At 41.2% G+C, this 69,046-nt stretch overlaps 3 protein-coding genes across 5 annotated transcripts in view; 2 read left to right on the top strand and 1 right to left on the bottom strand.

Moving 5' to 3' along the window:
- LOC311265235 (uncharacterized protein) overlaps positions 1-18,663 on the top strand; it is a 22,530-nt gene extending 3,867 nt beyond the window's left edge. Inside the window, exons 2-9 of one of the 2 annotated variants that reach the window (XM_084366675.1) lie at positions 5,003-5,097; positions 5,498-5,579; positions 6,835-7,204; positions 9,054-9,128; positions 11,609-12,735; positions 13,417-14,246; positions 14,476-14,709; positions 16,836-18,663. In XM_084366675.1, the coding sequence (XP_084222801.1) occupies positions 5,003-5,097; positions 5,498-5,579; positions 6,835-7,204; positions 9,054-9,128; positions 11,609-12,735; positions 13,417-14,246; positions 14,476-14,709; positions 16,836-17,089 (3,067 nt within the window). In that variant the 3' untranslated portion in view covers positions 17,090-18,663. Of the gene's footprint in view, positions 1-5,002; positions 5,098-5,497; positions 5,580-6,834; positions 7,205-9,053; positions 9,129-11,608; positions 12,736-13,416; positions 14,247-14,475; positions 14,725-16,835 lie in introns of both variants that reach the window. The other variant, XM_084366674.1, reaches the window with a different exon arrangement.
- Positions 18,664-38,379: 19,716 nt separating this feature from the next.
- ankrd49 (ankyrin repeat domain 49) lies at positions 38,380-49,929 on the bottom strand. Of its 2 annotated transcripts, XM_084341738.1 has the most exons (4): positions 49,787-49,929; positions 49,281-49,359; positions 46,675-46,902; positions 38,380-39,124 (listed from the first exon to the last, which is right to left on the bottom strand). In XM_084341738.1, exons 3-4 carry the CDS (start codon positions 46,894-46,896, stop codon positions 38,648-38,650), a joined length of 699 nt encoding a protein of 232 aa, XP_084197864.1. In that variant the 5' UTR covers positions 46,897-46,902; positions 49,281-49,359; positions 49,787-49,929; the 3' UTR covers positions 38,380-38,647. The 2 variants fall into 2 exon arrangements, with proteins under 2 accessions (XP_084197864.1, XP_084197863.1); XM_084341737.1 differs by lacking the exon at positions 49,281-49,359 and having other exon boundaries at positions 38,381-39,124.
- Positions 49,930-56,009: 6,080 nt separating this feature from the next.
- On the top strand, positions 56,010-67,487 carry gpr83 (G protein-coupled receptor 83; the record flags this gene model as incomplete). Its single annotated transcript, XM_084365977.1, has 4 exons — positions 56,010-56,435; positions 57,560-57,685; positions 64,153-64,286; positions 66,460-67,487. The coding sequence occupies 4 exons, from the start codon at positions 56,010-56,012 to the stop codon at positions 67,175-67,177; spliced, it is 1,404 nt and encodes a 467-aa protein (XP_084222103.1). The 3' UTR covers positions 67,178-67,487.
- Positions 67,488-69,046: the final 1,559 nt, after the last annotated feature.

Below are 69,046 nucleotides of genomic sequence, written 5' to 3'. Positions count from 1 at the left end.
CGTGCGGGCTAGAGAGAGGATATTTGTGTGTACTGTGTGTGTGTGTGTGTGTGTGTGTGTGTGTCTGTGTGTGTGTGTCTGTGTGTGTGTGTGTGTGTGTGTGTGTGTGAGTGACTGAGTGTGTTTGCGTGCCTGTAAGCCTGAGAGGGAGGGGTGTGTGTGTGTGAGTGACTGAGTGTGTGTGTGTGTGTGAGTGTGAGTGTGAGTGAGCGTCTGTTTGCGTGCCTGTGTGTATGCGTGTGTTTGTGCATGCATGTGGGCCAGATAGGGGGAGGGGTGTGCGTGTGTGTGTGTTTGTGTGTGCACATGTGGACAAGCTGTGTGTGTCTATCTGTGTGTGTGCTCACACGCATATGTGGGTCTTGAGTATGGACTTGTTTGTGTATTTGTGCATGCATGTGGGTTGGCGGGAGGGGACTGTGTGTGTGTGTGTGTGTGTGTGTGTGTGTGTGTGTGTGTGTGTGTGTGTGTTGGAGTGAAGAAGTGAGAGAAGAATGAGAGAATCGATTGAGAGGGTGAGACAGGGATGGAGGGAAAGATTGAGGGGTCAGCTCACTGAAGAAGTGGAGGTGAGACAGATTTGGTTGGCAAGAAAGTTCCCAGAAACTCGCTGAACCAGAACTGAATACACAGACAAACACTCAGAAGACCCAAAATAATTCAGTAAAATATAAACTCTGAGGAACAGTGTGTTTTTCTGGGAATAGCCGACGACCTGTTGGGATCAAGTGTAGCTCCGGACTGTTGACTAAGCCTGTCTGTGTGTCAGCATGTATGTATGTCAGTGCGAACAACTGTTGAAGCTCTGCTATTTTATGTTAATTTACTACAGACTTCTGAGTCGGCCTGGACAGTAATTCAACGCTGTCACTCGTTGTCTTCCACTGGAATCGTATCAGGTTTATGTGACCATTTTAGAGAATTCTGTCATCAGGAAAATCTGTTGAAGTCCGAAAGTCTGGTGAAAATAGTTCCCCCTAAGCACAATTCGAATAGTTTTAACAGTTGAATAAGCGATTCTGGAGAAAGATAGGTTATTGCTGAATGTCATTCCCAGGTGTTCAAATATTGACGCTTTGAAAAACAGAGGCAATCCAGGCATTTCAAAAATAAAAAAAATGAGGAAGGTAATGTCGCATTTGGAGCCCTGATGAAGAGCTAATGTTAACTTTTTTAGTGACTGACATTTAATGGTTGAGCCAATATAATAACAGCTTTTAAATATTTCCTTCTTCTGGTTTTTTGGAGCACTATTTTTCTCGATTTCCAAGAGCACTTGACACAATTTTCATCGACACTGTATTACACAGAACAGCCAGGCATCTCCTTGTTCCACTGATGCTTTAGGTTGGTGGCTGGGACTGAAGTTTTTGTTTTACATGTGTGACAAATTTAGTTTTTTGCCTTGGACAGCAGCTTGATTTGACCGAACAGTTTTTCAAAGTCCTACTTACAAGCCTTTTGGTGGAGCTTTCAACTGCATCTTGCAGTCTTAATCAGTGGATAGAGTTTTTCTCAGGTGTCTTGGAGATGGCTCAGCTGTCTTCCTGTTACCTGAGTATGAAAGTGGATTGTGGTTGAAATGATGGCTGTAAACAAATATGTTGATTATTTTCTTGGTCAATCGATTAATGGTTTGATCTGTAAATAAGAGCCTGTCCAGTATATTGGTTGACCGATACTATCAGCTGATATAGGCCTATCACATATATATTGGTATTGGTGTATTGTTGTATTAAAACTCTTTTTGAGACATTATAGTGCAGAAAAATATGCTTTAGGTAATTTATGGTTGTCAAAATCCAAATGAAGTTTACTGTTTCAGTGCAGTGATGCCATTTTATGTGTTTGATAACTTCTTATTAATTTCTTATTCATAATATCAGCATTGCCCCCTGGAAATCTAATATCGGTCAGGCTCTAGTATAATAAATGTCAGGAAATGGTGAAAGATGTCGATCATTGTTTCCCAAAGCCCAAGATGACGTCCTCTAATGGACGGTGGTGGTGATGGTCCTCTAATCAAGTTTTAATCAACAGATGGAGTTGACTCAGGTGTAATCTTGTTACCTTTGAGTTTTGGCTGAAAGCTCTAGGAAAAAGCTTGTAAGTGGGAATTCAGCTAAGTTTATTTTGTCAAACTATTTCCAAGGTTAAGAATAAACTCTCATGTTACTATTTCATATGTAATTTTGCGTACATCTGTCATATTGTGGTACATTTCAATAGAGGTATATTCTTGTTAACATCGGTACATTGATTTCAGCCATATTGCAGATCAAAACTAGCTAAATCTGGCATAAAGAAATGCAGTATATTTATCAAAACACAGCTGTGTCTGTGTTGTTGAGGGGTGTTGGGTATCACAGAGGTTGTATTATCATGAAAGTTGTGAATTGTGTGGTAATGTGGTGTTAACAGTGTTGTGATACGTAAATACCACAATTCAGTGTTGTAGTATGGAGGAAGTTAAGACATCGTCTGGACCGATTACATGTAACAGATCATGTTACGCAGCACTGATGCTAAACTAAGAAATTCCCATTTTGAAGCAAATTGTTTAATCTCTGTCTTAAGTGTGCTGTCAGCCACCACAGGTTTGACATATGTGTCTATGTAGATCCTATCTCAAGCTTGTATGTAAAATACATAAGCTTTCTAATGCTTTCTTGGTAATTATCATATTTAATTTTTGATCATGTTGTCGAAGCCAAGACGTGTGTGTGGTTGGTGCAGAGGAAAGCTTCCCAAGGAGGAAAAAAATCTGTACATATGTGAGCACAAATGCAGCCGCACACTCTTCTTGTGCGCACACACACACACACACACACACACACACACACACACACACACACACACACACACACAAACACAGGCATGCGCGCAAAGTATCACGAGTCCAGATGGGAGTGGAGTGGATCAATACAAAGACAGTGGGTCTGGTTGATATCTCTGCTGAATGAGTATCTCGCTCTCTCTCTCTGTTGTCTCTGTCTGTCTTTTTCTCTTCTGCTCCCTTTTCTTATTTTTCTCCCCCCGTCTTCTTTCTGCTGCTTTAGTTTTTCTCTCCTATCCCTTTTTCTTCTCTCTTCCTCTCCTCTGTTTTTTTCTTTTTCTCTCTCTTGTCTGCACACACACACACACACACGCACACACACACACACACACACAGTAATGAACACCTCAAAATCCAAAGCACGATCTTCCAATGGCCTAGATTTAAGAGCCTCCAATGTCATGCGAGTAAAAAATAGACTGACGGAAAACAATATTGAGATCTGTGGTAACAGAACTAGCCCAGAATCGGCAGAGGCAGGATCAGTTTGGCTCCTGTGAGCGAGGCGGTTTTGGCATGGATTTAGTCTGAAGAAGATAATCTCGCTTGGCCATTCTGGGCTCACACAGGTGGCTGCTTTTGAGCTCCCTGGGGTAATGGCACACTCCTTAATGGTGATCCAGGGGTCAGAGCACTCGAGTATAAACACTAACTAGATTGCAGAATCTTACTGTGGTCAGTGTGGTCTTAATTCTGAGGTTACAGGAGAAATGCTCTAAAACAGGGTATTAGTTACTTTTTTCCCACCTTTTGACTGGAAGTTATTCTGGCAAATTATACATCGATTTGACCACTGGGATTTGTTTTACTTTAAGTCACAAAATAAAGCATCACATCCCATACTATTTAATTTGAAGAAACAGGCTGGCCAGCTCATTTGACTATTCTTCTGCTGTTAAGATTTACATGCAATGCTTCATTTTGAACCTCAACAGTACGGACAGCTGGTATTAAACATCTGCTGAGTTTTGTACTACCTTTTTTTTTTTGCTTTGATCAGAAGGTTTCTGATTTTATGTATTTATTTATTCAGGCAGAATTCTTGCATGGCTGTTTGTGTTTGGCCAACATTTTAAAATATGCAAATTTTGTTTTTCTCATTGTGTGTTCATGTTTAAGTAAGGATTTGAAAAAAAGGATTGTTTGGTTTCAGTACTGAAACACAGTTATCTTATCAGCACTATTATCAAAAATTAAAATGATATTCTGCCTTGTTTGTATGATAGTGGCTGTTTTGTTTTATTTTTGTTGATACATTTTCTGTGAGGTCGTTTTCTGTTTATATTTTTTTCTGTGTGTAGGGCTGCAACCATTTTCACGACTAATCGATCAAAGTGAAATCTTCAGATTGCTTCTTTTGTCCAAACAACAGTCCCAAACCCCAATACTTTTTGATTGAAAAATTACTGAAACGTTAATCAAAAGTAAAAAAATTGATTGTAATTTCCTTTCATTCAACTAATTGATTAATCGACTAATCACTGCAGCTCCACTGTGGTGGCAACCTTTTTGCCCTGGTTCAGCCTGCATACACAGTTTCTTCAATATTTAAAAGTGAAATAATTGCTTAGATTTCTTTTTAGGGTAAAAGGTCAAGAATGCCTCGATTTGTGATATTGTGGTAAACGGGACAGTATTCACATTCACAAATGAATATTTGACAAGTGAAACGGCTGAATTGCAAGAGAGGGTACTCGAATTACTGTGAGCCTCTAAATTGAAAACTTTAAGGTCTTTTATTAACATTCAGATTTACTTTTGCCCTGAGCTGTATTCAATTTCTGAACCTGATGTGTGAAGTTTCTAAGACATTATGTTCAAGACTCCCTTTGGAGAGAGTTTAGCTTGGACTGAACTAATTTCCTTCAGATTGTTCAGAGCAAATCATCTAAATCTAAAACTGTTTTACTCATGTTCCAGTCATACACAGTAAAAAGCAGTTTAAATTATCACCATGTTGTTGCTGTGTGTTTGTTTTTTTGGCATTTCATTTGCTATATGGGAGGGCGAAACGCAGTATGGATCGATCCATTAGGTGGCCATCAGCTTATTGATCACTTTCTGACCTGATTGATGTGAAGTTTGGCCAGTAGGACGATTGATTAAATGATAATTGCTTGTGTGTGTCTGTGTGTGTGTGTGTGTGTGTGTGTGTATTCTCTGCAGGCGCGGCTGTGGAAGGAAAAGGAAAGGGACACCCGTCAAAGTCTTTGTTACACACACTGAGGAGGAGAGCGTGCCTGAACACAGCTTCAGCCCAGGTGTGTGTTTGTGTGTGTGTGTGTGTGTGTGTGTGTGTGTGTGTGTTATATCTGCATATTCTCACTGCCATCAACTGTGTGTGTGTGTGTGTGTGTGTGTGTGTGTGTGTGTGTGTTTGTGAGTGGTGTGTGCATGCGCATCTGTCTGTGTGGCTGTGTGATTGGTATGGGGGTGGAGCGTGTGCAAGTGAGTGTGACCTACTTTTGCGCATGTGTCTGTGTGTGTGTGTGTGTGTGTGTGTGTGTGTGTGTGTGTGTGTGCTTGCCTATGTATGTGCTGCGATGTGCACCTGTGTATGTGCTCCGGGAGATGGGGTGATGACCTTTGTGTGCATGTGTGTGTGTGTCCTTGCATACTTGGTGTGTAATCCTTTTATACTGACTGTTGCTGTGCTCTCAGGTGATCGTAAGGAAGCAGCAGAGAATAAACGACTCACACTGGAAGGGCCTTTCTACAACACAGAGCCTGCTGCTCACAACTGGTCAGTGTACATTCTCGTTTTTTCTTGTTTTTTTGGTGTTATGTTAAACATTTTGTATAGATATCAATGTGTAGAGAAGTATATCAAGATTCAAACAAGAATGAATGGTGGCTGATCTTAACTCAGCACTCGAGGACAGCTTTGTCTGTGAGCAGCTCTTATGAATCCCTGTCCTCAGGACTCGCCAACCCTGTTGGTTTCCATTTTAGCTGTATAATCAGGCTGATTTATAACCGAGATGTCAGAAGAATGCAGTTGACTAGCCAGTAGGATAGAAAATCAGCGGCACTGTGAGGACTAGGATTGAGAATCAGTGCCCTGAAGCTCTGGCATGAGACTGTATGTGTGGATTCTTTCTGTTTGCTTTACACTCATTCAGCTGCAGTGGATCCCTTCCGCAAAGAAATAAACCCTACGGCTACAGAATGTACAATACAATGAGGAAACATAATTACAATAGAGTCACGTCTGTTCACTAACCTTAATTGGAAAAATCCCTATTACGACAATTTGTGACACTGACACACCCAAATCATTACTCAGATCCAAAGCAAAGCTGGATTAAAGAACCGCTATCAACCTTTAACCCATATATCTGACATATGACCCCTCTACATACGGTCTGTACAGTACTCACAATGAACTGGATTAGTTAGAATATGACAAAACAGAAAAAATAATTATTTTCATTATCATTTTATAAGACAATTATTTTTCTGAGTAACTCATTTTGTCGATAAAGTGACTGAAGGTTTCCAGAACCCAAGGTGAAGTCCTCAAATAGCTTTTGTCCCTTTAACAGTACAAAAAATTAGAATGGTACCGAGTACCTCCGCCAAAGCCCAACGGTCTCCTTTTGTACTCACTCATAGAGCCACCAGCCACCTAATTATGCCAGATCCATACATTATTCCTTGAGAAATTAACAAAAATGTTGAAAAATTATCTCAAAATGACAAAAAAAAAATTCCTGGATCCGTCCCTTTATCCAGATCCGCACCAAAGTTAATGGGTTCGTTTCGGGGCCAAGACTCATCCTCCATCCAAGTAACATGTGGATACTCCTCTTTGGCGGAAGTAATGCATACCTGTAATTCTTATACAATAAAACGAGACAGAAAAACACTGATTTGAAAACGTGAAAAACTGGAATCTGTCAATATTTGGCACAAGCGTTGGATCAGAATAGAAACCTACCAAAGGCAATGTTGTCTGATGAAAGTGGTGATTTCAATTTTCCATCTTAACCTCCCAGTGGTCCATCAGAGCAGGCTCATGGCAAAGTCTCTTCTGGATCCAAGACCAGCTCCTGCTCAGCCTCCACACCAACCCCAGCTCCTGCTTCTTCCTCGGCCCCAACCCCGACCCCGGTCCCTGCTCCTGCCCCAACCACGGCGGCTTCGGCTCAGGCCCAGTCTCTGACCCCCGCGTCCACAGCTCCGGCTGCCCCGACAGCCTCTGCTCCAGCCCCAACAGCCAGCTCCTTCCCCCCCTCCCCTAACTGCCGCATCCGAGAGGTCCACTGTGGCAGCCAGGTGCGTTTGGTCGTTATCGCCATCCGAGACATCACCAAGGGGGAGGAGATCACTGTGGACTACAGCCTGACCGAGTGGGGAGAGAACCTGGTCAGTGCCTTGAACAACAGACACACACATTTGTCCCTGGTATTAGACACTTGAGCACCTATGAGACAATTTGTTCCTTCACTCTCAACTGCCAATGTCTTGCATTTTGTTGTCCTTGCTTCCTTGTTTCACACTGGACAAAAACCCACAAAAAACATTTGTTAACATCTGGCTTTTGTCTGTAATGTGACTTTGTACAATCGTTATTCACTCCCCTGTTCAAAGACTGACAGTACTCACAGGTGTTTATCGGCTCTAGCTCCAAAAGCCCAGGTGAACACGCTAATATTTGCCCCTTGTAAGCAATAATATTAATTTTAAGACTTTTTAAGACAGTTTTTTTTACTGTTTTGTGATGTCAAACATAACACACGGGAAAAAAAACTTGTTTCCTGGCAATGGGAAAGGAGTGAATCGCCCATCTTTTAGGGTGTTTACCTTCATTTGAAAAACATGCATATACATGCAAATTTTGGTGTAAACCTGACAATGTTCTGATGTTTCCAGTGCAGCTCGAGTTATCAGCAATTCAACAAATGGACAAAAACATCAAAACTTGATGTCGAGATTCTGGTTGACTCACCATTTTACACTGATGCTCAACAGTCACTCAGGAAGAAATTAGTTGTAAAGAGAAAAAAACATCAGTCCTCTCCGCTAACAGTAGCGTCAATAGACCAGAACACGATGCAGCTACAGGACATTATGTTTTGATTGAGCAGCGCTCGTCATGCTCGCTCTCACTTTGCCATCTAATTTCAATTCTTATCCTAACCTCAACCAAAAAACGATTTTGACCTCAACCCTAAACTCAAATTCCAATCAAAAACCAGCCACTTTATCTCAAATGATCTCACATTTCAGTTTTCTGTCCGTCCTTGGTTACTTGGTCCTCACAAGTATGGAAAGACATTCACACACTGTGCACAATCTCTGATGACTTCAGATAGGCAACCATATGTGTATTCACACACTGTTGATCAGCTTTGCACACTCACTGTCAGTCACGTACACACACACACACACACACACACACACACACACACACACACACACAGCTAAGCAAGGCATGGGGTTACCATGGTGATGGCTGAGCTCCATTTCTCTCTCTACCTATAGTGCTTTAGCAACAGTATCCAGGGTTATAACATGACATCTGTTCCTTTAATGGATCTCATCAGATTGGATCAATTTACTCAACTAAATGATGATGATGATACCAGAATCCGTTTATGGAAATTTAATTGACAAAATTGAGATATTGACACCGAAGGCTTTTTAAGTGGGACCACGGTTCCTACAAAACCATATTTTAACATCTGTAATTTGGCTGAGATAAAGTCTGACACAGATGTTTTTAGCTTTCTATTATCAGCTGATGGATTTGCTCCGTGCTTGGTAATCCAGCCTGAGGGTGTGGAGCATTTTTCTCTGGGAGAAGCGCTTGTGTCGTGAGAGAGAAAAAACTGCTGCTTGTGGCAAGTGACAATATATAAATGGAAGCAGACTGACATTAGTTAGGTAGCTAAGTTAACACTACGTCAACGGAGGGAAAAAATAGACGTTGGCACTCTTGAAATAAACTCTATATGGACACTCACCCTGATTGACAACCCTCATGTTTATTGCTCATGAGAAGCTCACAGTGTTTCAAAGCACATCTCTGTGTTCACGTCTTTTGTTTGGCTTGTTAGTGGGAGATTTGGAGTCCTAATCAACCTCTGTGCTCATGACCGACTGTGGAGGGGTGTCCTCCTGCTCTCTGAGTGACAGCTGAGGCTGATTGTGATGGCAAACATTAATGAGCAGTGTGCCGGCTGTTTTAATGCGACTGCTTTGTGTCCCACAGGGTTTCCGTGGTACCGTGTCTCCAGCACAACACGAGTGTAACTCTGACACAGAGAATAACAACAATATCAAAAAGGTAAGAGAAATCGGCAGTTTTGTAAAAGCACACGGACTAATCAAACATCAGTTTTATTATTTTAAAAAGAGGTGACTGGACCGTACACACCAGCCAATTTTAATTTAACCGGACACACGGTACGTTGCATTTCGAGGGCTAGGGTGTTGCATTGTTGCTCATTTGCATAAAGCTGAGGTCATGGCTAGTTTATGCAAATTAGGGACGTCCTCTGGAAACTCCTGAAAAAGCCAAAACGCCCGTGTCAAGGTAAAACGAGGACAAACTCTGAAACTGCGTGGATTATTTCTGGCCAAAAATGTTTTTAGAGACACATTTCAGATAAAGTTTCCTAATGAGCTGGTTTGAAATCCCGGAGCAGACAGCCCACGAGTGGCGTTCGTCCAATCAGGTGCAGCCAGTAAATTTGTGTTTGTGTGGTTATTGGAGGGTGTAGCCTGTGTGGTCAAGCGTTTAAAGCTGGGAAGCGGCCCAAAAAAGCCCCTGTGTACCATCATACCCAGAGTTGAGGAGGGAAACATTTGACACAAGTTAGGTTTTAAAACGTTTTCTTGAATTAAATGTAAACAGAAGTATAAATATCTTAACTTAACTTCACATCCAGTTTCCTTTTATTTCCCCTGGACAGTATGGAATGAAAAATTCAAACCAAGACTGCGTGAGCCATTACATCAACTGTGAAAAATATTCAGGATGTCTGGCACATGTAAATGTGTAGTTACATTGGCTACATGATTGTCACCTGAATCTGTTGCTTGTCTGTTTGGTGCTACGCAGCGAGTTTGAACTCATTGTTTAGCTGTCCAGCCTTTAACTTTGCTGGTTCACTGACTGCTCTCATAGCACTGTTTTGGCCACAACAAGCAGCTGTTTTCAGAGAAAAAGCACTGGTGAACATCATGGAGTGTGTATCAGCTAAAGACACAGATATTTTCCCCCAGGAGTTGATAGAGACCACAAACAGAGCATGATTCACGTACTTTTGTTTATCAGATGGCAACTGTTGGCTAACAAGTTCACCATATCAACTTGAAGGGTAATGACACTACTTTCGTAGTTGTTTCTGCTTCCCCATAGTGGCTCAAAGAAAATAATTGGTTGCTGGTTAATGACACAACTTCCCCCAAATCCATCCTGACATATTTGGTTTCTTTGGAAACTTTTTGATCCTCACTCTGATTTAAAATAAACATCTGTGGGTTTGTTTGGCTGCACAGTGGAGTTAGTACTGACTGTTTCTCTGCCAGAACAGTGGTATTAAAGTCCATTTATTTTCCTAAAAAGAAAAAAAAGAATTAACAAACCAACATTGACTGAACCTTCACTGAGAGACTTCTTTAAACACGTACAGTAAAAAAACGTTGTATCTGATACTTAATTCTGCTGTCTGTAGCGGTCCTCACACTTGTTTTTGCTTCAACATCTATGCAGTAAAAAAAACACTGACTCTCAATACAAACACATTATCAGTCAGCAAATGTTGATGCAGTTGTGATGCGATGCTGTGCCTGCAGCAACACTGGACAACACTGATGTTGGACTCAACATAATCATTATCATCAAGTCTTCCGCTGCCTCCTCTTGACAATGGATTTATTATGTGTATAAAAGGCATATGTTATCATCAAGTTTAGGTCCTTCAAATTAAAAACAGCACAAGCTACCTCACCTGTTAATGCTTAGTGTCATCATGCTGTCAGTTGTTTCATAAATGGTCTGATTGGGAAACACTGCAACAGTCACTTTGTGTGCAGACAATTCACTGTTGATTCTTTTACCAATTAGTGATGTTCCCTAATGACTAACGTCTAAAAGAGCCAACATCTAAAAGTTGGTAAACACTCAGGAAAAACTCAAAATTGAGCATAATTGTCCAAAAGGTCAAACCAAAAACACATTTTTTAGCAACATTTGACAAAGAAGACATTTCAGTGCAAATGATCTCGATATGTAATTTGAAGATGTACTTCAGTTTAACCAACTGGTAATTCTGGTCCCAATTAGTGAGGGTAGCAACGTTTAATTGAGTAGTGAACTGATCATGCTCATCCCTACTGTTCATCTAGTAGTAAGTTTAAAGATCCCAGTGGTTTATGTTGGTTAAACAGTGACAATGACGTCTGTTGAGGAAAAGCACCTCTGGGCTGATGGAAGGTTTTTCTTTGCTATTGAGATAAGATAAGATAAGATAAGATAAGATAAGATATTGAGCCTTAAGATCCTATAAAACTGATTTACTAACTTGTTATTTAGTCAGCTAAAATAAACTTAGAATAAAGGAACTCAAAATAAGGAAATGCAGGTTTACAGGTTACAAAAAAAGGAAATTATATACATTGAAAAAGTAATCTGTTACTTGTTAAAACAAAAAAATAATTTGAATGCAACAAGACTCACATTTTTTTAACATTGTATTAATTCACCAAAAAGCAGGTGAAATGCTCTTATTTTACCACCCTGTCACTGTCTCTCATCTCCAGGAGGATGAGCCTCTTCCTCTGACAGCACAGAGGCAGCAGCAACGGCAGCAGCAGCAGCAGCAGGAGTACGTCACCCCGTCTTGGTCCCTCTCCCCCTCCTCCTCGCCCATCTCTCACTCTGACGCCAGTGACTCAGACGCTGGAGATGAAGACAACGGCAGCCCCCGAGGGCGCGCACTACGCCGTCGCAAAAAACGGCGCGGCACTCCTTCAAAGAAAAAGACCCCCCATCGGACCCCACCTGGGCGGCCACCACCGGGCCCCCCTGCCAGCATTCCTCCTCACAACCGTCCACTTCCTTCATCCCACTCTCCAGCCCAGTCCTCCCCTCCCTGCTCATCTTCCTCCTCCTCCTCCTCTTCAGCTAAGCCTGTGTTTAAAGCTCCGGCTCCGCTGGGCTCCAACACCACAAGCAACATCAGTGTCCCCAGAGGGGGAGTGTCTATAGACTCCATGCGCCAAACCTGCGAGTACTGTGGACGCCACTTCCGCTCCCTGGGCCGCCACTTAGATAAACACCATGCACACCAACCAGAAGTTTGCTCCGCCCTGGTGGAGCGCTACACACAGATGCCCCGCCTGCATGCACAGAGCACAAACCCAACCACAGCTCACACAAACACTCAGCAGCACTCGAAGTCGTCACAAGTCGCGGGTCAGAGCCGCAGTTTAGATCTTCCACAGAGTGATGTCCAGGACCTCTCCATGTCTCCGCCCACTCTCACAGCAGCCAATCAATCCCCTGCCTCCTCTGGAAGAAACTCCACCCCTCCTGTGCTGACTCCTCCTCGAGGACAGAATGCAGTGCCGGTGTCTGTCTTAAAGCGAAGCCCCCCACCTGTGACAGTGACACAGTCCAGGAAGGGAGCGATGAGGAGGCTGAAGAAGGAAATAGAGGAGGAGGAGGACGAGGATGAAGAAGATGTAGAGGTCGTGGAGGTAAAGAGGCCCAAAGAGGAGGACGATGTTGAGGTGCTGTGCCCCCAGTCCTTCAACAGCAAGTCTGCCAAAGAGACACCAAAGGAAGAGGAAGATGAGGAGGAGGAGGAAGAGGACGATGAGGAGAATGGAGTGATGGAGGTGGAAGATGAAAGCGGGACAGAAGATAAGGAAAAGGATCTGCTGAGGTAACTTGAGGTCTTTGCCTGCTGTGTGACCACATTTTGAACTTTAAATAGTCAATAACTTAGCCCACAATGTGTGAATTCAGGGGTATTAATGAACAAATCAAGGGGAAAAAAGTTATAGCTGCAATGATGAGTTAATTAACCGATTGCTGATAGATTGACAGAAAAATAAACTGGCAACTATTTGAATAATTGAGTAATCGTGGTTGTAATTTTTTAGGTGAAAATGCCAAATGTTTGTTGGCTCCAGTTTCTCAAAACTGATGGTCCGAGAAAACAATCTGCAGATTGATTGATAATGAAATACATAAATGTTAGTTGCAGCCCTGAAACAAATAATTCATTTTGCGCACAAATCAACTGAAAGTTCACCTCTAATATCCTCCGTGCTCTATAGTAACATGATTGCTTATATATTAAAAATATGGTATGGTACACTTAGATTGTAGTATACCGTACAACTACCTATGGCTGCAATTAATAATTATTTTTAAGATCAATTAATTGATTTTCAACCTGGAGTCTGAACCTCTTTGGGGTAATTTCCAAAGATCACTAGATGGTTGTGGAGAAAAAATACCTTTGTTCGATTAACCTTTGCTGATTAAGTTCTTGTAAGGTTTTTGAAACAAATTATTTAGATAAACAAATAAACTAACTGCCCACTGTCTCTCATTTCAGCGGCTCTGGGCGTCACCACTTGCTGCCCCTCCTCTCCTCCTTGTCCTCTCTGGTGCTGTACCTCCGTCGTCTGCAGCACTCGGCCTTCCTGTCCCTGTCTCGGCAGCTGCAGTCAGCCGAGGCCTGGCGCCTTCTTTGCCATTCCAGCCTGGCTCTCCTCATCCTGTATAACCGGCGACGTGAGTGTGAGGTCTCCAAGCTGTCCATCACCGAATATCGCTCTCGCGTCACTCCCCAGTGCCCTGTTCCTGTCCCACCTGGAGCCCCTCCAGCTCTCACCCCATTGGAGGCATCCCTGTCCCCCTTCGAGCGCCTGGTGCTTCCTCACCTCCCTAGGGTCGGGGTGCAGGGTAAACGTGGACGGGTCCAGCCCCTGATCCTCCCCCCTCACTGTGAGCCCTGTCTGGAGCTCCTCCTGCAGACACGGCAAGATGTGGGAGTCGATCCCACAAACCCGTACGTCTTCGCCAGGCCATACCACTCCCCTGCCACACCCCTGCGAGGCACTGACCTCCTCCGCAGCCTGGCTCGCTCAAGCGGAACCCGCAATCCCCGCGCCCTGACCCAGACCAGGGTTCGCCGGCAGGTAGCTATACTAACCCAGCTGTTGCTCTTGGGAGAAGGAGAGGAGCCTGGGCAGCCTGGAGGCAGCGCTGTGGAGAGGCTGGAGCACTTCCTGGAGAGAGAATACCATGTGACACAGAACTGTGCCGGAATTGGCCAAGACCCAGGCCTGATGGGCAGAGTGGGCCGAGTCGTGCTTTGTGGAGAGAGAGACGGAGTGCTGTTCAGAGGAATGAGCCTGAACCACATCTGCCTGGAGCTGGATGGTGAGATGTTTGGATGGCTGAATGAATGAGTGGGACTGGTGTCTTTTTGTGTTGTCCAAGAGGAGCTGTATCATCCCTCCCTGTGTGGTGTCAAACATCCTCTGGCTGGAAAAGGATTATGACCCTTCCTCCAGTGGTGTGTGTGAATGGGAGGTGTTTGTTAGCAGTTTATAGAGAGTAGTGACTGATTAGACTGACAAAGTGTTTCTCTTTCTTGCCTCCTTTCCAGTTATGTCAGGAAACTCTGCAGACTCTTACTCAGAGGGAGAGTCTGAAGGGGAGCCGGTGAAGGAGAAGCCTGAGGCGCCCGCCCCCGCCCCTGCTCCGAACCCCACACCTACCCTGCTGTATGTCAGGAAGGGCAAGAACAACGGGCGTGTGGGACGACCCAAGAAGCTCAAGAACACCCAGCCACCCCCTCCACCACCTCCACCTCCAGCGGCAAACCGCAGGAGAGGCTCAGGTCAGCCCACATCAGGTTTGTTTGGGTTTAGAGTATAGGTGCAATGGCACAATTAAAAAAGAAGAAAAATTATGAAAAGAAAATTGTGCTGGTGAGATATCAAAAAACATCCACTTACACCTAAAAAAATATTCAGAATAAACCAAATAAAACAAAATAGAGATGATGAAAAATAAACAACAAATGAAATCACATCAGTGATAAAACAACAAAAGGAAAACAAAAACTACTTGAAATTTGAAAAAAGCAAGGAAAAGTAAGAATTCACTTGTGTGTGTTTGCATGTGTGTCCAAGGAGACAGAGGAGAAAACGTTCACCTCATGAGCAGTTCAAGCTGTTCGGTTCCTCAGACAAGCTCCAAGTCTCTATCTGAAGGTGAAGTCTACTGGTACATGTTTATCCCAGCAGGCGAAGTTCACTGGTCAAATTGCAAGAAAGGCACACTGCTGAGAGCACATTCAGCAGAAACAAAATAATGTGGACAAGTTCAGAATTCCCTATTTTAAAGTGACAAAAGAGCTTTGTTAATGAAATTTCTGCTTATTGCAGCCAAAGTCCTACCTGTTCCATCCCACTGGTTGTTAGGTGATGTTTAAATTTATATTTGCAAATGTTATCGTTATTGTCAGAATCTGTGCTTCTCACAATCAAGAATTTTCATATCTGGGAAGATGCAAATTAATCTTTCATAAACTGTGATTTCCATTTCAAATTTTAATTGTAAATCTGATATAGAGCCGCAACTAAAGATGAGCCCAAGGTGATATCTTCAGAGGTCTGTCCAGCAGAACAAAACCCAAAGACATTCAGTTTACTATCATAGAAGACAAAGAACACCAGCTCCTGTTCTCAACGTAGGCATTTTTTTTGCTTAAAAAAACCCCAACTAAAATCATATTTATTTTCTGTGGATTGAGTAATCTATTAACTGAGGCATTGTTTCATCTTAAAACTGATAAAATAAAAGCTGAGGGATACATTTGCCTTTTAAGTGAAGTTAGGAATGCTAGTGTCTCTGTAGCTGAATGAAAATGCTCTCATTGGAAGTTGTATCTTCATCAGTCCCATCAACTCCCATCTACTTCTAAAATTGATACTATAGACTATCAGTGCTTGCTCACTTTCATATCACAGTCAGCAATACATGAAAACCAGTGAATTTGGTGTTAATTCTGGAGTATGAAACTTTTACATACAAATCAAAGTTTTTCATATTGCCAAATCAGTTCCATCCAGCACTGGCACACGTGTAGCTGCATTTTTCATCAGCTTATGGCAGAGAAACCTAACTGCCACCAGGGGGAGACAAAGGTTATATATTCCAGCGTTATCATACCCCTCATGTATACAGTGACCGCAACCTGGAAAAGTACAAACACTGCAAGTACTTTTGGACAATGTGGCTTACGTGAACAAAAAATATCCAGAATTTTTGCTGGAAACAACCTCACCAAAAGGTCAATTTAGTAGCTCATGTGGAGCTTTTGATCGTATCACTTTAGCTTCATCATCAGATGGAGAATAAAGTTTGAACATCTGCATTTAAGCCAACAGGAATGAGGAGTCCTTTAAGAAAAAAACAGAAAAATGAAACATCTGTAATTCTGTGACCGCGAGGCAAACTCCAACTGTGAATGAAGATCGTTTGTTATGATGGAAAGCTCCAGAACAGCTACTAAATTGAGCTTTTAGTGAAATAGTTTTTGGATCTACAATGATGTTGCCTTAAATTTGACTAAACGTACTAAAATATAAAACAAGCGTTTTGACTTGCATAGTAGGTCACCATTTCCATCCTTACATTACTTACAATTGTACTATGACATACATAATTATATTGATTGGAAAGGAATAATTAGCTGACCGAGAAAATTGTGTTTCTGCTTTATCATCTATTTTACTTTAAATGGGACCATATTTACAAAATCAACATCATAAAACTAGCGACTGAGTCCATAAACTCTAGAAAAATCTTGGTAATAAATCAGATGAGATGGAGGGTAATTTTCTCACAGGATTACACACAATTGAACATCTTTTTGCAACCAGAGGAGTCGCCCGCTGCTGGCCATTCCACTATGGTTAAAACACGTATGAACTGACATTATTCTCTCCGCACTTGTAGGCAAGCGAGGCGTTCTGAAGCGTCCCTGGTCGGAGGCTGAGCGTGCGGCAGTCGAAGAGCACCTGACCCAAAACATCACCGAGCTCCGAGTCCCCGCCAAGGCGGACTGTGAACGCTGCCTGCAGCAGTGCCCCCTGCTGGTCAGCAACCACCGCGACTGGCGAGCCATCAAGTTCTACTGCCACAACCGCATTCAGCTTCTGAAGAAAAACCAGCGGCGTGAGAGTGAGCCAATGCCGCTCACCGTCTGCTGAGAGGGGGGAGTGATCGGGGGAGGGAGGGGTGTTGTGCAGCTGATCAGAGCAGATTCTCAAATGGTACCCTGCTGCCCAGGAAATGCACTAATTTTGAGAGGACGGTCCTAAATTTCACTCAACTCTTGTTTTTGACATGGCTTCTAATTTGACATCTGATGGCTTTTTTATTTTGAGCCATACAAGAATGGAAATTTGAATCTTTGCTGCTCTACTTTACGGTCTTAAAAATTACACGAGAGTCTTTACGGTGCTCCTAAAGTCTTGTCAAAAGCAGTGCACGTGGACGGGTGCCGTTTGAGACATGCCTCGGAGGGACTTCAGAGACCACGGCACCGGCCACAGCCTGTGTCGTGTTGTAAATGGACTTTGTTTTCTCTCCTTCCAAAATGGACACACTAAACTGAAATGTAACCATAGGGAGGCAGTTGAGCCCTACAGTGTTGTTATATGAACGTCGTGAAGTAGCATTTAGTGTTTCATGCACTTGGAGACGTTAATAGGACAAGTGGCCTGTGCTCGGGCCACACTTTTCTTAATAGTGGCTATATACCGTAGAGTAGGCCTAACTACTGTTAACCTAGAAGAATAGCCAGATCTTTCCTCCAACAAGCTAGTTCTTCTTTTCATACAGCTGACTGTGCAATTCTGACTATGGTTTCATTTTATATGGACCTTGATTTACATGTAAGGTACTAGTTGATGAGTGAGTTACACTTTTGCAGTTACTATGATGCTTCTTTTTTTAATTAAATATGGAGCACAACATCACGACGGAGATGATTTTCCCGAGTGACAGTTGTGGGTTTCATGAGAGAGACAATTAAATGGCCTCAGAATGTTGTGACGTTACTTTCGGATACCTAAGATGTTTAGTTCAACCACATCAAAAAACTGTTGTCAAAAAGCTACCATTTCATACCATTTCCCGTTGTTTGTTTGTCGTTGTTGTTGTTTTTTTGTTTTTTTTAAGCCTGTTGCACATTTGTTATTCATAGCAGTAAAAAAGGTGCTATAGGCCGATAAGCTGGACATCACTTTATATGTGGAGAGGATATTCCTCTTGGTTGTGTTAAAATTTCTGGGCATTTATCAAATAAGTGATTGTTCTGTGTCACCACGTCTGTTGCATTGTCTGTGTTGTTTTTTTCCCCCCCGACGGCTAGAGCTCCTCCTGTCCTTTCCCAGCCACACTACACGGTTAGCAGCTCGACCAGATTTTTGGTTTCTCGTCAGTGTTGCTGGAAATCTGCGTCCATCGGACTAAAATCTCCATGAAACCTCATGACAGATACTTGAAGTTATTTAAAACCTTTTGCAGAATCTTTATGTTCTTTCTCGCTCTAGCCTTGCCAGTTACATTGTACATAACAAATATATTATCATTATGCTAACTGGTTGTTTGTGCTAGACTATATGTAGCTTTTTCCATTTCTGAGTTATTGCTATCTGTACATAAGCCTGTTTGTAAATACTCCTCAGAGAAACGAAGAAAAAACACAATGTATGACATGCCTTGGTTATTGTGTTATGTTTTTTCTTTTTTATAAGTCTTATAAAAATTTAAAACTCAATGTTTTTGTGATGTGGTTATTTGTTTCAATCATAATAATGGTCAGTGAGTATTTACAGTTCATGAAATTCACTGTTTAAGACACTAGATGGAGGTGTTGGTTCACAAACCAAAAACAGTTCAGAGACTAGTTGTGAGAGTTCCTCCTACAGTTAAAGATGTTCAGATAATTAAAGAAAACATCTTCCTCCCCTCTGTGTAAAACTGGTAAGTAAGTGCATACACATACACTCATTATTACTCATCTGTAGATGTCAGAAGGCAGCAGGTAATTTCATCGGCCTCCGTCCTCCATCCTAGTGACTCGTTGGTTGGCTCCTGATCAGACAACGTTTTACCGCAGTTCCTTGTCTTTACATCCAGTCATGGAGTCTGGGAACAGTGTCATCTGCAGATTAAGTCTAAATATACACACACCATGAAACATGCCAGTTTCTGCTGTACAAGTCATGCAGACGTAGACTGATGGCTAACGAATCAGAATTGCTTTTATTGCCAAGTATGTTTACACATACGAGGAATTTGCTGTGGTCTGTAGGTGCAAAACAACAAACAATACTAATAGTACTTAAAATACATAGTGAAAATTATAAAAAAATATAAACAGAGTGGATATGAATATAAATAGTGTGACCGATTTTAAAGAAGGCAAAGACTGTTCAGGTTTGTCCAGTTGTGCAAAAAGTTTGACCTAGATTGTGCAAGGTTGCAGTAGATACTGATATTGCAATGTGCAAAATAAGAGCGTCAGTGACTAAAACTTACATTAATGTTATAAGTAAGTAAGTGAAGTGAAGGGGGAGGGAGGGGGGTCAGGTCTAATAGTAATAGTAATAGTCAAAGTCCTGCATTCAGAACCTCACTACGCTCATTATGCAGTAAAATTGATGTTTATGTTTTCAGATCAGTATTAATGTTGCATTTGTTGCTGTAGATGTCTAAGCTTGTGCTTATTTTAACTACTTTATATACTGTTAGGTAGTTTAATCTACAGCAATGCGTCATATTCTCACCATTTGTCTGCACTGCCTCTAAAAAGTCAACTTTTGATGAGCTCTAATTTGTGGAAATGCATTTTCCAGCTAATCCAGAAGGGTTTTTAAATCGTAATCATTTTATGAAGTAGGATAATTTTTGTGTTGGGTTGTCTTGTCTGTGTTTGGTTCAACTCACCAAGACAAATTGCAATCAATTATGTTGATGTAGAAATAAAGTATTGAATCTTAAGTGTTGAATAAACCACTAGAGGTCAGCAAAGACAAGATTTTCAAGTTTAAACATCATCAAGCCCCACTCCTGTTGCTCCACCTTCCTTGAGCATTTGCCAACACTTTGCTCCATCACATGTTTAATGAAGATTTAAGTCTGTTCACTCTGTCACGCCCCCTCCTGTTTTGGCTACTGGGCAGGTTGCTTGCTGTTGTCTTTGTTTTCCGTTGCAGTAGGTGTGATCAGGTCGTCATTCATTGGGAACACCTGTGCCCAGTGTTGCATAATGTGTCTTTAATCTGCTTAAATGTCAACTACTCTTTTTTTGAACACCTACTAATCTTGCTCTCTCCGAAATGAACGTTTGTTCTGTGTTGGTTTGAACGACCTGAGCATGGTGACATTTTGGCCTCTTGATGAAGATCAATTTCCCAAACCCATTAAAAGTTTTCAAGTGGGATGTCAAACTCACATAATACCCTGAAGATTAACTGAAGCTGTATGTCTTTTATTTTCTCTGTGCTTTTTGAATACAATATATAACATATATTCATATCACAAATCATATCACGATCTAATCACAACAGGCTCCTCGAAGAACCCTTGTTCACACACTAATTCAAAAAACTATTTTTATCTGCTGTTGTTTCCTATTATTAAACTATATAACACTGAAAGTTGTCAACAAGGTGAATACAGAAGCAAAATAATAGGCTGCAGTAAATATAGCTTTGTGTCGCTGAGTGTTGACAAAGCTCCAACTTGAAATTTGCTTCATTTAAATGGAAAGACTATCAGGTAACAACAGAACCAGTTTTCGATGACAGCGGCATCCAAGCGACTTTCTCTTTCCGAAATATTAGCACTTTGCTTTCAGAAGAGTTTTAAACTCTGAAGGCGTTCATCTTTTGAAATTTCAAGTAAAGATTGTGAAAGGATGTTGCTGATTATCCATACTACCATGAATTGCTGTTGTTTTCCAGTAGTAAAGGCTTATTTTTTCCCTCTTGTCCAGACGATTGGAAGTAAAGTGTTGAAACGAAACATCTCATCAAACAACTTAAATTTTTTATAAGACAAAGGATGTGTAGGTAGGTTGATATTTGCCCACTGAGAGCGACTCTGCGTGGCTGAAGTCCTTTTAAAAATAACTTGACATTTAACACTCTTCAAGCATCGCTCTGAAGAGGTAAATCAACGAGAAAGCCGTTTTTCCTCTTTGATTCTCCTAATGAAGTCTAAACCAATCATGAAGAAGAGACGCAGGCTGGTACTGACGCCTATAAATGAATCCTGGGTCATCCTGACAAACACCTCCAGATGGACCCGTCCATGGTGTGTGGATATACTGAAGCGTATGTGTGAGTGTGGGTGAAGCAATGTTCCCACCAAACCACTATTACACCTTAATATCCAGGGAGCAGCAGCTACTGGGGATATGAATAAAGTAGCAGGTCAGACAGCCTTAATGTGTGAAAATATGTGAGAAAACTGTATAGATCATCTTAGTCTATAATGTCTGTTCTTAACCTTTAAAGTGTTGTAAAGTGCTTTGAGCCGTCAGTAGACTGGATAAGTCAATCTACCATGCATCTAATGTTCCAGGAACAGTAGCCTATATGAAGATATATGAAATGAAGGTTTCACAGCAAAATGAAGAAAAAAAGGTCACTCCAGACACTTTCTTTGAAAATGTGATAGAACAGGACGTGCTGCACGCTCTCAAGTCTACAGCAATGCTTTTGGGTAATTTCCTGTGTCATCTTTGGCAGATATGAAACCATGGTCTGGCTGAATAAATTCTCATTTGCTGCCTCGTGACTATGGACGTACTCAAGTCGTTTCAGTGGTCCTAATATAATGCACTACAGACTGAATCACAACATTTGTTTCCAATAACTGTATTCATCATGTTATTTCAGCGTCTATACACCTCAGTCATGGAAAATGCATGTTTGATGCTTTCATATCCCATCAATAACACAACCTTCACTAATGTTAGGGTAGAGACCTAATTTACATGCTAATGAAAATAACAGCTTGAGTTTCCACAAAACCAGCAGTGAGTCTGAGATGTTGCTGCTGTGTAGATGTCAAAGATGTTAGCAAAGCGATACTACGTATATAAGCACAGCAGAAACTTTAGATAGTTTATCTATATATCTTTACATTACATCACAGTTACGGTTGAAAATGATAACAGAAATAAACAAGTTTGCTTTTTGCACAAGAAAAACATAAGATCTGAATATCTTATTTGCAACACTGCATGTAGTCTCTCTGTGCTTCATCTTTCATTTGTCGACCGCATGCAATATAACTGAGTTTGAATCTTGCTGGCATAATGTTAGCTTCCTGGCTAATAGGTGAGTCAAAGTGTCCTATGAGCTGAACGGGCTTGAGTACAAATATTGCCACATTTTACCAAATAATACCTATACTCGTAACTAGTACATCATGGCCTTTTTCAGCCTGCCATCCAAAATTTGTTTTTTGCTGTATGCAGATTGATTTTAAGGAAGTCTGGACAGCAAAAAAAACATCTCAAAAATGGAAGTTTTGCAAATCAGATCCAAGCTACATTTGAAGGTGGTCTGAAATGCGATTCGGATTTCTACAGATGCGTCTCAGTCCAGATGCTCTAACTGCTCAAATCGGATGTCTTCTGTGTCACTTGCAATGCAAAACAAATGACAACGTCAACTCCAGAGTGACAGAAGCAACAGCCATGTTGCTACGTGGTGACGCCTGGACATGCAAATCCAATCTGATCACTTGCAAATAACATTGCGGAGAGTGGGTCTTAAAGATCTGATTTGAGAAGCAAATCAGATCTGAAGCAAAGCTGATTATAGAAAAAATAATGCTCAATAAAGCCCCTGACCCACTCAACATTCAGTACATACTGTCCACAGTAGCTGATGACAAAATGATGCTTGGGCAACTGAATGGAAAGTTAACATGTAATAAAAACCCAGATGGAAATGTTGACAGGAGCACCGCTCTGCGTGCTTTCTGCTGTACCATTGGAGTAAATCGAGCCTGACGCATCACCTCAACACAAAGCACTCAGCAGAGAGCTCAGAGATCAAACCTAGCAGAGCCATCGACGCTACGGTGAGCATTGAACAAGCATTCACACCTGTGACAGATTGTATATGGGGGATCTTAAATAATTGCTTCAAAGTCCTCATAGAAACGTCTCTATTATGCAAATTATGTCCCCAAGAGCTTCAAATGTGACCTTGTTGTATCTCGACCTGTCATGTGGAAAAGAGACGTAACAGAGGACGACAGTTTGAATGTTATGTGCTGTGAGAAATGAATTCAAGGATTGAAAGCGCCTCACTGGCTGCTGAGCGAGCTTGGCAGAGACATAAAGACAGGCAACTCATGACCTCAGTTTCAACCTGTCAGTCAACAAAAGGAAACCATTAAAATATTGACAGAGTCTCCAAAGCACATGCTGTCATCTCACAGACAGATAATCCTTGATTTGAAGCCTCCAGGACCAAATTTTCTTTGCCTTTCTTTGTAGGCTTTACATGTTCTAACCGTGTTCATGTCAGTAAGTCCACACACATTATAGCAATCCAAACAGCCTATACCTGCGAATGTGTTTCATTGGAGGGTGTGGATTCAGTTCTGGCCTTCTGACCATAACGTGTCATGCTACTCTCTCTACTCTACGACTCACCTGATGCATGCTGTGATCCTGAGCAAAGTAAGCAGGTTAAAGGATAAGTACCGTTTTTTACAACCTGGACCTTATTTCTGGCAAAACATATGGTCATTTACTCACCCAGATAACTTTGGTGTCATTCGGCGTCGTTCGGACGAAATTAGATCCAGTGTAGCGGCGATATATCCATCCAAACTAGTTAATTTCATCAATATTTTGTTATGAAATGCTAGCGCTATTCCCCTCTGAGTCCGGGCTTGTCCGTTATCAACATCCGGGGTCAAACTAGCAGTAGCAGCTACAGGTAAACAAGCCGCGCTGTCGCGGGTGCGCGCGCAGCTCAGAGACGACATCTTCCAGGTCAGAGGTAGTAGATCAGCCTACAGACCCCGGATGTTGACAATAGACGAGCCCGGACTCAGAGGCTAATAGCGCTAGCATATCATAACAAAATATTGATGAAATGAACTAGTTTCGTGGCAGATAATGCGTTATATAGAGGCTGTGTGTCGCTGCCCCGTCTCTCCCATTATATGGATATATCGCCGCTACACTGGATCTAATTTCGTCCGAACGACGCCGAATGACACCAAAGTTATCTGGGTGAGTAAATGACCATATGTTTTGCCAGAAATAAGGTCCAGGTTGTAAAAAACGGTACTTATCCTTTAAGGAAACAAACTGAACGAACAGGTGCATGATAAAGGACAGCATTTGAAACTTATGTTGCTTGGAGTAAATTATATTGAAGAAAGACACATTTTCAGGAAGAGCAAGCAGAGAAGGTATATTTAAAGTATTTAGTTCGGGCAGTGAGCTTGTGTCACATTTGCAAAACAAGCCCATCTTTCCCTTGCAACCTTTTGTTCAGAGTGTTAACATGGCCGCCGACATCAGTCATTCAAGGTTGCTCGGTTCAATGAGGTGAGAAATCAAGAACCACTCGCTCCAGAATGAAATTATATTATAATATTATGCATCAGTTTCCAACAGGAAGCCTGAGACCACCTGTGATGAAGCATCCCTTAACAGATGGGATGAAAACTTTTCACTACAGAAATCAATGTATCGCCCAGAGTACTTCCTGAAATACAGTTTATCTAATTGCAATTTCACGGCCTCTCCTCGATTTCATAATTTTACTATACTTTCAAGCTAGAGTTCACAATACAAACTGCATTCTAATGTGATATCATTTTAACTTCAAAATAACTTACGGACCATATAAATGAAACCGTGGCACTGCAGTTCTCTGGCTGCAGTCTGTAGTTTGGACACTACTTTAGTTAACTGGGCATATTGAAAGTATAGACTGACATTTAGGGAAATAACACATATATCCGCCGGAGGCTATTTACCTTAGCTTTAGGCTGGAAACAGAAGAAACAGCTAGGCTGGCTACTCAAAGGTAACAAAATCTACCTCCTAAAGAAATACTTCTTAGTTGGAAAAACAGCCTATTCAAAGAGCAAAACACATAAAAGTATTTAAACTTACATAAACATAATTTCCTTGTTCAGGCCTTAGAAAACTGACATAGAGTATATATTTGAAATCTCATTGGCTGCATGATGCATCAATCATCCAGAGGCTGGCATATAAGTGGCTCAGGAGAGAGAAGAAAGAAGAGATGGTCAGTCACTTTTCTACACAATCACTCATTGGCTGTTATAGGCTTGAAGGCGGGCATTGAAGCTCCTATCTGCTCAAATGAGCTGTCAATCAAACAGCTGCTGTCCCAGGATCTCTGGTGTAGAGGGGTAATGGCGTCTCTTGTGAAGTGTGATCTTTTTACAGCTGAAAGCATGAACAAGCATCTGTGGTCGCAGTTGTTTTGCCATTTTGTCACCATTTAATCATTAAATAAAGTGTTTTGGACTACATATGTTACTGAAATAGATCTAGGCCTTAAGGTTCCCTGAATCTACTTTGTGTGCAACTCAGCCTCTGCAGTTCATTGTTTATGGAAGATTTATGCTGCCTCTTTAAAAGTCTGATATGTAAGAAGTGGCCCCCTGTCAAATTCATACTCACACTTAAATATTGAACCTTTAAGAAAAATGAGTCTAGTTTTATCTCACTATTCTTACTCACTTTTATCTAAACATTGGTAGTTGATTAACTACATATTTTCATTTCATTATGTTTCTCCACACGTAATTACTGTTTGTCCTTATCGCCGGCAGATTTATTTGAAATGAATTTACCTCACACTGGCAGCCAAAACAATGTTTGTCGATATGAACAGCTGCAAGTGTGATCATAAGCTCAGCTGGTACAAAGACACGACTTGTATGTTTGATCAGTCCCACAACGTGTCCCGTTCATGCTTCAGTGATCGGAACAACATTTCAGTAATCCAACATGTGGAATATTTATATTTTTCATCCCTTCGCTCAGCGGGGCGGCCCTTCAGCAAGGCTTAACATGTTTTCCTTCCTGGTCTCAGGAGCTTTAGTGCAGCTTTGCATCACTGACTGACAACAATGCAGGCGTATATATTCTTGTCACTTTTCAGCACTGCTTCAGTTTGAAGTTGAACACCTGAAATTGATGTACTGGCAGAATATTTACATTATTTATACACGTTTTAGATTTACTCCCTTATTAATTATCATTTATTGATATCATCATATTGTTTTATTCCTTTGTTTTGTTTTGTTTTGTTTTGTTTTATCAGCTTTCAATCAGCAATCAACATTTACATTTGTTCTATTTTCCAACTGAAACAAAAACACATTTAGACGTTTGTGGTTGTCTACTGCTGATAAGGTTTCCCACGAGGGAGCTGTATGTTGTTTTGTGCGAGACTCAGCTGACATACCCCTAGATACCCTCAAACAAACACTTAAATGCCCACACACGCAGTCACACACTACTAAACAGCCCTGAGACTGTGTTAATTAGTCAGTGTTTACTTCAGTGTTGCTTCCTTCCCCTGAAAGAGACTGAGGTCAAACAGAATGAACACAAGCTGTTGGTTGTATACAGTGACATCTATAAGTTGTGAAAATTATATTTTTTTATTTAAAATAGACATATTATGCTCATCTTCAGGTCGGGGTTTGCTTTGGGTTACTACTAGAAAAGGTTTACACGCGTTAATGCTCAGAAAACACATCAGTTTTCTCATACTGTCCAGTGCTGCAGCTCCACCTCTGTCTCTGTTTTAGCTCCTGTCTCTTTAAGCCTCCCCCCTCCTGAATAGCCAGTCTCCTCTGATTGGTCAGCTCACACACGCCTGATCAAGCACCACTAATAACAACCGAGCAGCTGTGCTGCATGCGAAACTCGCTGCTAGGCATAAATTATGCAGCTGTGTGACATGGTGACATAGTGTGATGTCACAAAGTCACGGAATTACTGACGAGGTGTTTCTGGATCAGTGTTTTCTGTGGGCGAGAGGAGCTTCTGTTCGTGCAGACTTAGACCTTTTTAACTTTCGAGATCTTTTACATGCAAAGAATCTATAAATCACTGAATTAAGGGATGAAAATCGATAAAGGCAAAATAGGTTCTCCTTTAAATCAAATAGGAGATGAGATAAAAATATGTATACGCTGTTTAAACGTGTCAGAATGCAGAGGAGACTATACGTGGAGAGTTTTGTTTTATTGAACAGTAACTCTGCTTTCCATCTTTAACTGTATGAATGGTGATTAAAGTATTCCACAGTATGTGTGATCATCTCACGTACAATACTTATCCATATCCCAACGATTTCTTCACATACTGATGATGAAAGTTCTCAGTCATACAGGTCATGGTAAATCTGAGTGCTGTATCGTAGGCAACTGGACTTGTTTCAGTTTCTTGACGACGTTGCCTACAGCGCAGCACTTAGAATTCACATACTGACGTTAAAGTTTTACACTAAAACAGATTCACACTCACTCGCTAGAAATTGACAACGTGCTTTCCAAAGCCGTATCAAACAGCAACTGAACCTATTTGCGGTCTTCGTATTAGATGAGTGAGTCACAGCTCTGTGACTCATAGTCTGGAGGTGTGCGTCTACTGTGTAAACAGGGTCTGAAGTCACGCTGTCGTGTCTTATATTTTTTTGTTAAGTATAGATTTAATGAACTCTAAAGGAGCCAATTTAAGAAGAAGTAGTATATAACAGGCTGAACTTTAATTAAGCACCTCTGTGCAAACAAATACTGATAAGTTAATGAATTGTCAAGACTTAATGATTCTTAATGCATTTACAACTTAAACACATGAATTCAACACTCAGCCTCTGCTTAATGAACAAACATCGACACAAGATGACAAACTGTAGAACTGACATGTTCATGCTCACACGTACTCAGTGTGAGATGTACAAATTAGCCAGATATAACAAGACTTATTTATTTCTGAAATGTCACCTTTTAATTTTGATGTGAACATCAGCATGGCAGTGCCAGAGCAAAGACAGCAGGACAGGCTGAGTCACAGGATCTCACAGTGTACGGTCACGGTTGTTAGGAGGTTCTTGTGTCTCCATTATGAACCATTTCTAATGGTCGCAAACAAGCAGGGAAGCAGACAAGTATCCAATATGTGCCACCTCCATTAATTGACACAAACAAGTTTAATTCACCCAGAATAAATCCATATTCCATGTGTGACCAACAACCCCCAGATCAATATTAGATGTTTTATCTTATATAATAAACTAATGGACAACCAAGAGCAGTCGTAACCCTTCGTATACACTGAAAGGCAAAAACGCATCGTCTGCTACAGTTGTTATGAAGAGGAAATAAAACTCAGACACATAGAAAACAGTTTTAATGGTTCTGTAAGCTCCAACAAGCTGTAGCCAGTACAATCTTTCTCTGTACTATTAGCGAGATGGACGTCACAGTATGAACTTATAACCCCAAACTTCTCTGTATGAAATTTGTTATGTTTTCCTTTTTCTTTTTCTTTTCACTTGGAAACATTATTATGACCGTGTCTCACTGAATCCATTACTAATGTGTGAGCTAATGTATATACCCCCACCACACTTACATTTACAGTGGCTTTAGTGGATATATTTTATAGCAGCACCAACAATGTATCAGATGCAAACAACATGAAAGAGGGTTATCACCTCAGCCTCCAGGTCTTCTTAGCTTAATGGTGGCTTATAGAGAGCAGGGATGCAAACTAATCACGTGAAGGGGGGGGGAATTGTGTTTAGGTGTATTGCATGCACTATACGATAACAAAGTTCAAAGCGATATGCACAACAACCTGAAGGATCAAATGGAAATCACAGTATATTTTATTAAAGTTAAAGAGAGACAGATAGTTGGCTTGCTCGGTCGTCAGAGAGAGAAATAACACTGTAAGCTGCAGTTCAAGGTTGAGGAAAAAGCTTTTCAGTGGTCACATATTACATATTACACCAGTACACCTCAGTATATCCATATTTTTGCCTCAGAAAAGTGTCAGCCACGACAACGAGCCAGATGGAAGAACAACAAAGCCTCAACTCTAAACACGACTTCTAATGAATTCATGTCTACCAGTGTTTAACCAACTTCATCGTCACAGCACAATGCTCTATGATCCCCCCGAGGCTGCTTTTATTGTGAAAATCGAGTTCTCGCATTCACAAAAGAAATAATTTCTCCCCCCTGCTTGATCGACGACCAGCCAATTATGTTACCTTTAGTATAAATGTAATGGCTTGAAGAAAATTATTCCTACCCATCATGCTCCGAAAACTATCCAGCTGAAACCATTAGTTCTGTCTGACACATTGTGTTTGGATCACGGAGAGCATTTTACACCTGCAGCTGCTTCGCTACATCACGGTGAGATGTGCAAAAACATCACACAGTCTAGTCTAACTCATGTTCCTCTCAGCAACAACGTGCTTGTTTGACCTTGAACTTCTTTTGTATCTATTCCCCAGTACATGGTGAACAGGACCGTGCTGATCAGCCTCGAAGCCACCGGTGAAATAATGAATATTCCTGCACACAGATTGATTTGCAGACTTTAGCCTCCCCAGAACTGAGAAGCAGGTTTCAATTATCATTCCTACCTGCCCTTTCAAAGTAAAGTTTCCTTTTTGCGTCGTCAAAGCAAAGCAAAGTGACTTTTCGTGATTGTTGCTTATTCTTGAAAGTGAAGTGAAACTTCAAATAAACGCACAGAAACAATCCAGTGATAAACATAAAATGGCAGTAAACACAGTTTTAATCAGATCGAGATAAAGGTGTCTCACAGACTGAGACATTAAAATGATATCCATCTTCTCATTGAACTCTCGGATGAGCGTATTTCTCATAATGTCAAACTTTTCCTTTCATCAAAAACCATATGTCTACCAAACTGTCAAGTGGTATTTTCTTTTATAAACTCTGCTGGTTTATACCCTCTTACACGATGCGATGCAATACTTTGTTGACAGCAGAGATTACGGTGAATTGCGTTGAAAAAGGAATTGATAGTCTGCAAATAACTCTTTAAAACAACCGTTATTTTGCAGAACAGGCAACCACTGCAATCTGCTTTTAGATTTATATACACATTTTATACCTGAGGGTGTTGCTGTGCCCTGAGGCTCCTGGCATCCACAGCTCTGATTATCAGGTAGGAATCTACACCACGTGGAAGGACTCTCAGATCCTGTTTTGCCGCTTAAGGTAATGTCCCCCCCCCCCCCCACATTTCCCCAGTGTTTCCTGTTTTATTTTAGTCACTTACCTCTTGTCTCCTTTCAGATCTACTTCCTGCCAAGTCTCCCGCCTGTGTGATTGCCTTAAAAAGAGATAAGAGTAATATACATTATTGTCTTACGAAGAGACAGCTGTAACGTCTCCACAGCTGGGATTGACTCCTGCAGCAACAAACACCACACTTCATCTCCGTCTCTTCATTATGTTCTCAAGGCGTCATAATAAGTGACTTAGGCGGAAATCACGGGGGGGACAGGGGAGTTTGGACCCCCTTTCCAGGAAAAAGAGAGATTTGTCCCGTTCAATAACCTTTATCGTGAAAACATATAATTTGAAATAATAATAGAATGATACAGAATTTAGTTTAGTGTTGAGGAGAAATGTTAGGAGCAAAGAAGCAGTTGAAGAACAGGAAGCCTAATTTTGCGGGACCTTGAACTTGATGTAACGACTGATCAAACTTACAGACGAAAAAGAGTATTATGTGGGGGCTTCAGGTCTGGCTTTAGCAGCGAAATGAAGCAAGTGAAACGTCAGAAAGTGACAGAAGCAGCGAGTTCAGAGCCACAGACTCTGGAGGAGTTAAAAGTGGTCTGATTTCAAGCGAGAGGCCAAGAGACGCATCTCTGCACACAGTGAGTGTGTGCGAGCTACTGTAGGCTCCCTGCGCTCTCTGTTAGATCATAGTGAAGGGTTTTTTAAACACATGATGTAATCCTGACAAAATCTAGTGAAAAACGTTTGCTCTAAATAAAATGTCTCCCCAATTCACACTTTTCATATTATTTTTGCCAACTTGAAACATCATGATAATCAGACTGAGAAGGCTACGTGTCGTGCATGGTACGCATGGTGTTAGAGATGTGTACCAGTACGCACATTCTCACCGTTTGTAGAGATTTATACATCTGCAAACCTGTGTGGAAAGTGGCGAAAGTACATTTTTCGTGTGTACGCGTGGTTTATACATTTGGCCCCCGGTTTTGTCGCGACAGAATTATTGAGAACGTTTCTGTTTCTTGTCCTTTTCAATGTGAAACACACACATTGAACTATGTGTGTAAACATTGTTTCCTTTATATTCCGGTTCGAGACACACATTTAGCCCATTTCAGGGACACATCATGCACAGCGTAGACACATTGTTATTCAGCTGAAAACCAATCGAAGACTAATGGGAAGAACAAGGACACTGATGCTGTTGATTTCCTGCTGTAGACAACATGAGCAAACTGCAGGCGAGAAAGCTTGGGTTGTGTTTGTGTGCGCACCGAGTGACAGGGAGTAAGCTGAAGAGTGAAGCTTGTGTGATGTTGTTTTCATGAAGTACCTGAACCTGAATTTACGATGTGAACAAATATGAACTTGAGTAAGGACTCATTTGTAAGGGGTGTGGGTAATAAGTGAGTGTTTTGGCACAGATCCACCAGCTGCTTTACTGATTAAATGTTAAACCGTTCACCACAGACAATAATTACATAAGTATACCTCATCATGGCCTCATCAAACACAAACGCTGTGTTGGCTGTCCTCACCTTGAGCGTGATCTGAGGTTTTGATGCAATTTATGTTGATTTTTCTTGCGTGCTTCTACTGTTTGTGTTTAGTTGGGGTTTAGTTTGTGTTATGTGTTGTTTGACGCCTGCTTGCTTTACTGCGACTGGATCAAGAAGTCCTTCAAATTACACAAGCAGATACGTTCTAGAGGACGCGACAAAATGGGTCCTCTAGAGCGACACAAAGCGTTTGACATCAGTCGTCTGTGCCTTACAACACCGTTTCAAACCCCTGTTGAAGAAATAAATCAGATTTCCGATGTGAGGACAGCTGAGGGGGTAGTTTGGTTGAAGAGAAAGATCATGGTTGGGTTCAGACAGACTCCTTCGTTGAGGTTAGGGGAACTTCGTTGTCATGGTGACAGTCTTAAACACCTGGTTGAGATGGATGTCTGTTAGAAACTTGAGGCAAACAGCTGTGTCCTGTATTAAAATCCAATTTTGTTGACTCCATTCACCCTGACCTTTTAGGGACATTGTCACAAAAACATCACCTGAATTCCCATTTTGCTTCCATTTTAGTCACTATGGCAACTAGAGGGCTTTTCACTGTTGTTCTGGGGCACTTGCTGCTGTTGCTCTCCTTCAGAGGACGGGATCATAGTTTTAGATGTTTGAACAAAATTAGCAATTGATGGTGAGCACTCTGCAGGTAAAGATCAGGACAGTATTTCCCCTCAGGAAAAAAACAAAGAGGGAGTGAATGTCGTATTTACTGCACGTCGGGAGGCCACAAACACGCCTGCCAATGAATAATAACAATGCTGCAGCATTTGGAAAGATTACCATCCACTTTCTTTTCTCCACTTAAAGCAAAAGTTCACCCAAAAATGAAAATGCAGTCGTTATCTGCTCATGTATGCGGACAGAAAGCCGGGGGAAGTTTCTTAGTCCACAAAACTTTCCTGGAGTTTCACAACAAAACAGCGTTGCAGTATTCTCCCAAACAACTGAAGTAGATGGGGACTTCTTAGAAAAAGAAAAAGAAAGAAACTGAAAAAAGGGATTCAGCTACAGTGAAGGCTTTAAAAAGGGTATAAAGGACCTCTAATCAAATCAATTTGGGATCTCAGGGCATCCAGAGCCATTTTATGCTTTTTAAAAAAAATCCCCATCTACTTGAATGGATGGTAAATGGACTTGCATATCTGTATCGTTTTCCAGGTTACTGACCACTCAAAGCTCTTATCAACACTTGTTACATTCACACACACACATTCATACTCTGATGGCAGAGGCTGTCATGCAAGGTGCCAACTGCTCATCAGGAGCAATTTTGGGTTCAGTATCTTGCTCAAGGATACTTCGTCATGCAGCCGGAGGAGCGACCAGCGACCTTCCGATTTCTGGATGACCCGCTCAACCTCCTGTACTACTTGGAGGCTGCGCTGGCTCAGGCAAGTGTGGGCGACCATTCAGAGCAGACTGGCCTTTTCAGGAGGGCTGTCAAGAGCTAAAACAGGCCGTCTCAGACAGAGGGCGAATACAGGGCTGCAGCACTGAACAATAGGCCTCTGAGAGAGACACTGTGTTTGAGCATGATATGTCTCGTTTTTTAAAAAAAGCCCAGTTTTAAGACTGACTGCATAAAATCGCTTGAGACATTTTGTAGGCAGGTGAGGATTTCCAGAGAAATTTCCTTGAAACTGTTCAAATTTGGAGAACTGGAAGAACAAACGTCCATTTAAACACACTTAAATATTGATTTATTTTGTAGGTAACTGTGCACCATATGTGTCCAAATGCATGTTTGCATGTATCTACAGTTACACTGAAAAAAGGACTGTGTCTTTCCTCTTTTTGTTCGTCCACCTGACCTGCAGTGTCCTGACTAAAGGACAGTTTGGTAAAAATTGGTGCCACTCCAGCTGAGTGGTGCGACCTGAGGCTGAAGCAATTGAACACAAACTCCAGTTTCTCTTGAAGTTGCACCGATTTCAGGGTTGCAGGAAAGACTTCCAAAGAATTCTTTCCCTGCATACATTTTCTACAAAATGACCAAGAAACCATGGGAACTAAAATTTAAAGCATGAACTTGTTGGTACTCAACTTGTTTGTCTCACAGCACTAACACAACACTAACTTTTTATAAGTATTTCCTCTCCTCTGTCTCGTCTGCCCCTTAAAGCCCGACAACTCCGAGTTGCTTAATGATCTGATGTAACTTCACCTCTTGAATACGATAAAATTAAGTAAAGGACGCCTGAGGCTGCACAGCAGGCACTTCCTGCAAATTTGTCTTTGGCATTAAGTCTGTGAGAGAAAAAGGGTGCGTGAAACTCCCCCGCAGAGCAGAGACTCCCTGCAGGCAGCGATTATTCTGAGTTCATCACTTTTATACAGACAGGTCTCTGAGTCTGACCTGTGTTGTTCCTTTCTTTGGATTTTGTCACTGTATTAGTCGCTTGCTGGTATCGATGCCATCTTTCAAGGGTTGGGATTTACCAGAAGATAAATGTTGACAGTGTAGGAATGTAACTAAGTATATTTACTCAAGTACTGCACTTAAGTACAAATTCAAGGTTGTACTTTGATTATATTCTCTTTATGCCACTTTCTACCTTTACTCCACTAATTCAGAGGGAAATACTGCTGAAATCAGATTAAACTGATTAGTTGATTAATGGATTACTGACTGACAGAAACATAATCATTGTTGAAGTAATTTTTCATGCAAAAAAAGCATTTCATGGTTCTCATATCTGAGGAGTTGCTGCTTTTCATTTTAATCTATCTTTAATCATTTTGAGGTTTGTATTATTGATTGGGCTCTGGGTAATACGACAGCAGTGTTCACTATTTTAAAATAATCAGCAGGTTAATCCATAATGAATGTGATCAATATTTGCTATGCTAAATAGTTCAAATTAATTTTATCTCAACACTTTCTTCACATCTAACACTGTGCATCTGGGAAGGATAAAGGTGCAATATGTAAGAACTTTAGTTAAAAACATTCAAAACAAACAAAAAATAAAACTTAAAAACTAAAGTATCTGAACAGAACATGAATAAATGTCCTGACGTTATGACGTCTGGGCTACATATTGTGTTGCAAAGATATACAGTATACTGAAGTTAGCATGCTAACCAGCTAGCCTCGACCTGTCCCAGTCTAGCTGATGTGCTAGTGGTGTAAACACCATCCCTCCCCCTTTTCTCTGAACTCCCAGTCCAGACTGTTAGCTGCATAGCTAACTGAGCTAACTTGCGGTCGGCAGCTTACAGTTACCAGCAGTTAGCAGTGAGACTGGTGATATGCTGCCCCCTATTGTTTGGAGTGTGAATTCAAAATGAATGACGAGTGGACCATTCTCATATATTGCAGCTTTAAATCCATTCATAAAAACAAGATTTTATCTATGCTCACGATGTATTTTTCATATATATTATATATATATATTACATTTTCAGGTATAGCCTGCAGTAGCTTGAAGTGCCTACTGTGCACAAGTGTGAACCCTTGAACAGCCGTAGCATCGTCATTGCCAGGGCATACTCAGTATTCACCTATTGTGACCAAGTTGTCCTTGGACAGGAACCAGCTACATGTTCTCTCATTTAAATGTTAATGTTACCTCGACTGACTCAAGCAGGAGAGCCTGAGTATGAAAATCAGCTTCAAATTAAGATGTTTATTGACACCCTACCGTGCTGGAGACAACATACAAATTAACAGTAACATCAACATTGACAGGACTCTCCAATTAAAGGGAAAGACATGATGGTCCCAAAAAACGGTCATCACCAGATCGATGCAACCTGTTTATCTGGGCTTCCTATAGAGATAGCAACAGCTGCACACTGACCCCGCATGACAACATTATTTGACAGCACAACAAGGTCAAAGGTCATTTTTGACCTGATAAAGATGCTCTTTCCCTAAATTAAAGCTGAAACTGTTAGCAAGTTAATTGATTAGTTAGCCGACTGAAACTGTATCTTGGAAATATTCAAATAATTGATCAATTGTTAAAATTGTTTTCAAGCAAAAAAGCCAAAAGTTAAAGGCTCTGGCTGCTCAAATACCAGGATTTGATGTTTTTCTGTGTCATCAGCGTGCAGTAAATATCTCTGGGTTTTGGACTTTTGGACAAGCAAAACAAGACATTGGAAGCTGTCAGACTAAACTGTTTTTATCTACTTTATTTATTTATTTTTTAACCATTTTCTGATGTTTATTAAGCCAAATGAATAATATAGGGAATAACTGGTAGATTAATTGATTATGTGTGATGCTAGGCAGAGACTGAAGTGTCACTTTTCAACAACCTTGCATTTGAGTCTGTTGGATGTGTGAATATCATCTTTGATTAAGATTAATTAATTAAACAGTTTAATTGCAGCCATATTCTATGTTTTAAATTTGTATCAACATGTCACAAAGTATTTTAAATTAACACATTAATTTCTGGTTTTCTTGTTTAGCAAAAAATCATAACCTGACCTTTTTTGTGATCGGATTAAAACTGCTGACAGTTTCGACGAGACACTTCTCACAGTGGCTGACTGGCATCATCAGCTATATGCAGTCTAGCACATCCACTGTGACGGAGGCTGATAAAAACACTGATTATACCACTGTAATTAAAAAACTGAAGCTGTGTATGAAGCTGACAGCTGTTGTGACAGGACTGGCATTATTAACCCCAAACATAACCCTCCTTTAAGTAATTATTTTCCAATTTCATAATAAAGAAAAGTTCTGAAATACAATCCACTTACATGTGACACTGCGTCAATATCAAACACTAACACGGGGATTTGCCATGTGACATTTATACAAACCTTGAGTTTTCAAATTCAAGGCACATACAGTAAAACATTGTCACGTCTGTATATTTTTACCTTGCAACACACACACACAAACACGCACACACACCTCGGCAGAGCTCAATCTTTTATTTCAGAACAATCAGAGCCTGTTTCTCAAGGTCTTCTACAACTTGTTGGATCTCGTGTGAGCATTTTTCTTTTAGCACTTGAAAACCTTGACTCAGTCATCTGAGGACCTGGAGCATTTAAACGTCACGTCGGCAGTGATGGACTTTGATTAAAATAAATCACCTCACTGTGAACTCTCCAGCGCTTCAGAAATGTGTTTCATGGTTTGAGGTGCGTAGCTGCTGCATAATGTTGTGCACAATTCTCTATTTTTCTGAGATTGAGCACAAAGAAACCAAACCAATGGATGCAAATCTGTGAGCTGTTACTGCTGGCCAGTATTAACTAACGATCAAGGACATTGAGAGACACAAAACATATAAATATCTCAGTATGTTGATTGACAACAAAGTAACTCCTATATAACTTTATATAGAAATAGCACTAAATGACCTGTGGTTTGTAGGAGAGGGGTTATAGAAGCTGTCTTCCTCTCTGTAATGGATTATGGTGATGTGATCTTTAGGCATGCCTCTGACTCCGCTGTTTATCATTCTGCCCTTGAGTTTTTTTTAAATGGTGATGCCTATAGCACACATCACTGAAAAAGCTGTGTGGTATTCTGTCTCTGACCGTGACAGGCATTTGTATTTGTTTATCTATAAAGGCGCTTATGTGAAACTTGCCGCCGTATAAATGTGCTTTGCTTCACCGGTCCTCTGGTTCTTATCGCTCTAATAACTGGCTGTCACTGCAAGTCCCTCGAGTTTGTACCGAACTTGAAAAATCTGCTTTTAGTTTCTATGCCCCAACTGCCTGGAAGTCGCTGCAGAGCTCCCTAAACATTAATACTGTGACACTATTTGATGAATTTCAATCCATGATCATAAACCATTAAGCTGTCTGCAACCATTTTAACTGGATCTTGTATCTTCAATGCGCTATTTATATTGATGTTTGTATTTATATACTCCTTTTTAAAAATGATTTTTGTATATTTTAAGTAATTTTAAATTGCTACTCGACAAAATGGGGGCCTGCCCTCAGTGATTTTCGATTTCAAATAAAAGGTAGTTATAACATTACTTTATAATGATACATTGAAGCAGAAATCTGTTTTCTGTTGTCAGCGCAACACATTAGTGGGATCAGCTATATTTACATTAAAAAGTGACGACAGAGAAAGTTAGAAGCAATAAAACAGTCATATTCGAGTACAAACACAAAGCATCTTACTTCGTGTGTCCCATGGTTACATTAGTCCCGTGCAAATATGGCTTTAGTTTGAGAAACAGGCGTTGTTAATCCACTGTCCTCGAGTGCTCCAAAACAACTGCTGCGTGTGAAGTTTGGATAACCACATGTGTTACCGCAACCTGTGAATGCTTATTGTGATATGGAGTGAAAAATCATTTGTGTATAATTTGTTTATCCGCACCAGGATTCTGATCCGCTCAAAAATGTAATGGGTTTTTCCTTGGCCCATGTTTCAACCCTCCATCTAGTTTCATGAAAATTGTGCCAGTCGCGTTTTCTGTAATCCTGCTGACAAACAAACCAAACAGAAAACATAACCTCTTTGCCGGAGGCGAGGCCCTCCAAAGGCAATGGTAGGGGGAACTTCTCTGCAATGAAAAAGCTACTTATTAAAAATAAGATCAACCACTGCTTATAAAGAGGCGGGGCTGAACTAAAAAACAAGTGCTTTCTTTCTGATAATGGGAAAAGATCAACAATGATTAATTATTCATTATTAAACTCTTTAATAGAAAACATGCATTTCATTGAGACCATGACTATTAATACAGCTTCAGGGGCAGTCGAGGAGACAAGGACATGTGTCTATCAAAGCACATTCACACTCTGCTCATATTGGCAACAGTTTCATACATAAATACAAGTTCAAGTAATGAATGGCAACTAATATGAAGCTTGAGTTCATATCGTCTCTGTGCACAACATCTGCAAAATTCTTCTGTCCATCGTACGTCATGACATGGGCCCCACATTGACACAGTCTTCAACCATCTCAAACAGGAAGTGATGTGGGCCACTGCGTCGTGCCACCTCACTGGCCGTCTCCCCGCTGCTGCTGCGGAGCCCCGGCTTCAGGTGTCTCTGAGAGAGGAGGAGCTCTAACGTGTTGGCGGAGTCTGTTTTCACGGAGCTGGCGTGGGAAGCAGCGAGGTGCAGCGGTGTGAGCCCGCCGTTGGTCTGGGCGTTCAGTTCTGCTCCGTGTTGCAGGAGGAGACACGCCACGGTGACGCGACTCCAGCGGCAGGCGCTGTGAAGGGGCGTCCAGCCGTCGATGGTGCGAGGGTTAACCTTCGACCCCGTGGAGAGTAAAGCAGAAACCACATCAACGTGGCCGCTGTATGATGCGCGGTGCAGTGGAGTGTAACCGTCCTCATCGCAGCAGTGCACGAGTGAAGGATCAGCAGTTAACAACTTGTGGACTGTTGGAAGCTGAAAGACAATCACAGAAACGCTAAAGGTCAGGAAACTACAAAGAAGACCTGTCAGACATAATTTCAAATGAAGAGTTCCTGTAATTGGAATAAGTATCCATTATTTTGACATTTGAAATCTTGTTCCAGCCTTTGGTAATTATCATCTTCTTGTATAACACTTTGAATTATCCTCTATTCTGGGAAGCTGTGTGGTCCTCCAGTCATGCTTGAAAACGAGTACTTTAAAAGCGTAATTTTCTTCATCATCTGTATAAAAACTCACACATACCAGCAAAGAGCAACGCCTGACCCCTTTTTGAAAGTACAAAAAACAAAGTTTCAAGTCACTTATATCGTCTGTGTTAGCTTTGTGGAGGAAAGTTTCCTGTAATATTTGCTGATCTCCAGGACAGTCCAAGCTTCTAGTATGAACGGTCTGTGGGTGTGAGTTTGGTTTGAGTCGACGTAGTTTCCACTCCATTTATATTCAGCACACAAAAGCAGCACATGTGCCACTGGCATGACAGGCAAACCAGCAAGATGCCACAACATTGTGGGGAAAGAATTCTGACTAACGAACACAAAAAAGGGGGATTCAACCACAGAGAATGGCAAGCAACTGCCACAACCATACATGACGTACTACACATCACGTTCACGCTGTAAGATGTAAGTAATGACACCTGCTCTGGTTGCAAAACAAAAACGTCCGCCAATGTAGACAAGGCAATATGCAAAATCTGAGTTCCAGAGCGGTTAGCAGGAGGAGTCTCTCTCTGCTGCTTAACATCTCGCACTTCACACAATAACAAGAACAATCGTGTCTCACTATCAGATCCGAACTTTGCCCAGGATTACGTTACCACACAGACAAAAGTTACGTAGCCTCCACCTCACTCATCTGGTCCTCTAGATTAGAAACACTGGCAGTCTTTAGTAGAAAACTCCAGCCGGCGCTGAAATCGCCTTAAATCACCACAGAGGAAAGTCCTTCACTGTGACAGCCCTGCTTACATGAGCCAGATTTTTACTAGAATTACCGCCTTGTGTTGTACTGTATGCCTCCACGCATCTGTCAAGTTGTAATTTAAATCCATGTCCATCCACTCTTATGTAATATAGCTGATGTAGAGAAGACTTTGAACAAATATAATGAAACAGGTATTGAGTGTAATTCTCGGGGAAATGGAAGTTATCTCTATATTGACGTGATTGATTCTAGTGAATAATTTGCAGTGAGAAACACGCTGTCTTCACTTTGTCTTCACTGATGTTTCACACACTACTCTGTGCAGCAGTGGGGCCAGTGGCAGAGTCAGAGCACAGAGCAACAGGAGTCACATTTAACTTTTAGCATGGAGAGAGTTAGGAGAGCTGACTGACGTCAGGATGGATGGTGGATTTGTTCTCAAGCAAAAAGCAAAAGCGCCTGTTTGGCAATATATCATATTGAAACTCAGTCAGAATAGAGAACCTGACAATGTTAATGAGGGAAAAGGAGTTATTACTCCCACGGACTGAATAAAACTACTCCCTGACATTGATTCGCTGTCAACAAATGCCAAAAACAACCATTGTTTTGCTCTGTAGAAGCACCGCCAGCGGTGCCAACTGAACACACAGCATTTCCTGTGATGCCATCACCAGTGCAAAGGCATACAAATGGGTAAAGTTGATGCAGCACAGCCTGAGACATACAAGACTTAAGTCCCAAGTATGGGTGAACTCCAAAAACACCGGATCCTGAAGAATACAACTCATTAAACCTTCCCTGCAGGTGTGTACCCATCTCTCTCAAACTTGACAGCCCCAGACTTCTTGACCCTGAAATGATTTTCTCAGACCTTTCAAAGCTCCAGTCCCTCCTGAGCTTCGTTTAGCTGTTTTCACAGGCTGAGCTGTGAAAAAAATTACATCAGCATCTCTACCACCTGCTAATGTTTGACTATCGGCTGATGGAGTTCGATTTTTATAACTGCTGCTTCTGATGTTGATGGCACTCCATCTAATTGGGTTTCCTTGCCTTTGCCACAACACAAGTGACATGGCCAAGCAGAGCGCAGGCTACCGGCACACTCTCGAGGATGTGCATGCATGCAGTAAGCATTTCTGCTGATTGTAGAGGGCATTAATGTATATAATTAGGTGATGATGCTGATGCACGATAAGAAGCATTGCACCAGTACAAGAGGAGAAGACTGCCTTTCCTACAGAGGGTCCTTCTTGAGTACCTTTTAATTTTATTGGTAGGAACATGGCCAGCAAAGTACACATCAGTTAAGGACAATGTCAAAATGCTTCAAGAGAATTAGAGATAACAAGTAAAAGCTACAATTATATGACCTCCCTGAGTTCCACATTTCCTTATTTAACTGTGGTAAAGAGGAGAAAAATACTGCATAATCATAGTCATTTAAAAGACTGTACAGGCTCTTAAATCAATCTAAATGCAAAGTCACTGCACTATAAACAATCACAAAGCACAGCCTGAAACAAATACAGTGCAGAACTAAACAGACATCACAGGCGGTTTTCACACAAGACAACTCAAGCGCTCCAAACCCGAATAAATGCGTCACAGAAAATGTGGGTTAAGAGATAAGTAACTTTGAATAATTGCCTGTGCAATTCATCTGTTCAATTAATGTTTTGTGTGTTGAGGATATTTGTTACATGGCAACAGAGTTATTATGTAGATAATTGAATTGTGACTCAATTAGGTTAGGGAAGGTTTGAACCACTGTTGGATTATCCACAGGGTGTTTTATCATGACCCCTAATGCCTCCGAGAGGCTTCAGGGTGCATTAATGTGTTCACTCTCTGTGAACTGTTCCTTCAGTTCCTTCGCTTCCTCCTGAGTCATTTATTGCCTCGTAGTATGCAAAGTCACACAGCTTTCCATTATTTAGCCTAATTTCGCATTTATTCACAACTAAACTTTGACTTTGTTGCACATGACTGCTGTGTACTCTGCAGGGTTTAATTTCTGGGTTGTTCTGCTCTAACAAAAGGTTCAAACTTTATTCAGATTTAACAGAACTAAATGACGTCCTATGAAGATTTTATCTTAGATTTTATTACATTGGCAAAGTAAAACTGTTTTGAAATGACTACAGATGTAATACAGGTCCTCTGCTCTGTAAAAAACAGCTAGAAACATTAAGAAATTATTCATGATTTCCCTTTCTTTGGTAGAAAAAGCTCTCATTTAGTTCTTCAACACCAGAAAAGATAATCACCGGCCCAAAGACAACAAATGAGGACGTCAAACATAATTCAGCTACGCTCCATTTAACAACTTCAAAGTGTTCACTTCATTTCTAATAAATATGATTGTGAAAATAAAAAAAGGCTTAATGAAAACCCTGTACAGCTGTAGTCAGTACCACTGAAGGAAAAGTACATTTTTACAACATGGCTCTTTCTTCTAAAGATCTTGGTTATATCTTAGTTATATCTACAGCTGAAGCGACAAGTCTCTTGATTGATCGACAGCCTCTCCAGTGTAAAGATTTTTACTGCTGGTCTGTTTTATATGATTGTATCTTTGGGATTAGTGCTGGCGTTCAGAGAAAAGAAAAACAGATTTGACGACGTCACATTTGGCTCTGACAATCTGTGAATTTTATCACCCAGCACCAGGTTGAATAGTGCTAATAATTCTAATCAATGAGCTCAAGACATACATACAGAAAGTGTGTGCGTTTGTCTTGTGACTCATTGATTTATGTTCTCTCTTTGCAGATAAAAAATATGTCAATTCTGTATATAAACAATAAACACTTCTGTAAATGCAGAATGGAGCAACGCTGCTTACTTATTCCTAATTAGAATTCACAGCAGCAATTTTCTCACAGACACTTGTATTAAGCTCCAACGACTCCACTCTGAATGTAATACACTGATAAAATCAGAAAGGAGGCACACAAACAACATTCAATTTTATTCACAGTAGTAAATAATAATTGCATGTGTTGTATTCACTCAGAACGGCTTTGAAAAATGCTGGTTAGCGTGAGTGAGGACCATGTAGTCTACTCTTCCTTTGTTCTTTTGTTTCCCCTGTAGCTGCCTTGACTGTATGAAGGTTGTGCTGAACAGTCGTGCTGCAGAGGACGTGCAAATGTGGATTATCTTCCTTTATTCACTTGTGGAAATGTGAAAAGAAAAGCACGTATAGTTATTAAAAAACATGGAGACTAATTCCTCTTAATGTTGCACTTCAGTTCAGCTTTTTCTTTGCCATTAGTGGCATAAGAAAGTGCGAATAATGTATATTGTAATAGTTTGTATGTGGTCCTTCATGCTCAAATATAAACTGAAAGTAATTCTCAGTGACCTGCTGATTTCACTTAACTCTTCAAGAACAAAACTGCTGAGGTGAAGGTCTAATTGCTGTACTCATTTACTCTGCTTAAGTGATCAATAATTGCAGGCCTCTGATTCTGACCTCAGAAATAAACATTCGGTCTCAATTAAAAGCAACTTCCAGTATTTAGCTCTATAATTAGGATTTTTATTCAACAAGAAATTCTGATACTGATCGACTTTCTGCCTGACATGGCAGCTAAGTGGTTACTGCTCTTAGAAAGTCCTGAACGTATGCAGCATCACTTCTGACTGAAACACGAGCAGTGATCAGTTAACCATTGCTTAAAACTGACCTCTGCATTTTAAAACAGATTTTTCACAGTAATGGACAGATGTGCAAATTCAACTTTGACAAACGCCCAGCCAATGACAGCTGCCACAATTTAAAAGAAATACGAGGAGAGGGGAGAGAAAAGACAGAGCCATTCAACAGTGCTGATGATGCACGGGACGTTGTTTGGGAGCAGGAACAACAGAGGAGAGGGGCGTAAGTGCTGTTATTAAGATAGCAGCAGAAAAAAAATGGTAATTGAAAGGTACAGTGTGTAATATGTAGCAGCATATTGCTATAATATGGAATAAAATAATAGAATATAATATTCACAAGTATGTTTTAATTAGCGTATAATCACCCGGAAATAAGTTTCTACAGAAGAGCAGAATGGACAAACCTGGCACTAGTGAGGGCCTTTCGTGTTTCGCCTGGCCGCCGAAAAATGACCGGGTCGGAAGACAAAGAAGAAGAAGAGCGAGTGGCTTCTGTTTCCTGCCCAACAATATGTATTGTGAGAAGTTTGAAACCACAATCTGATAAAGGATGGATTATTATACTTGTTTTGTACAAGAAAAATCACTGGAGCCTGAATCATTGTCCAAGAAACGGAAACTCCAAGATGCTAAACGAGATCGGGACAAGCGACAGCATAAAACAATAATGAACATTGGAGCTGCCTTTCCAAGATGGAAATCTCTGATGAAAGAGAAATGTTTGCAGACTGACGCTGAAGTGTCCCGTTTCTGCTGGACAGGTAAGAGTAATGTTTAAGATTACAACCGACCGTAATATATATTTCCTCCTGCTGCTAATGGTACAAACCCAGATAATGTACAATGTTTATTAGCAGTACATTAGTCTCACTTAAAAGAAATGCCGCCACGTATAATGTTAAATATTAGCACACTGTGGCCTCAGTTTGTGCATCTCAGAGAGCTGGTGGTAACGTAGCGTTAGCAAGATTTATTTAGATTTATTCCCTTCTGTTGCAGTAAGACAACACATGGAGCGATAACGATACTGTACTATACTAAAGATATTTAGGGCTAGGAGTGTGCCAAAGACAGTCAAAGTAATGACTTAGTGTGACAGATAAACTGAGAAGTCTGCTCATTACAAAGTTAATAAATTCTGTGAATATGTTTCACAGTGCTCCATAATTATTTTTTTTTGAGTTATAGCCTATAGTTTTACAGACTAAATAACTAAATACATCTTCACCTCAGCACTTGAAGTAGAAGAAATACTCAACACTGTTGTGGGCGAGTCCATATTTAGTTTCTTGTCCCTGAGGGCCACCGTAGCTTCTGGAGCTTCTCCATCGTCTTCGGAAAGGGAGGGGTGAGTGAGGGAGTGTTGCAATCTCGAACCTCACAGCTAGATGCCGCTAAATACACGATATACATCACACTGTACCTTTAAATACCACATTATGCTGATATCAGTGACTTTTGGAAAAGTCAAGCACTGGAGATGCAGCATGATTAGGGCAGGGCAGGGCTCAACAATTAGGGATGCCTGGGGCTGTAAAATGCCACCAGCATGTGGTATAAAACAATTAAACATCTTGTTTATTGCCAGGGCTGATGATGGAAGTGGCAAATGAGTGAGCCTTTTTGCTTCCTTGTCATCTCTGTTGAAATGCAGTCAGCAGTTTGTTGCTTCACATCAATGACAAAAAAGTCAGTGCTGAATTTCTGGTTAGATTCAAATTCTTGTTCACGTATTCTTTGATACATGCTGCCTGATTTAAAACAGATTTCTGATTATTTTAGACATAGTTTCATTGAGGCAAAGTACTTTTGAAAAGTTTTGCTTCTATCAATCAAAGGGTTTAATAGAAACAAGTCCATTTTTCTAAAAGTAAGGTACTAAAAAAGTATTGCTTTGATATCAGCAATAAGTATCAAACAATTTCAAATGATTCCCAGCCTGAGAACAACCAGTCTATTTACAGAAACTAGAAGTGGAGGACTGCAGCCCTGCTAGTGAGGCTGCTTATTACACACCAGACAAAAACAGAGAGGTAGCCTTGCTTTTCTGAGATCCTTACCAACAGGGGATAAACTGGGATTTTTGAGAAGAGGAAGCCATGATCCGATGAGGAAGGCTTACCTTCATATTTCTTATTTCACACTTCACACTTCAACATGACTTAACTTCATAATACAGTAACATTTCATCGCTACAGTATATGTCACAGCTATAGAAAACGTAAGCTTGCGACATATATGGAGGCTAGCTGAAACCTATAAAGACCGGGCGGGAGATGTGTGGGCGATGCAGGCTTTATGGTCTACACTGGGTACTGGGATGAGGGAATTTGGAAAAAGAAGCTAACTTAAGATAAAGCTGTTCATTTACTGGTATACTGCATTTCTCCTTCTGCGACATCAAACATGTTTTAAAGATCTTTTTTATCTGGCAGCAACTGGATCTGATTTAAGATTAAAAATCATTACATATCACATATTTACCTGCCAACTGTCAACACTGGACCAGACCATGTCCGCCTGGTCCAATCAGCAAAAATCATATTCATAACTGCCTCAATAGTTGTATCCCTGCCTCTACGTATTTTAAGTACAGCACCATCAATTCATAATACTCCAAACAGAACTTTATCAGGACTTCTTGGTAGCATTGTATCTCTATACAAGTTGGACGGCCTGCTTACCATGGGATCATTCCCGTCAAGTGGTCATTAAAATATTACGCTAAATCTTTTTGCAAGTTACAGTACTTCCTGTTCCAAGAACATTAAACATCCTGTACTTTATATCTATTGTTTTAAATCAGAAAGAGAGCAAGTGAGGTAGACAGAGCAGGAGAGACAACTACAAAGAGACTGGAAAGTTAAAAATAATAAGCTGCATGGGTGGATGCTGCAGCAGTTATCTCAGAACAAAACATCACTTACGCGATTGTTTTCCGCTGCCCACAGAATGAGTTCTTTTGGTTTGTCTTTGAGAGTTTCCTCTTTTTCTAGATACCACTCCTCACATCGCTCCCCCTCATCCTCCTCTTCCACCTCCTCCTCGTCATCCTTGCTTCCGGTCCACAGGCTGCTGGCCCCTCGGGGGATCAGGTGTCCATGTGTATTCAGAAGCTCAAGCTGGTTAAAATCTTCAGGAAACTCCATCACTTGCTGTTTTTGTTTGAGAATCCAAGATATAGAAAGACAGATAGAAAGAAAGAGAGATGTTAGACATATTCTGATCTAACTGATCAGAAGTTTAAATCAGAAAAGGTTGAAAAATGAACAATTTAGAGGAATACTAATATTTAATCCTTTACTTGCCCCTGGACTGAATGTGAAACAACCCCCACAGGAGTTTTAATATTCACACTGTCCATGAAAAGCTGAACTGCCTCAGGATGTCTTACATTACTAATGTGTTGCCTTGACTCTGAATAGTGTCACACAAGTTGTCTTTCAAAATCTAGTCTTAATATTTATTATTATTAATTTATCTATACGTGAGCTTCCCTTTAAATACCAAAAAGCACATTTTGAAGAACTTCAAATGCCCAATTTAGGGTTCATTACCAAGCTCCTATAACCTGGAATTCAATTCCCAAATTTCTCCTGAGCTTTTTCAAGTTAAAACAATGTTTGGAAGTCATTGTGCTTACTTTGCTCCAAATGCGATGTTTACTTCTCAACATTATAAAAGTCCGAGAAGCCTCTGGGCTTTTTTTGGATCATTTTCTTGTGTTTTAACTTTTTGGAATGAATAACTATAAAAAAAAAAAGGCAACTATTTTGTTGATCAACTAATCGTTGAAAACCTTTTTAAAAACAGAAATGCCAAGGCTTCTCTTTTTCTTGTTTATGCTTGTTTGCTTTTCTCTGTTGAACAAATAAAGCAATGATGTTGCCAAAGGCTCTGAGACATTGTGCATTTTTCGAGAAGACTGACCTTGTTAGATACATGCCTACTGTTATATGTTGTCCACTCAGTTTTTAATCAATGAGGGTCAGAGATGTGGACTTGAGTTATTGGGACTTTTACTCGAGTTGACTGAAGTCACTGTGCTGATGACTTGTAACTTGACTTGACAGAATATAAATGACTTGAGACTTGAATTGAACTGATAAAAAACTTGACTTAAGACATGTCCTGTCTGTGTTCATTTGATTTTTTAAGTTACGTTTTTATTTAAATTTTTTGTTTGGCTGTCAGTATTTCACTTTTTAAAATAGGGATGCACAATACAGATTTTTTTCAGCCCATACAATAACCAATAATTACCTGACTCTCATGGCTGATACTGATAAAATAACCCATAATAGAAAGCAACATTTTTACACTTTTTTTATGCACAACCATGCATCCATTGCCAATGGCTGTCTACTAATCTCTGACCATCATAACAAAAGGCTCCCCACCAGAGAGCACAATTAAGTGGCGCGTCCCCTCAGAGTTGCTGTAGGGCAAGAGTTGTTGTTTTTGTTGTTGTTGTGATATGTGGGGAGAGGAAATGGAAATAAGTATGTTGCTATTCAGTGCACTAACATTATGTCTCCATGTCCTGTTCATTATTTTCTTATTAAACCAGCTTGCTTAGACAAACCCAAGACACTGGGTTAGATTTATGGCAGCAGTGTTTCTTTTCCAGCAGGTCGCTGCTTCTCTGTCATACTGTTTTTACACACAGTTTTCTTAGCTTATTTTCCTTGGCTAGTTGGCCAACGTTGTTTTACACATATGAGGCTGAACAAAGCTAAATGACGGATAAGTAGTGCATAGACGATGACACTTTAAAAACCTGGCACAGGGATGTATGTGGTGAGGGGAGATAGTTTCCTCTGCAGGGTGAGACAGTTGGAGATTCATGTCAGAGCAACGGTTGGAAACGGCGGCTACAGTGGCGAGCTAATAAGCATCTGCTGCCTTATGACAACACTGAGGGGACATGTTGTCTCACATTAGTAAACAACGATGTCATCGTTCATCACAATGTTTCACTGAATCGTCATACGCCAATTTAGCAGACATCGCCTAAGCCTAGGCTCTTGCCTACATTGCGTGGCTCTACACAGGTGCAGCAGTTTGACATTATGGCTATAACATCAGCGTGTTTCTTGGCTGCTCACAAACCAACTTTAAAAGCTGAATACCACCACATACTGTGTCTAGATGCTGCATTTGTTAAGTCATAAAAAGCAATTTGGCTTTGGATTGTTGGCTAGATTTATCGGCTTCATTTTCTTTATCTGCTGATAACCAATGGTGTTAATTTTCCATTATTGGGCCGATAATTTATCTGTCTGATGTATATCGTGCATCCCTAGTTAAAAACTGATGGGGAGGGGTTTTGTTATTAAGGAAAAAAATATGCTTTACTTATTTTGTTTGATTATATTAATTGCACTGATTATCAGTTATAATATAAATATAAATATCCTACTCAATATTCACAAAAACACAAAATACACATTCATATGTCACAGAAAAGACAATCAAGTGAAACACTAAATATCCCAACATGCTTAACTAATTTTGAGGAGTGTACAATTACATAAATTGGCCAATAATATTATTATAAGAGAGGGAGTGATAGCTCCTACTGCAGTCTTTGGGATGGGAAGGGACTTGACCTGCCCAAGAAAAAATGACCTGTGACTCGGAACAAATGACTCGAGTCAGATGACTTTAACATTACGGAGGAGTGTCAGTGAAGTGGGAGCAGCTAGCATTTGTTTTAGCTAGATTGTCAACTGCGAGGTGCTGTAGCCACCGTGAAGCTAAATAACGTGAACCTATATGCCACAAACGTCCAGTTGAAAGTTGCATTCAAGTCGTGTGCCTCACTTTACCATATTCACATTAGCTACCGCTGAACACGCTAGCTAGGTAACGTTAATTTAGCTGCTGTCACGTTTGAAGCTGAACGGTTGGTGAAGCCAACGGTCCATTTACACAACAACGGTAGAAATCTACGTTAGCGTCACAGGTAAAAGCTAATATGTATGCAGCATTTCTCTCCTCTTGTCAAAACGACAATTCTCAAAAGCTTTCACTCACCTCTCAGTTTTGCGGGTTCACAACAAACTACAATCAGATTAGAGTGAAGACTTATGGGATATGTAGTTCTTTACAAAGTTAGCGTAAGAGTGCTACTTTGATAAAATACATCATTACCCACAACAACAACAAATTCTTCTTCTTCTTCTTCTTCTTCTTCTTCTTCTCTACTTCCGGTAGCGCATACGCCGGATCCGCCTGTTTCTGCCATCTACCGGTCATCATTATTTGCATGAAACGAAGCCTGGCAGAAAATCCTTTCACGTACAAGAGAAAATAGTGTAGGATAAATCAAGTTTTTGTGCCCCATACGTCTAATTTATAATAAATATATCTATAAATCAATCGAAACTCTGATTTGTAAAGAAAATACATAATCTTCTATGCTGCAGATGAAGACTTCCATTAAACTAGTGTATTCTTTTCAGATAATCTATCACATGCCGCACGACTGATTTAAAGTAAAAAACACCCTGATTAAAGTGATTCTGAGGGGACTAGCACGGAGGGTGAATCCATCAGGAACAGAAAGAGGAGACACAGGCAGACTGTAATTAGAGAGTATTAGACTGCATTAGCAAAAGCACTCTGTTGGATGGAAATCACCCTGACATCTGTTAATCAGTAAAAACGTCAGCTACTTCACAATAACAGAAACACAATATGCCATTGGAACGCTGGTCTCTTCAGGTGTTTTCGTCCCAATAACCTCACGCACACGTTACAGACTGGAAGCCCTGACTGATTTTCAGCCTGTATGTAATGTCATTAATTCGACTTTCTTCGGGATTTTAGTGGCGTTAACCACATTTAAACTAATAGAACAACCACAATTAAGTAGTAACTGGGATTTGTTTATTTTATTGTACCTATATGCGTTTTTATATATTGTGTGAGATATCGTATGACATATATTCATCTAAACAGTGCTCTATAGACTATCTTTGTTCCAGATAAAAATGTCCTATTGTGCATCTGAAAAAAAGTATTGAGAGAGCAGCTCCTTTCTCCATGAGCACTCCACCGCGACAACTAGTAGTAATTCTAAGAATCTGGCATGATGATAGGCATTAAGAGTTACAATATCGAAACATATCTTCTTGCTGGTGGTCTTGTTTACTTATGTAGGTTATTCAAGGCATTGGTATTGAATAACTTGTTGTGTTAAATGGAGCAGCAGCTACTTTAGATGCACCACTTACCCTTAACCTTGATAGGATTCAGTGGCACAACAGAAACTCAGAAAAACCCACTGACACCTTTGAGACTGTACAAAAGGTGGCAGGGAAAAGGAAAAAAAAAAAGTTGAATTGCTGAATTACGTGTTAGAGATTCACAGCTCCAGCCAGAAAAGACATCACAAATTAGTCACAGCATGAGCCACATGTCATTGAATCAGCATTTTAATAAGGTAAGCACAATGTCTCCGTGTGTACTTATCAACCGTGTGATTTAGACACGGTGGATACACTGCTTACCTGATGTGCTCCTGCTGGTGAAACCGTGGCTGGAACTGCATCTACAAAGCTCCGTAACATATCCAAACAGGGTTTTATGTTCCCTGCTCTGAGGATTACCGGAGGTCAAGCCCCGCCTAAATGTATAACATTGTGCATATGTTGGTAAGAGACTCAAAGGCACTTCAGGAATCAGATGCATTGGGCCATTGTCCCTCAGTTAATGGAGGAATCTCTGTAAACAGGCTGTCCATATCCAATCCACGTAAGAAGCAATTACTGTCATGAGGAAATGTTTGATCATGAGGACAATAGAGAGAAAGGATGGAGCTCTTACACATGGACAATGGACCATCATTAATGCAGATGTGTGGTGGGACTTAGAAAACATGTTTTCTCATGTTTCTCTATGCTGAAAGAGGACACGATGTTCAAGATTATGATATTCACAATAAGGCAAACAAAATGCTTCACAGAGGGAGACAAAATTCAAATCAACAGTAATAATAAGCCACAGGAGGACTCGAAAGAGTAGATCAATGTTTTGGGAGCTTATTAGTTTTCTTGCTGAGAATTAGAATGATACCACTTCCTTGTCTGTGCAGTAAGTATGAAAAGCTATAGCCGGCAGCTGGTCAGCTTCAGTCAGCACAGAGGTTAGGAACAGCTGGCCTGGCTAACCACAAATCTTAATCTTAAAATCTTTTTAATTTTTAATTTTAATTTTTGTATGGATTAAACTAGTGAGAAGTAACATATTAATTATAATGACCTTTTGGGTGCTGGTTGAAATATTTTGTTGTCTTTGGACAAAGTCAGACCAGCTGTCCCCACCCCCCCTTTCCAAGTCTTTGTGCCAAGCTAAACTAAACTGCTGCTTGTTGTAGCTTCATATAGAGACACTCTTCTGAGTTTGTTGACAACCATAATCAATCCCTGGTCGACATGCAGTCAATGTCAACATGTTGCTGTAAGCAGAAGTGAAAAGTCGATAAGTACTTTCAGAGCAGGAGTTCAACTCAATGTCTCCTAATATAACTGGTTCAGTATGGTGTCCTAAATAAGTTGTATCTGTTTACCAGGGAAACAAGAGTATTCATATGTCATACATCATACACATCACCATCATACATATGATGTCCTCAGACTCAAACAGACAGACTGTCTCTTCTTTGAGTGTATTACATGTGACCTGAAGTGTATAATACAATGTGATTCAGGTTAATTAACAGTTCCTGGGATTTGGTGTTACATAAATGTATAAAAAACAACAAGAAAACCTGAATTATTGTTATGAGCAGTGAATGTCCTCACACTTTCCACGCTTCCTTTTATCATTATTCATCACTTGAGCATGGATGTTGGATATTTGTGAGGAAGAATGAATGTGTGAACGATTCTCCTAATATTATATTCATTGCTAGTGTATGAATTTTCCACACAGATCATAGCTGGTTGAGTTGACATGGTTTCAACCAACCACCATTTGTGACAGTTGTGACTCAGACGGTGAAAAGGTGATTGCCTGTGATGAATCTCTTAAGTAATTCATTGATTTTATTATCCAGTCACGCTCAGAGCAAAAAACATTTTTTATATCAAGTTGCGGCTCAGTTAATATGCAGAATCATTTTTACGTGGCAGCAGGCGGCCGAGTCTCTGGATATCCCCTGGAAACTCCTTTTATTATTCTCATTTGTTTTAATTATTCTCGCACTTTCCAGATTTTAATGAATTTTTTTCTTAAAGTTTCTTTCTACCCAGCAGATTATAAATAGTCAAAATGTTACACTCAAAACATACATTTCTCAATGAGTTCACTTTTTAAAAACTATTTACAGTGTCAGCACAACAGGCGTGCAGAAGAAGGGATTGATTAGCTCCGTTTATATCAAAGTTTACCCGTCGCTAGCCTACGTTTGTATAGTGAATCTATACACATGTTTTGTATCATATTACTGGAATTATATAAGATGATCACCACGTTGATGAAGGGCTTTAAGAAACTGGTTCACCGTGCTGGCGATAAAGGCAACATCTGAGCCAGCCTTGACCTACAGATCCACAGGATGCCTTATCCACTGCCCGCCACTCAGTCTTCACACACCTAGAGAATAAGAACGGCTACATCGAGAGTGATGTTTGTGGACTTCAGCCCAACATTCAATATAATCTCACCCAGGAAGCTGATTGGAAAACTTAATGCTATGTTAGTGCTCGACACTGGAACCTCCAAGGGTTGTGTGCTCCATCACCATCATCGGCCGCATTACAAACAACGATGAGAGTTCGTATTGAGAGGAAATCAACAATCTTGCAGAGTGGTGCACAGAAAACAATCTACTGTTCAACATCAGCAAAACCAAGGAGCTGATTGTTGATTTTAGAAAAAAAGGAGGCAAAGACACAAACCCCTGTCTACATCAGTGGAGCAGATTAGCTTCCATCACTAACCTGGTAAATAAAAGCCCAGAAAAGGCTCTTCAGAGAAGTCTGCTTCTTTTGGAAACTGAAGAAGGTTAAATTTCTGAGCCAAGTTCTCTTCAGCTTTTACAAAGAAGTAATAGAAATATATCAAGGATCAGTGATATCAGTGAAGTGAGATGACTGCACAAAGCCCAGAGGTTAATAAAAAACAACACCCACTGTCGTATCCACTGCCGTACCTATAGACTATGGAGCAGCTTCATTCCTCAGGCTGTGAGACTCATCATCAACCCTCCATGAAAAATAGTTTTTCTCGTACAGCATAAAGAGATTACAACCTGCAATTAACTTCAAGTCAATTAACTTTACCTTGGACGGTGTGGAATTATGTAACACTGTGAGTCAATTAATCGAAGATTGCGTAGTTAGTTTGCAAAAGGTGCTCACGTCAGTAATGACTGGATTCCCACAATCTTAATTAAACTGAATGTAATGCACGTCTGCCTCAGGCTGAAGGAATTGGCTGTACTTGCCTTGGGCAACACAGTTACAGAGAGACACACACCAAGGACACGGTCTAGTCTATCTGAGCTCACAAATACATCCAAACACACACACACACACACACACACACACACACACACACACTGTTTTGTCAAAAGCTGATTGTCCTGGGCCTGAATGCCAGCAGATTCTCATGAGATGGAAGTATATCTGACTTTTAAAACAGCCACCCCACTGTGTGGAAAACATTCAGTCACACTGCTCTGCTTAAACCCCGCCAGATAACCCGAGCGATCACACAGGTTTCTGTCTCAATTTCAATCCTTACCTGAACTCCCTGAACTCCAGGTAGCTTTTATCTGAAGTGTGCACGCCAGAAACAAACAACAGAGGAGGGGAAGATAAAAATAAGTGCGTCAGTGGTGGACATAAGAAGGGTGCCAGCTGCATTAATTTCTACTTTATAATCTTATAAAAAACACAAGGACAAAACGTGAGTTTATTCATTCATTTAGTCTGTGGTGGATATGTGAAAGCAGATTCAAATGGACGGCCTTCATTTTCATGGAGATTTCATGGAGATGTTTTGCCTGCTGGCAGACAGAACAGCAACGACACAAACAGGGATGCAATGTAGATGCAGATGGTGTTATTCTATAGCCATTACACTGTGCAATCAACTTTTACTTCATATGTCCTCTTTCTCCCTCTCTGTCTCTTTTTCTCTCCCTCTCTCTGCCTAAGAGGTCAGGGGATCTGCAGTGGCAGGTGTTACTTGGGGCCTTGGCAACAACTATGTGTCGGTCTAAAGTGGATCGTAATGTGGGGGAGGGCTGTGTGTTCTGTAACGTTCCTGAGTCTGTACATCATGTGTTTGTTGAATGTCACCGTTCGCTGCCTTTACTCTTTGCTCTCTATGGGGAGATGGGAGCAGTGTTCTCCGAGGGGCTTTACATACCGGGGCCCAGGTATTCAGCTCGGATCAAGCACAGAGATCTTCTAATGAATTTTCTGTGCAGCCAGGCTAAACTGGCTACTCGGCTAACGAGGCGTAACAGGTTGCAGGGTTTAGGGCTGGTGGACGCTGAGTTACTGTTGAAGGGGCTGGTCTCTGCGCGTCTTCGGGCTGAGTTTGGGTATTATTCTTTTGTTTGTTTATTTGTTTATTTAGAGGATGTTTATTTGTTTATTTATAGGATCCCCATTAGCTGATTAGCTATTCTTCCTGGGGTCTTTTGTTAATGACGTTGATGTGTTTCTGAAGGTGTGGTGTGTAGACGGGGCTGTTTGTAGCTTGAGGGAGACTGAACTGATTATCTGTTTATGAAAAGGTCCTGTAACAGGATGTTATTGTGTGCGTGTGTGTAGAGGGGGTGTACAGTGTCCTGTATAGTGCTGTGATGAGACCCAGACATGTTCTGATGAAGGTGGTTAAAAGTCAAACGTCTCTCTCTCTCCCTCTCTCTGTCAGTCCCTCTCTCTCTCTCTGCCCCCCTCCTCCCTCTGGCTCCCTCCCTCCCTCCCTCCCTCTCTCCCTCTCTCCATCCCTCCCTCTCTCTTTCCCTCCCCCCTCTCTCTCTCTGTCAGTCTCCCTCTCCCTCTCTCCCTCTCTCTGCCCCCCCTCTCTCCAGCTCTCCCTCTCTCTGTCCCCCTCTCTCTCTCTTTACCTCTAACTCGCGCGCACACTGTATAAACAGCGGTCTGGTGGCACCACACAACCTGTTGCTCACATGCTTCAGCATCTCCACATCGCACCAGTTGCGCTGACAGTGTCACAGATTATCCCCAGAGGAGGGAAGTGAAGCAGCAGCGGCAGCGGCAGCAGCAGCGGGGGGATGAGAGCTGTGTGTGTTTGGTTACCTGTGGTGCTGTGGATGGGCAGCCCGGGACACACACTCAACGACTCCTCACTTCTGGGAGACGGGATGTTTTCCTACGCGGAGCATTTACTGAACGCGTCGGGGCAGCTGGATAACCGGACCTCCAGGTTTTTCCTCCTGGACTTTGACGACGGGATGCTGGAGGACTGGCGCTCTCTGGCCAGTAAGAAGCGGCGCGGCGGGGAGTCTGAGGACGGGGGCGTGAAGGCGCTGCTGGTGGCCGCGTACTCCCTGATCATCGTGATCTCTCTGTTCGGAAACACGCTGGTGTGCCATGTGGTGGTGAAGAACAAGCGCACCCAGTCCGCCACCAGCTTGTTCATCATGAACCTGGCTGTGGCTGATATCTTCATCACTGTGCTCAACACGCCCTTCACCCTGGTAAGACCCCCTCTCACCTTCACTTCACAGGTGTACAACACCTGTATGAGTGTGTGTGTGTGTGTGTGTGTTCATTCACTCTTAGGCCAATTGATTAGAAACAAAGTAGACAAACTGTTCTCACTTGTGGATTTTGGAGGGCTGGTGACATTGAGTGACATGTTTAAATAAAACATGTTCCCTTCAAGAGGCATTTAGAGAAGAAATTCAAACTCAGAATTTTAATATTTACAATATTAATGAGTAAATAATACCAACTCAGAAATATGTCATATATATTATAGTTCTTTTATTCATATTTTTTTCCATAACTGAATAAACAAGCTGTTCTCAGAGGAAAATAAGGTCCCCAGAACACTGTTTGAAGCTAGAAAGGTGGCAGGGTCCGCCACATATAAACAAAGTAAAACAGTATGAAACTGTGTTGTCCTTTAAGGTCAGTTTGTTTGTGGAAATGAAGAGAGTTTGTTTATTTAGTTTGTCTGGGCATAAAAAAAACAATCTATGAAGTCTATGAAGATCTTTCTCTTTGATTTAAAATGTCTTCCTCAAAACTACATTATGCACCTTTAAAATCATCATCATGAAATAATAATAAATAAAAAATAGTAATAAAAGAGTGTGTTTTCTTCCAGTTTTCCAACTTTGTTCAGTGCACCTGCAGAGATTGTGTCCATGCCGCCACTGCTTGAAGACTGAAGTGTTGTGCAGGTTGCAGTATAATATAATGTAGTATGAAGACTGTTGACCCCAGAAGATGGCGCCATTTCTGTTTTCTCCCTCTCTCTCTCTCTCTCTCTCTCTCTCTCCCAGTGTGTGTGTGTGTGTGTGTGTGTGTGTGTGTATGTATGTGTGTGTGTGTGTGTGAGAGAGAGAGAGAGAGAGAGAGAGAGAGAGAGGAAGAGAGATTGATATCAGTGAATTAACAGCCTAATCTTTATTAACAATCTGTATCTATCCATTCGTGCCCTGGCTGACTTTCTTTGAAAGCATATTTGCATTTCCAATTATTGATTAATTTGATTTTAAAATTTAATTAACCACACGCCTGAACTTGACAGTGTCAGTTAATGTCATATCTTTATGGATGGATGAACAGGTGTACTGCGTGTGTGCTCCCTCAGGTCCGCTTTGTGAACAGCACCTGGGTGTTCGGGAGGACGATGTGTCACATCAGTCGCTTCGTTCAGTACTGCTCCCTGCACGTCTCCACTCTCACCCTCACCGCCATCGCACTGGACCGTCGACAGGTTTGTGTGAGATGAAGCACCGATGCTCTTCTGTCCTCTTCATGGTTTGATACCACTCGACTGTGTGATGTGCTGAACAATGCGCTGTGAAGTCGTGCTCAGTTGACAGAGATTGTAGAGAAGTCTTTTCTATTGGAGAGGAAGAATAAAGTAGCAGAAAATCGAGGTCCTCAAGTAAAGTACCTGAAAATTGTACTCAGGGTTAGAACTGGTTGTTGTTTGTGACACAAAGAGTTTTATTTTTACTGCAAATGAATAACTAATAAATATAGGTGAGTTGGATGAGGTCAATACGGTGCCAAATGACAAAGAAACATCCCAAGTTAATGTGTTTTTGAAAGTAGATTAAAGAATTAAACTTTAATTTGCAGTCTGACAGTATTTCTCATCTTAACACAGTCTGTTTAATTTGTATGTGAGACTCCTCTAGAAAATATTGCAATCCACCGAGCTACAAGGCCTCCAGTTATTAAAATGATATTTTTTATGCTGCCCTGCTGAGAGCGAGATTAACAGAAAACATTTGCTTCTGCATTCACGACACAAAACAATCTCTCACAAATCTCATGCTTAATTACTGTTTATTATTTACATAGAAACCGACTTTGTTCCAGACGTTTAAAACACAAGATGAATAAACAGATTTCAAGCTGTGTCTATTATTTTGTGTTCCTCTTTGTTTCCTTTTAAAGTTAGACCCTGGGCACTGTTGGAGCTGTATTCTGAGGACCACCTCTTCAGAATCAGAATCAGAGATCCCAGAGGGGAAATTGCTTCACTGAGACCATTGTTACATTTTAATATTAAAAAAGTACATCTATGTTCGATCTTCTCGACTCTACTATTCTTCTGAATAGTAACAAAAGATGTAGTGGACAGACATCGAGTAACAAGCTTCTTCAAAATGTCAGGCTACGGGGGGAAGCACATCTCGTCTTCTGAAGGCACTCAGACATTCAATAATGCTTTTTGTGATTTGAGACTCAGTCTTTATCTTGCAGTGGTCATGGGAAGATAAAGAAATAAGTGGTGTTAGCTGAACTGTGTGAGATGCAGTTTCTTATCTGGTTTGCTTGAAAAATCACAGAACAAGAGAAAGCTGCAGACATTGTGGCGTTATTACCAGCAGCACAGGCATGTAAAGGAAAAAAACAACACATAATGCAGACGAGCGGAAGTGTCGGCGTTGACAAAGTCGACAATAACTTTTTTTTTTCCTGGTGACCTCTTCGACCTCACGACAGAATAAGAGCAATAAAAACTATTACATTTCTGTATAGTGGACATTTTAAAGTGCAAACACTGAAAAAGAAGAAGGAGGAGGATAAGGAGGAGGTGACAAAGAAGAGGACAAGAAGAAGAAGAGGGAGGGGGAGAAGAAGGAGGAGGAGAAGCACTAGTCAAGAAGAAGGACGAGAAGAAGGAGAACAATACCAAGAAGAAGAAGAAGAAGAAGAAGAAGAAGAAGGATGAGGAGAAGTAGAAGAAAAAGGATAGGAAGAAGAAGAACAATGAGAAGGACGAGAAGAAAAAGAAGAAGAAGAACTAATTCATTAATCCACTGGGGGGAAATTCAACCTGCAAACTTAATTAAGACTAAAAAAAAGGTGTTTGGTGTCTGAGCAGCTGAGAGGCAGCTCAAAATTATTTTTTCAATTATGTTGCTTATGAAATGAAATGAGAACTGGAGCCTGCTGCACCTGATCAAAGTAAATCTGTATTCTGATGTGTTATGTTAGATCTCTTAAACAACATGGTCTGGTTTTACTAAGATGCTCTAAATCTTTATACTAAAAATGTGGTCTTGTGCATTAAAATATGGCCAGACAGTGTAAGTGACAACTCTCCTTACGGTTTGAAAACCCTCCGATAATGTCCAGCTAGATGACTGATCCAGACAAGTCAAAGACATTTACATTTTTGGAAGTTCTTTATGGTAGTGACCTTTTTGGTGCAAGTAAAAGAGAATATTTTTCTAACTTCAGATTAACTTCTGAAGCTTGGAATGAAATCTTGAGCCAAACAGACTTCCCTCCTCCCCTCCTCTCACCTGTGGTTACAGAAAGACTAAAGTAGTAAAGTAAAATACTTGAGATCACTGTGTGTGGTTTCAGCTGTAATCCTGTTGCGTCTGAAATTGCTCACTCGCTGATTGATTTTTTTCTCTACATGAAATACAAGAAATGTGAAGTCTCCCAGTGCAAAACATTCATTATCACCAGCAAACATTCTCTCCATGACAAGCCCTCATAGTGCACTCTGCAGTCAGTTGTAAACCTGGATTTCAGACTCTCATGACTCATAATTGTGCCTAACAGCTGCAGGTGTTGTGTTGTGCGTGACTGTTAGCTCAGGAGCTGAAGAAAAGCATTGCACTGTGATCATACACATACAAATAATAAATGAATGATTTAAGTGCATTCTGTGAGTAGAAATGGTTCCTGTGGCTCTGAACAGGATACAGCACACAGTAAAGCCAAGCTAGAGCTTGTTATTCATGTGCAGGTGTTTGGTGAACAGGCTACAGAGAGAAAATACTGATGCGCCTGTATTAGTATTATCAATATGCACGTGTGCACACATGAATTCATAAAACATCTCTACAGCTGATCCAGCTGTCATCAGAAACGGATGTTGCTTCACGTCACGCTTTAGAGGAAAGTAAAGTAGCAGTATTTTTTATTCAGTCATCACACATCACACAATACATACACACAGTATAGACTCAGCAGTCTATGAATTAGGTTGTGACTGATCAGGCTTCAACAGGAACAAAATGTGCATACATGCCTATTCAACAATTTAAGCTACCCTGCAGAAATATGAAAGAAAACAACAATTATGTCGTTCACTCGTGTCTTTTGAAAGCCAAACGGATGTCTCGTTTCTCTTAACACGTATCATCTCTTCTCACATAGTTTCTGTGCGTCTCTGCTTGCCTCCTCTATGGGAAGGCCTAAGACGCAAAGAAAAAATGCAAGTGAGATAAACATGGATGCAATTCAAGGGAACTGTGTGAGATGTGAGAGATGTGTCCAATGTCATCCATGTCCATCTAGAAGCTAGTTGTCCTGGAGCTTTATCAGCAGCTGACCTGGCTCGTCTTGATCCTTAACACTATAAGAGCTGGTCCATGGCCACTCGTGTCTTTCCTCCTTCAACCAGCACTGTCTTCTTTTTTTGTGTGCACCACTCAACACCTCCTCAGTGGATTACTTACATATCAAATCAATACTGATGTATTTCAACACTAGAGTGCAATAGGAGTAAAAACTCTGTTGTTTCCTGCTCAATAACTGTGTTTAATCTGTACATGTAATGTAGAATTTTAAGAGATTGTTTGTTATCTTATTGTGTGTATATTTAATGTACAGGAAACATTTTTGTACTTCTGAGTGCTGTATCATAGGCAACTGGACATCAGTTTCTTGAAGACGTTGCACCTCTCATCGAAGAGGCCTCTTCAGCTCTGACTCACTGGAGAGGAGTTGCAGGCTTTTAAACTCTGTGTGGGAGTGTCCTTACAGAGTCGTTAAGGTCAGCGTGTGCTCCGAGTTTCAGAGTCGTTAGGGCCACTTGTGGGTCGTTGACCCAAACGGCCTTCATGTGGATTGTTACGGCAAGGTGAACCCAGGTGTGAATGGTTGTTAAGCTGTGTGGGGAACTCAGTACTGCATGAGGAGTTGACCCTCCCGTGTTGCGCCATTTGTTTATGGAGAGGTTGTTTTGTCTCCCCGATGTACAGCGATGAACAGCATAAACTACATTACTCTGTTTATGCCTGGGTATTTTGTCCTTAGAATGGACACGCTTCTGCCTCAGTGTGTTTGAAGTGAACCGGAAAATGATGTTTATTGAAGATCCTCCTGAGTTTCTCAGCTTCCCACGACAAAAGGAATGACCATGTTGTTGTCTCCCATGCAGAGTTTAAAAGACTGCAGCTCCCCTCCAGTTAGTTAGAACTGAAGAAACCTCTTGGGTGAGAGCTGATACGTCTTCAAGGAACTGAAACAAGTCCAGTTGCCTACGATACAGCGATACAATGACTGAGAACCTTCAACGCCATCCTTGTACCGCTTGTTTTTGTATTTGCGTGTTTTTTATCTTGTCCGCCTGTCTGCAAAACCAAGTTTCCCCTCTGGGATAATAATGACTGAACTGAACAGAACTGAACATAAAGTGCTCAGTTCTGTTCAGTCAAGTATTATTCAATTTGATTTTTTTTCTTGCAAGGGAGTCCTTGACACTCACCGATACATGGTGCAACTGCTTTGTGCAGATAATTTTATACTCAAAAGCGTGACTCAGACAAATCTTTGCGCCAGTTCAAATTCAGTGTAATTGGTTGAACTGACGGTCAGGGAGGACGGAGGCAGGCAAGTGAATGGGCAGAGGGCTGAGAAGACAGCTTGCAGACCTGATGCACGGATAGACGCAGGAGTAATGGACCTTTTTCACAGCAGCCATTTTGACATGAAGCAATGGGGTAAACAGAGGTGTTAGCAATGATACTGATTAAAATTTTGTTCCATTCAGGTCAAACAGAGTCCAGATGCTGCTATTGTGCATGTTGGCTCACTAGAAAGTCCCCGCTACACTAAAGGGAATGAAACTTTTATTAGCTGTCATTAAATAAACCTGTGTTTACCTGTGTTAGACTTCCACAAAGCTCAGATTATAAGTCGAACCCTGGGACACACAATTCAAAAAGCTGACACCGGCGGACATTTACTGACAGATAAAGGTGAGGGACGAAGCTGTGACAGGAACACAAAAGCCTCCACTCACCACAGGGAATATTCAATTAGCAATGAGTTGAGACGGATACAGCTTGATGGCCTTGAAAGGATAACACAGCCGTGCAGGTGATGTGATGTTTTCCTCTGAGGCTTTCATTAAATCAGTCATATCCATTGAGTCTATGTGCCCCAAAGATGTCCCTCCTGCTGTCTGTGCTGTACAGATCCACAATGATGTCATTAAATTCAAGTTTGAACTTTAACAAATCTCTCACTGAGCGCTGAATTGGCTCCCCATTTATACCGTATCCCCCCACGAACCATGTTTCATAACATAAACAGTCAGTCACCATTCAGACAAATGAAACAGCACAATAGAGGCAAAATTCATACAAAGAGAGAGGTTTTCTGCCGGTTTCCGTTTCGGCTGCTAATGTACTAAAGCCCTAAAAGCTTCTATTTTGGGAAGCAACCAATTTACATGCACCTCATGATGGAGACATTTGACTGGTTTGTATCTGTAAAATGAACTGACGGTGAGGCAAGACGCATGTACATCGCATACTGCCTAATGGGTTAAGGGTGATTGTTAGTGGCTTTAAGACAGCACTTTGCCTTTGGATGTCTAAATATTCAGTGCAATCCATAATGCTTTCTAGTTCATGATGCACCATTAAAAGTGGAGCTGAAGTAGCAGCTGTACTTTTAACTCTGTGTCAGAACTTCCTTTGGTCAAATCGTTAATGGTAATTGTGATGCCCGCTGTGACCTCTGCTGCTGGGGGAAATTACTTTGAACCATTTTTTATACTTAAATGATTTGTGAGTCTACATGTTTTATCACCATTGACGCCTGCTGGGAGGCTCTCAGGTGTGTAGAACCACTGAAGAATTAATTGGATAAGCTTCACCCGTTAGTGAATGACACAAAAGAGCCGGAAAAAGCTGATTAGCCAGGAAGAACACTGGGAACAGGACGAAAGACACCATGAAAGCCCAGAAAGCAAATAAAAGGACACAGAAATGACAGGACCATGGCCGCGATTGAAAGCTCAGCTGCAGGAATGTCGACGCTGTTCCACTGAGGGACGGGTGGCTGCAGGTTTTCATTCAAATCAAACAGGTGCAGGACCAGGCTCAACTCATTTGAATTCAGTCTTCAAGAGTTTAATTAGTCCAATCAGGTTTGCTCTTGATTGGTTGATCAGACACCTGCAGTCACGATGCCCTTCATGGAACAGGTTGGAGTTTCTTCTCTCATTCAAAGGAGCAGCCATCAGTTTCTTCTGTCCTTTCGCTCAGTAGGTGCTCAAGTGAGTCATACAGTCGGTGCAGCAGTGACAAGTTTCCCATTTGACACTTGTCTTCATCATTAAGCAGCACTCGCTGTACAGCAATATATGTAGACCTTCCTGTGTTGGTAGTTCTTCATTCTACAACAGATACAGGTGCACAGACAAAATGAGCAAGAGGTTTAAAAAACTGCAGTTAAAAAAGGGTTTGTTGTTAACTAATGGTCGTAGCTATCAGTGAACAACATGACCTGATGTTAGTGCTCTGCTTCAAAGCTCGAGGCATGTTATTTCTTTGGCACTGGTGGAATTATAATTGGATATGAGTCATTTCCATATTTGCGATGGTCAAACAATATAAAAAAATGTAACCTTTACCCTGTGGACAGACCGTGTATATGTATTGATTCTGTGTGTGTGTGTGTGTGTGTTTTCAGGTGATTTTACATCCTTTGAGACCTCGCATGTCACCGGCACAAGGTGGTGTTTGGGTCGCTGTTATCTGGATAATGGCGAGCTGCTTCTCCCTCCCACATGCAATCTACCAGAAGCTCCTGACTTTGACATACAGGTAAACATGACGCACACTCGGGCATTTCAAGGACGGATCACTTGGAAGTGTCTGATAATATTTATTGAGGTTTGCAAAAGAGAAAGACCTGCAGTTGATGAAGATAAAGGTTCTCAAGAATGGAATGTCCTCTCTTCTTATCACAGAGGCTATGTCCTATCTCAGACTCTGCATCTTATCTTAAGAAACCCTAACTAGAACTGTAAACTCAGTGCTTCAGTCCGCTGTCAATACTTGTAAACTACGTTACTTTATGCCTGGCTGTTTTATCCTTAGGATGGACGAGCTTCTGCCTCAGCATGTTGGTAGGTTTGAAGTGAAGCGGGATATGATGTCTATTGAAGATCAATGTTGTTAGGTTTTTCTCTGTCTGCTCTGGATCTTTCAGAGGTTTTGACAAAGGTCCAGTTCTGGTAACCACAGGTTAAGTGTTCTCCTGATCTGCTTCTGTTCCTTCTCCTTCCCCTCTGACTTAGTGGGCACGGTCTCAGCCCGATGGTTTAGGGTTCTGATGACCCCCAGCAGGACAAAAGGTTTCTCTAATACTTTGGCTTGTCATGATAATTTAAAAATGATTCTTATTCAGATCATTGGACTGACCACTTTTATGACCACAGTGTGACTAAAAATACTTTTTGCTTTCATTCATCCACAGAACTGAGAGCATTAAACACTTAGAGATTAGTAAAATGCTTCAATGAAAAGGTCTTTGGGCAAATTTGCCCAGAAAGATGAGTAATAGAATAATAGGGCTCTGTTATTCTGGAGGTCATTTTCAATTATACAACCTGAAGAAATTAGTCACATGAACACTTTCTTGTTGAGATAATAGTAGAACCTTGAACACTTTCACTGCAAGGATGAGGTAAAATTTTGCTGGTTTCTCTTTACTTTCAGATAGCACAGAGACATGAATTGATGATTTGGCATTTCCAATAGCAGCATTTAAAGTCCCTGCAGATCATTGGGAAATGCTCACTAGTGGGTGAAACTGTTTTTTAATAATAGTTCAAAAACACCAACGCTCTATCCTTACATGTGTCTGATACCCCTTTTCCATTGGTCAAAAATCCCACTTAAACCCACTTAGATTGGACTTTTGTGTGAATGAACTTGAAGGGGGATAAAATGATTTATTTGTGTGGCTCTTCTAGACTTTCCAAATGTTATTGGACCGAATGGCTCAAATTATGATGGTGAAACAAGTCATTTTGTGGGGGTTGTGATGCTCCAAAAAATGTATTAACCGTTTCGCTTGTGACGCTTCTTTCACAATGGGTCTATTGTTGTTTTCTCTTCTGTGACAACTGTTTCTGGCGCATTCGTGACGTCAGTGACGCACAACATAACCGTCAGATAAATAGTACAACATTCCCACTTGCCTGCAGTAAGTGGGAATGGGGTCAATAGGCAATTCTTAGCAGATTGACCCGCGTTTAAAAAAACTGTGTAGACCCGCACCTTTTTGGTGGAAAAGTAGTATGAGCGACATCTGAGATCAGCTTGTCCTGCAGTTCAGCTGGCTGGTTCTGTGGCTCCTTTATTAAAAATGCTGTATAGAATATCAACATGCGTGAGGGCAGAGACGAAAGAGTTCACATCACCCAGCAATGTGACACACTGTCTCAGGACAGATCATTCAAGTGTCTTGATCTTCAAAAACACAGTGTGAAGTTTGGCTCCACCTGGTTTGTCCTGAGGCAGGAATCCCCCTGCTTTCATCCAGGGCTGCCATAGGGGGGCTTGGAGGAAAACTTTGCAAAAGTTGAAAATTTGGCAACAAATACTCCCACAGAGAGATGTGCATCTAACACCCCTCACTGGTGTAAAGTCGGAGATTAGTCAGACCCACACAAAGCTAGTTCATACCCCACCAGCTCCTTGTGTCAACTGTGTAGTAATGTGGTCGCCCTCATCAAGCTGAAATGTGTTTTTACTTTAGGCTATTTCTGATGCGACTTGTGCTGCATTCATGTTTCCTAATTTTGTTGGAAGTCCTAGTTGGGTCCAAGTTGTGTCTCCGCCCAAAAACAAGCACAGGCAACAGAAAAGTGAATTCCTGGACTCTAGGGAGCCATAACCATCAATTTCTCTATTTTCTGCTATTTTATAGGCCAAAAGAAATTCATCAATTAATCAATTTCTTCTCTGCTCTGTTCACTGTCCTCACCAGTAAGGAAAAGGAGCGCAGCCTGTGTGTCCCAGACTTCCCAGAGCCCTCAGATGTCTACTGGCAGTATATTGACCTCCTGACTTTCATATTACTTTACATGCTGCCACTCCTCATCATCACTGCCTCCTACACCACAGTGGCCTGCCGGCTGTGGCGTCACAACGCCATCGGTGACACCACAACAGCTCAGCACGCCGCCCAGAGAAGGAAGCGGCGGCGTACGTTGGCCATGTTGCTCCTGGTGGTCGGGGTTTTCGCCGTCTGCTGGTTCCCACTCAACTGCTACGTGGTGCTGCTGTCCAGCCAGGCCATCCACTCCTCCAACGCCCTTTACTTCTGCTTTCACTGGCTGGCTATGAGCTCCACCTGCTACAACCCTTTTATCTACTGCTGTCTAAACCCCACCTTCCGCCAGGAGCTGAGGCTCCTCTTTGATATGTGCCAGAGGAAACGGAGGGCAGTGGTCGGGTTGGAGCCAGAGCTCCGTCCCGTGGCCGCCAGCGCACCTCGTCACAGAGTTGCCTGGCCCGACAACCACGAGTCCTCGAGGCCGAGGCACCCTTTGTCTGACCCGGGCCATGGCTCATCGCAGCAGAGTCATTCCTCTTCCGGTCAGTCCCGCAGCCTAAAAGACACACATGTGCTCTTCACAGCCAGGCAGGTCCTCACAGGAAGAACTGACATCCTCTCAGTGGAGCCCATCGTCGCTGTGAGCTGACTCAGACCCCACAAGGCGATGGGATATTTTTGTACTTGAGATTCTTAATCCTACTTCAGGATTTCTTCATGTTCTGAACATAACAGGAGATCTGAACATCTCAGACGAATGTGGCTGGGCTCTACGCAGGGTTTTAACAGCAGCAGAGCGAGAGATGGGTTTTGTGATGGCTTTAAACTGAAGAAATGGTCATGGAATGATTTCTCTGTGGTTTTATTCAGCCTTTTCAGGACACTGCTTGTCACACTAATTTTTGGGTGCATTTTTGTCAAGAATTGAGGCCTCAGCCCTTTAAAAAATGACAAAACAATCTCATCCCAAGGTCCGTTTAGCGGCTGTTCTGCAGCTTTCGATCGTATCGCACGATCTCCCTCAGCAGATGCAGTTTGTCCAATTGTTCATGTTAAAATATTCATTTGTTGTCTGTGAACTTAACCTTCTTTTCCTCCATGTTGGCCCGACAGGTGGGATTAAAAGTGAATTCCTGATCGTGGAAACAGCAGTTGACAAAATAATCTTAACACAAAGTCCAATTAGTGGATGATCTGACGCTTTCATCAGTTTAAAAACATGTCTGCAACACTGAAAATATGACCATAAAACAGCGTGCTTATGCAATGGACAGATTGCAAATTGATGGAAACTGCACTCATTCATCATGTTACATAACATGCCAGTTCATATGATGTAAATCTTCTGTGTCCATCTGCGTCTTTTCTGTCAGCAGCCTTCACACACCTTCATGAACGGTGAGGCAACATCATCAAAGTTTCTCAGTTCTGACAGGATCTCATCATAAAGAGTTTGACTTGACAACTTTACCATTCTGCACACGGGCACAGAGTCTCAGTGGTAAATGAACATGTTGAGAATGAAATCATGTTCAAATCGATCCACAGGCTGCTTGAAACCCGCCCTGCTGCACATGCTGTCTTTATCCTCAGTTCACATACAGCCGGAGGATTTATATAATATGCACAAGGAAAAAAATACACTGACAAATGACACATTTGACATTATTACTCGGTGCCATAGACTGTACACATATATTTCAGTTCACTGTTGGAGGGACAATAAACAATCATTTCTCAAGAGCAACTCCTGAAACACCAATGACAACTATTAAACTATACTGGATAATTAAACGCAGGTTAAAAGACTTCTAAGTCAATTTGTGGCTGAGCTGATGCACAAAATTCAACCATGAAGTAACGGACCCAACAAAATACAATCTGGATATAACTGTAAATGCGTTTTATGCAGTTGAATGTAGAAGTCAATAAAAATGTCATGCACATTGTTTAAAGTTTAGCAAGGTGGCGACTTACGCTGGTCGGCCACCACCAACACACTCCTAAAGACTGCGCCACAGTCGCCCGTACGTGTGTGAAGGTGCAGAGTTGGTTAGGCGCCACTGTGAGGCATATGAAGAGGGGACCGAATCTTTAAAAACTTAGAAAACACATGGTTTTGCATCTATAATTAGATTATTTAGATTATCAGACTATTTATTTAGAATTTAGAAGTCACATATGTTTACAATGATAGAGGCCATTAAGGGGGAACACTCAGTTATTTTCCTGGGATTGTATAGTGTATGATTGTAAAGTCTTTTAGTTGCTTAAAGCAGCGTTATGTAACTTTTTTTTCTACCTTAAAATAACAGCTTCAAAGTCATTGATGGTACAGTGTCTTGTAATAACGATGTCAAGTTTTCAACACATTACATTGTTATGACGCAAAGATTTTTTTTTGTAGTTCGCACCGACGTTACGTCCGACAAATTGTTACAGACCTGATATTTTTTTAGACAGTGGAAACTGTCGGGGGTGCCAAAGTGCACAAAATGCCAATTTCTACATAATGTTG

This window comes from Pagrus pagrus, assembly GCF_965226575.1.
Source record: "Pagrus pagrus genome assembly, chromosome: 2".
Classification (NCBI taxonomy): Eukaryota; Metazoa; Chordata; class Actinopteri; order Spariformes; family Sparidae; genus Pagrus; species Pagrus pagrus.
Note: the sequence above shows the minus strand (reverse complement) of the source record. Positions and strands in the feature narration are given on the sequence as shown.

Bases quoted from the DNA above. Each gene is read 5' to 3' on its own strand.
- ankrd49 (XM_084341738.1), bottom strand. From the start codon at position 46,896: ATGGAGTTTCCTGAAGATTTTAACCAGCTTGAGCTTCTGAATACACAT. The intron at 39,125-46,674 runs GTAAGTGATGTT...ATTGTCTTTCAG, and splicing joins GGGCAGCGGAAAACAATCGC to CTTCCAACAGTCCACAAGTT.